General features: G+C 39.6%; 3 protein-coding genes across 8 annotated transcripts; 2 read left to right on the top strand and 1 right to left on the bottom strand.

Annotated features, from left to right (window-relative positions):
* Positions 1–28,797: 28,797 nt before the first annotated feature.
* Positions 28,798–43,454, bottom strand: CMC2 (C-X9-C motif containing 2). 3 transcript variants are annotated; one of them, XM_030956286.1, is made up of 4 exons: positions 43,360–43,454; positions 37,091–37,227; positions 32,958–33,029; positions 28,798–31,059 (listed from the first exon to the last, which is right to left on the bottom strand). In XM_030956286.1, the coding sequence occupies exons 2-4, from the start codon at positions 37,169–37,171 to the stop codon at positions 30,985–30,987; spliced, it is 228 nt and encodes a 75-aa protein (XP_030812146.1). In that variant the 5' UTR covers positions 37,172–37,227; positions 43,360–43,454; the 3' UTR covers positions 28,798–30,984. The 3 variants fall into 3 exon arrangements, with proteins under 3 accessions (XP_030812146.1, XP_030812147.1, XP_030812148.1); XM_030956287.1 differs by lacking the exon at positions 43,360–43,454 and adding an exon at positions 42,787–43,337; XM_030956288.1 differs by lacking the exon at positions 43,360–43,454 and adding an exon at positions 42,994–43,337.
* Positions 43,455–43,530: 76 nt separating this feature from the next.
* On the top strand, positions 43,531–52,043 carry CENPN (centromere protein N). 3 transcript variants are annotated; one of them, XM_030955984.1, is made up of 11 exons: positions 43,531–43,696; positions 44,277–44,458; positions 45,580–45,625; positions 46,183–46,239; positions 46,671–46,747; positions 47,711–47,887; positions 48,575–48,676; positions 49,240–49,297; positions 49,711–49,823; positions 50,437–50,560; positions 50,885–52,043. In XM_030955984.1, exons 2-11 carry the CDS (start codon positions 44,288–44,290, stop codon positions 50,998–51,000), a joined length of 1,041 nt encoding a protein of 346 aa, XP_030811844.1. In that variant the 5' UTR covers positions 43,531–43,696; positions 44,277–44,287; the 3' UTR covers positions 51,001–52,043. The 3 variants fall into 3 exon arrangements, with proteins under 3 accessions (XP_030811844.1, XP_030811845.1, XP_030811843.1); XM_030955985.1 differs by having other exon boundaries at positions 44,269–44,458; positions 49,714–49,823; XM_030955983.1 differs by having other exon boundaries at positions 44,269–44,458.
* A 1,566-nt stretch (positions 52,044–53,609) lies between these two features.
* Positions 53,610–69,417, top strand: ATMIN (ATM interactor). 2 transcript variants are annotated; one of them, XR_004061072.1, is made up of 5 exons: positions 53,610–53,834; positions 59,175–59,300; positions 60,251–60,450; positions 61,400–67,897; positions 69,344–69,417. XR_004061072.1 is itself a non-coding variant. In XM_030956130.1 (4 exons), the coding sequence occupies exons 1-4, from the start codon at positions 53,622–53,624 to the stop codon at positions 63,228–63,230; spliced, it is 2,370 nt and encodes a 789-aa protein (XP_030811990.1). In that variant the 5' UTR covers positions 53,610–53,621; the 3' UTR covers positions 63,231–68,767. The 2 variants fall into 2 exon arrangements, 1 of the variants encoding a protein (XP_030811990.1); XM_030956130.1 differs by lacking the exon at positions 69,344–69,417 and having other exon boundaries at positions 61,400–68,767.
* Positions 69,418–71,315: the final 1,898 nt, after the last annotated feature.

Raw genomic sequence — 71,315 nt, 5'->3', positions numbered from 1 at the left:
CAGCCAATACAGTTAAACTCAGACTCATCACAGCAGATTGAATTTGCTCTCCCTTTCTTTGCAATGTACAGTTGTTGCAATGTGCTATTTCCTTTTCTCATGGTCATATTTATGAATAAATCAGTGCATTCAAATAATTCCAGTGAATCAGTTAATACTTTAAATGAAGTTCAAATTAATTCAAATGAATCAGACAGCTTAGAGAGAGAGAAATAAATAAGTAGGTCAAGGTGGTGAGTTTAGCTCTATGAAACCAAGGTTCAATCCTCTGCTCTAGCAGGAGATGCTCCACACATGTGGCGTGACACATGAATTGCTTTTGGTATGAGTCTGCAAAATATTCAGGCACTTTTCACTGAAATCCCCTAAATCAGACAATCAGTGAAGAACCCTAGCCCATCAACAGTTTCACAGAGCCATAGAATGATGTTGGTTGGAAGGGTCCTTAAAGACCATCTCATTCCAACCCCCTGCCATGGGCAGGGACCCCTTCCACTACACCTGCTTCCTCCAAGCCCCATCCAACATTTCCAGGGATGGCACAGCCACAGCCTCTCTAGAAAACCTGTGCCAGTTTTTTTGTTTGCTTGTTTTTCTTTTTGTTTTTCTTTTTTTTCTTTGGTTTGGTTTTTTTGGTTTTTTGTTTTGTTTAAAATGTCATCAGTTACGTCATTGGAGACATTCTAGTCCATGGTTTGCATTTTTACATAGCTAAGGAATTTCTAAGTTCTCTACAGTTTTTCTTTTCCACAAGGGTAATAGCAGTTCCCAGTTTGGAAGAAATGTATCCAAGACAGAGAGAGGCCACCCTGGGGAAAGAGAAATGAAAGCAGGGACAAGGAAGAAAGCCACAAGAGTGAAATGGGGTGAGGTTTGGGGGAACAAAATGTCCAGAAAATCAGAAATGTGGCTTGGCTTGTGAACCTGATGAATATCAAAAGCACTAAGAAATTATTATTTGGTCTGAATGTGGATAAGAGGCATGGGGATAAGAGAGGAAAAGAGAGATTTTGCAATCTTTCTCAAAATCTAAAATCATAAAAAATCTTCTTCAAGATGAATAAAAAATCTGATTAAAATAAATTAGTTTGTAAATCAGGCTTACTGTACAAGTCTAAATTTAACCACAGCATTTATTAGCAAGCACACTTTAAAACACATCACACCCAGGGAAGGTTGGTTACTTACTCCATCCAGTCTGTCTTTCTATATCTGGAAACGTTGCTTCCTTGCTGCATCAACCTGTTTTAACTTTTGAACTGAACAGTTGCAGGGGCTTTGGTATGACCTATGAAGGAAGTTACACTCAAGCAGAACATACCTGAAAATATCAAGTGCATAAAGCAAACACCACATTGAGAATCACCTGCCAGACTGGTGTTTTATTTACTGAGCCTTTTTCCTTTTGTGTCTGCACGTTCACAAGCAGTAATGTTTTCTGATGTCTGCTGGAAGAGTTCACTAGGATGCCTTTGAAGCAGTAAATAAACATTTTTAACTCACTGTGTGAGTGCCAGATTAGCTGGGAGCTTCCCATGTCCTGCCCTGCAGCTGAGACCACTGCTGACTGCCCCTGAGTGTGGATTCCACAGGCTGGTGAGTGGGAGAGAGATATGACAGTTCCCTGAATTACTCATTCATCCCAACACACACTTGGTCTTTTATTACAATGTACAGAATTCACTCAGGGGAAAGAAAGTAAAGCTATTCACAGTCTTCAACATTTCTACCCTTCCACTAGCACATTTCAACAACTTCCAATCATCCCTCTTCTCTTTGTTATCTTTAAAATGTTCAGGTGCTTATATCACCAACACTGGAGATACATGTTCTCAAAACTGGGCACGTCAATCTCTGAGTTCTAGTTTGCAGCTCCTGACTTCTACACACAAGTAAAAATGTCCACAAATTAAAACGTAATGACTCAAGCTGCACCAAGGGAAATACAGGTTGGATATTAGGAAAAAGTTTTTTACAGAAAGGGTGATAAAGTTCTGGAATGGCTGCCTAGGGAGGTGGTGGAGTCCCCATCCCTGGGTGTGTTTAACAAAGCCTGGATGTGGCACTGGGTGCCAGGGCTCAGTTGAGGGGTTGGGGCTGGGTTGGACTCAATGATCTTGAAGGTCTCTTCCAACCAATGATTCTGTGAATTCTGCGGACTACAGATGCTCAACTGCACATGCACATTTAGCACAAGCAAAGGCAATTTGTACTAGAAAAGGGTAACACAAACTACAGACTCTCCATTGAAAATACTGCAAATGAAACCACAGATCATAGCCAACGTTCTCTTCTATTGTGCTGTACCTCTCCTAAGTGTTTTAAAATAAACACTAAATAGGAATTGCTTCATGCACCTTAACCATGCCTTTGGGATGTTCTATGGGCAACTGCAGAAAGTCACAAGTCCCACAATATACTCAATACATCTGAAATATTAACTTCTGTTAAAATATAATTATTTTCTATTGTTACCTCTGTGAACAAAAATTGCCAAAGGATATTTGTATAGAAAAATTCACTTTTCTGTGAATGATTCTGTCAATGATTAAGGCTTCATTACAGTTCCTCAATCAATGCAATACAATGCCCACAGATACACTGTATTTTTTCCTACAGTCATAACCCACAGTAAAACCTCTAAATCAGTAGAGAATTTGCTGTTGAACACTAAAATTCTAGGATGCCTCTTTATTCTTATGCACTGAAGAAAGTGGAGAGATATAAATACAGTCAAAGGTTAAAACACTTATTTTATACACAATTGCAAGGTCAACACAGTAGCACATTTTACATATGAGACTATGTAAAACACATAAGAACACCTCCTAGGCAGGGAAAACTGAATTTTCACATTTGGAACAAAAATCAGACTTGTCTTGCACGCTCTAAGCTAAGAGCACCTTTATTGAAGCAGCTGAATGTTCTCGTTCCAGGTACAAGGTATGATCTCCCAGAGCAAGCCTGTCTATGAAAGAGGTTTCATGGCAAAAAGTGAGAGGTTACACGAAGTGACTGTGAGTGCATTTAAGAATGATACTCAAGCTGATTATTTGCTTTTTTCTTTAAGTAAACAAATCATTACACCTGAAGCCTAATAAAGTGCCATGCCTGGGAATTGCACAGCAGCAGCTCAGTGAGCCACAGCTGAGCTCAGGAAGCCTCTGGCCTGGCAGCCCCAGCAAGGGAAAGCCCAGCTCAGCAGCTCTCCTTCCAGCTCCCAATGCCTTTGCCAGACTTTACACATCCATGCCAGTCGTTTGCCTAGATGGAGGAGAACAGCAGATGAATAGAGAACTAAAGCACATTTGGCAGGATAAGACTTTTCAGTGGGAAGGGAAAGCAGAGAACTTGGGAGGTGCTATGCAAGGTGCCAGCAGAACTAGTATTTGGAGAAACATCCCATACATTATGTAGTACCACATGGCCCTAGATTATGTCATTTCATAATATTCTCTTCCACACTCCCTGGTGCTCAGGACAGAAACATGCAGCTTGGCTTTGGAGGAAAAGGCTCCCATGTGTCCAAGGTCATGAGCACATTTGAAATGGCAGGAAGTGGGCAGAGGAAGGCAAGCAAAAAGAAGCAGGTGTCATGGTAGGACACCTGTATATTGCAGAATGGAATGGGATTTCATCCCTATCTCTAATTTACTTTCTCATCATTGGAAAATCTTTGGACTCAAAAATGTCCCACAATTTCAGGGATTCTGACTGGATACAATGATTCTGACCAACTGCCCTGGAAGCTGTTCCCTGATCATGGAGTGATGGGCCACAAGGGAGTTGAAAACAGGTAACTTGAGTTCTAGGTGTCACAATTTAGGCCATCAGAATTAGTCACAAACTGTCATTAATTTCCTTTGCTAGAGTTTATTACCTGTAAAATGGGGATGCTACACACATCTCAGACTGTTTTGAAATAAAAATGATAATCCAAGAACAAACATGCAAGAAAGCCTCTGAAGGAATTAATCTACTTGTCTATGTGGTTGAATGTGAATGTTGCGCATAGGTCAACAAAAAAATCAGGAAAAAAACCAAAATACCAAGTTCCTGTCCATTTTAATGTACAAGGAGTTCATTCACAGACTTCACTCTTGAAAGGACAACCTTTCCAGCAAATCTGACGATGTGCTTTCACCAATTGCATAAAACATTTACAGAAGGGATACCACTCATCATTAAACTCGGCTGACATATAAACCCACAATGAGCTGGAAAGCAGCAATCAAACCTTCACTTTTTTGATGGGGGCATGCAGATACTGAAATTCCCTTATTTTCTGAGCATGACAAAGGATGCTGCAGAATATTTTATATCACAGATCTCCCTCAACATCACTACTTTTCTTAACAGAACCTATTTTTCTATTGCATCCATTCTGCTCTACACAGAGCAAGAAGTACAGACAAATTCTTGGTGTTAGAGAGAAGAAATTAACCGAGAAGTAACACTAAAGCCTCCAAAAATAACTCGCTCATTTTGAACTCTGACTCTAACTACTTCAGAAAACACACAGTCTCCTGCAGAACCATGTGTTTATGACTGGAAGCCCCAGTTTCCTTACTCCAGTCTTTGTATATGGGTACTATCAGCATCTGCAAGAACAGTTTCCACTACTGCTGAAAAGAAGAGGAAGAAACACAATGTGGAACAGAAAAAGTATGTGCACAGCTTATTATGTTAAAAAACAGCTGTGAATGCATGCATTCATGTGCAAGGATTACTGCAGCAAAGCCTACAACCACAGATAAAATTAAACTGATTTTTCTTCACCCTCCTAGAGATATTCCTCATGTAATAAAGGATTTTTACTTTCCCTTTCCGACATGCCCTAAAGCTTCCTGCATTCCAATCCCATGGTCTTCAGCAGTGCTCAGAATGAACCCAAAGCCTCTTGTTCCAGTCAGCTGCACTTCACCAGACATACTGGGAAGCACCAATACTCAGAGAGACCTGGTGGGGAGACTCTGAGCTGTTTGCAGCATTGACAAGATCCCAAATGCAGTTCATTGTACATATTTCACTTATTTCATTCTTTATGTTTTAATTCTGAAACTGAGAAGTGGGGTAGATGAGAATGACATTGCAGAAGCTGGTTGGTTTGGTAACCACAGTACTTTGTCATAATATTTTTATACAAGGAAAGACAAAGCTAAAGAATATAATATTAAAACAAATTCTAAACCCAGTTCTTGTTTTTTATTGATCTGTAGGAAACAATATCAGATTTTTACTAGTTTGTATCATCTGCTAAAAACAACACTAATCTATCCAAGCACACCACCACTCAATACCCTTTTACAGGTGTCAGTGAACACAGCAGGAATCTGAGATCACATCAATTTCTCAAACTTAGTTTCTCAGTTTTAAAACCAACATGGTCCCAGCTAAGACTTTTGTCATTTTCACAGCCTAAATGAAGCATGAAGCTCAAGGGCAGTACTTGGATTGGCTCTTTCTTCTCTCAAACTTCTCAAATAATATATTTTCTGCTTGTATTGTTTTTAATGTAGATATTTGCAAATCATTTAGATTATCATGGCTGCCTGAAAGATAAATATTCATGGCATCAAATATTGGAAGGGAAATTCTTCAGAACAAGATCCCTAAGTCCTAAATTATATACCATTATCTAGTAAAATGTATGGAGCTGTCATAATTTACATCCATGGAGAATCTTGTTCATTTCATATGTCTCCTAAAATATTTTGTCCCTTGGTCATGATACAAACATCAAATTTAGGATGCTTTCATTTTGCAGGTCCTCTAGTGAGCACTACACTACAGAAAGCACTGAATTGAAAAAAAAAAAAGCATCCAGATGAAATAGTGTCACTAATTTCAAAACATGTAGCTGATTTTTATCACATTTCAATAATGTTTCTAATCTCCTACCATAAAATATAAACCAGCTCTCTGAAAGGCTAAATAACCAACTTCAGCTGCTATGATCTGCACAAAGACTCTGCTTTATTAAAAGACATTTGCTTCCATAATTTTTAATACATCAGTTTCTGCTGTACTAGATAATCACTTATCCAAGCTTTAATTTCCAAGCTCTGTGCTGTTTTACAGTACTTTACATTTTACAGTACTTTCAAAACACGAAAATCAAGAACAAAAACATGACAACCAAGAGGATGGTGAAGATGATCTAAGAAAATATCTCCTTTTTTTTAACCTGCCTTAAGTGTGTTTTATATTGTGTGTACTGAAATCCTGCAATGACAGGAGTTCATATTAATTACTTATTATTCTCTTAATAAGAATGTTCATAACAGATGCTGGTTCATCTTTTGACATGATCAAGAACTCAAAGTTTAAGAAGTACACGTATACAGCCCACAGGAGACACCACATAAAGGAACATTTTTCATTTATTGCTGCTTAAGGACATTGCTCCCAGTCTTTAAAAAAGGAACAGATTTGCTCTGCAGACACACAGAAAGTGTCCCAGTGCTCCTGGGGACAGCCAAAAACTGTCCCCCAACTGCTGCTCCAGAAGAGCAGCAGCTTCACTACAGTGAGACCCAACACTCACTTATAGCCAAATTCTCTTCAAAACTTTGGTGGTATAGCTGGAGAAAAGAAATAAGAGTTCACACTTTGTTACAATCTCATTTTTTTTTTAAAAAAAAGGTCACAGGTTCTTAATCTATGCCTTGTTAAGGGCACCAGATTGGCAATACCATAAAACACAACTTCTGCCATCAGCTCTTCCCTGCTCTACCCTGCTACAGATCCTCAGAGGCCTTGATCAAGAGATGAGAAGAGAAGAAAATGGGGCCATTAATTCCTGAAGAAATGTCATTCAACTAATGGGAAAAAAAGAAAGTAAAGAGCAACATATTCTCAACATTTTCTTGCAACCATGCAGAAGGATCTCTGTCAATCCTTTAACTGACAGTATGTTCAAGCGTGTTTTCCTGAGATATATCACAGCAAGACTTCCTTGGGTTCTGTATTCCAATGAACTAATAATATACTGTATTGGAAAGAATAAGAGAGAATGGGAAACGAACATGGAGAGCTTCCCACACCAAGTGAGTACCCAAGGGTTTGCAGGCCTCTCTTTCACCAGACCCTTCCTTCAGCCCTGCAGAGAAGAATTTGGGGTGTGAACACCCACCTTGTGAAGACTGTATTGGTGGAAAAGGTTTATCCCCAGCTGTTCATCACCATCAGCTGCAGAGGCTTCTGCCCCTTCAGAGCAGCTCCCAGCTGTCCCCTCTAACCAGAACCAAAACCACTTCAGCCAAAACAAAGTAGATTAGCACAGATCTGCCTCTTAATACTATTAGAAAAATGCCAATGAAAGCCGGCAATACACCCTGTGCCCTTCCCCCTCCAATCCACTCATCCTCTCCCTCATGCAAGCAACAGCACTTAACTGGCCCCTTCAGGCATCACGGGATGCTAAATAGACAAATAATGATTTTTTTTATTGAACAGGAGAAAAAGCAGAAGGGGGAAAGTAGGAAAGCCTTCTTCAGTTGCCAGCTTTGTGTCTTCTGAACTAAAGTAACCAACAAGCCATGGCTTTATCTTCAGTACACAAATGGGAGAAGGAAGGTTAATTTATTTCACTTAATGAGAAACATAATGTTTCCTCTTTAGCAGATAAAACACAGAGTGGGCCAGAAAAGTGTAAACTAAGTATACTGCAAGACAGGTCTAAACTATCCTAGGTCTCCCTGTCCTTTAGAATCACAATCTTCTATCCTTCTCATGACAAGAAAATATTTTACTGTTCACCATTTAGAAAGACTATTCAGATTGGTTTACCTTACATTTTTCAAAACCTGAAACACAGAATGAATGATTACAAATGTTCACCCTTTCTATTACTTTAGAGCCCTCTAGGGCAAGCTGTTTAATTCTTGCCTTTGAGACTAAACGATATTTTTCCTTCTTGAGAAGCAGTTCAGAGAATGGCATGGGTTTGATCAAGAAAGATTTGAAATACAGAATAAAAAGAATCCTCTTTTTATTAAAAACAATAAAAATTATGGGCAGATGCTAGGAATCTCTTCCCTCCACCTCTTTTTTCTGTCTTTGAGGAAGACAAATCACTAAAAGTTTAGTCATATAAAAACTAACAGCAACATCAATTTTGAAGCAATATGTATTTCAACAGACAGCACATCAGTCAGTTTGGTTTAAAGAACCTGAGAAATGATGTTTTAACCTTTACTGTTGCTTCTGTCAGAGTAGAAAAGATGTAGTTTTCCTGCTTTGGAGTACAACAGATAATGCTGTCGTATTCAAAATTATTGCTTATGCAAATAATAACTACAGCATTTGTCCCGCATTTAATTTTTTGTCTGAGTTCAAGTGTTTGCTTGGTTAAAAAAAAAACCCACAAAAAAAGGAGAGAAAAAACAGTGCATGTGTGTTCTGCATGTAAGTGCACTTTTTTGATGTGCAGTGTCTAGTGTGGGGCGAGGGGAAAACAAAAGGAAGAACTGTTGTGGATTTTAGGGAAGGTAAAGGAAAAGCCCTAAATTATTAACCTAAAAGCTAATTACACCTTAGCTATGGCAAGTGCACCTCTGCAACACAATGGCAACAAGCTCAGACCAAAACTTTCTAAACTCCTCACTTTTTCCTGCCCACTGCATAGATAACCCTCACCAGCAGTGTTGGTCATAACTAACATGTTTTAAAGAAACATGTAAAATCTTGCAGTGACAAACTTAACCCATTCACTAAACTGCCCTGCACAGAACTCCAGGATGAGCTTTTCTTGCAGAAGGTAAGCCTGAGCAATCATGTTTGTAACCCATGGCAAAAACACCACGTTGGACACAATACTGATGTGAACCAAGAAGAGATGTCTCATCCCTTCCACACTGAAATGGCAGGTGGAGGTGAACCCCCCATAGAGCCCATCCCTGTCCCCTCACACAGCTGAGGTACAGCTGAGGTGAATTAAAGTAGCAAATAAAGCATTGGGGGTTACTCACAGTGCAACACAGTCCCTTCCCTCCCTCCATACCTGGAGTCCAAGCTCTTCTCATTCCAGCATGAACATTAATCTTTCCTCCTGAGACATATACCCAGAACAGCTTAACTCTATATCCTAACTCCAAGTATTCGATTCCAGAAGCATCAGCTCATTCTCCTTCCTTGAAAGCTGGCTAGCTAAAATGTTTTAAGTGCCAAAATATTAGTATTAAGCCAGAAGTGCATTATTCAGCCAGTCGAACAATACCTCAAAAGAGCAAGTACAAGTAGCACTGCAGCAGGATCAATAACATCCAGAGGACAAGAGCAGAACAGATCCCTGAGGATCAGTCTGCTTGAGCTCACTGATAATAGCAAAGACTAAATACAACAGGTATCTCTGGCAGTTGAGGCACTTCACAAATATAGTGCCCTGGAACAATATACTCTTTGGCCCTGATGGAAGTAGCCCCTTTAAACAACACTCTCCCTCAAAAAATCATTACCATAGACAGTCTTGAAAATTACTGATCCATTCCATCTGTTTGAAAAATGACAATAGATCCTCATGATTTCACACACTTCCTTATTCCTCTGCCTGGTCTATATAATTGTAAGCTCTTCAGGGCAGAAGGTAGGGACATTTTAATACTGCAGTGAAGAATACTAAACCAAACACGGCTTTAAGCACTACTTTATTGTCAAAACAATAAAAGTCTACTTTATCCAAATATTGCCTGCTTTGTCCAAAAAAGCACCATCTAGAATCTTCCCCCCTTTTCCGTTTCTTTGTTCTAAGATAAGTAAACCTTTGGCTGGGTTCATCACTAAAACATATATTTGACTCAAAAAAGACCCCTAATAAGACTTCCTCAAGATGCTACTTTTTCCTCACTGCTATGACTTTTGGCTGCTGACTCTTCCTTGTTTTGCTGACTCCTCCTGATTTCCTCGTGTGTGTTCATGCTTACGTGCGCGTGTGCGCATTTCCTCCTCCACTCCCGAGTTCTTCAAAGCGAGCCCAGCGCTCCACAGAGGCAGTGAGGGAAACAAGGAAGCCAATCTGCCTCAGAGTGGCTGTGAGGAGATAACAGTTCAGTGGTTCAAATCAGCATCAGCACTGCTGCCAGCACTCCTTGTGCTGCGGTTCTACAGAACGAACCGATCCCTCCCCCCACTGCAAGAAACCCCTCCCTGACCTCAGCTGCCAGATGGGAGTGACAGCCAAGAGTCAGCTCTTCCTTTGTTACCAGCATTGGTGTATTGATCTGGGTCCCCTCAAAGCACAGAACTGCAGCTCAAGCTCAGCTCTCCCACCACAAGCTGGTTTAGGTGCTGGGGCAAACAAAACATTGAAGCCTCATAATTGAGACCCCCTGCACAACACTGCCTCTTCACTCCTGAGCTGGTATTTTACATTTACCAATGGATAACCCTGCCCAGGAGCCTTTATACCACAGCTGTGAGTGTCAGTTCAAGCTGAGATGAGGGAAGATGAGAGATGCTAAGGTGGCACAGCATTTCATTTCTTTAGCTCTTCCAGCCCCCTCATTATTACTGGAATATAACATTACCTCTTTTCCTATCCTGGATGATCCTGACCTTATATTTTAACACCAAAACTCTCTACATTACTGTCTCAAAGAACAGCAACAAAAGACACCAGCAGAGAAGAAAGAGCCTGACCTAAGTGGTGCAAAGGAGGAAAACCACTGAAAGCCTCTGTATCCTCACTGTGATCTGCTTTTCCCGATTCTCCAGGATTATGGGCTATAGTTTTTGTTGGTGTGAACCAACACAGGCTACATCTGCATACACAGGGTTGATATCACAGACCCTGTAAACACACAAATGTCTAGAAGGAATTTGCATCCTTCAACACCATGCCAGCACCACCATCTCCTCAGACATGCTTAGCAAGCACTGCCCCAAATGTTTCAACTAAATCGGACATGGTACAAGAAAAAGCTGTAGAAGAGGTCTCTAACTTGACAGAAAGAGGTTGCAGGGCTGGAAGATGGCCCCCTGTCCACAAACTATTGGAAATCACAGACAGACATCTTTGCCAGATTCAGCTGAAGTCTACACCCATCTCTACCTTCTCATCAATATCCAACAGGACTGTGCCCTCCAGTGAAGGTGGATTAACACCTCTAGGAAGAATTTCCCAGGGAATGTTCACACAGCTTCTACTGCAATACAGAAACCTCTGGCAAAGAAAAGTTTCTGAGGTCAGCAAACTGTCCCTGTAGCTCAGAAAAATAAGCTTCATTTTATGGCACAGAAACCTCTGAAGTAGATGAGATGATATAAAGGCAGAAACAGATGAAGTGTGGATCTAGGAATTACACAGCTGCTTACGTGGCCATGGAGAGCACACACAGAGGCAATGCAAAGTAGAGGTGGAGGTAAGAAACAATCCCCCCTCAATGGATCTGTCCCTGTGGAAGCAGCAGCCTTTTGGATTTAGCGACATTCTACCTGTATTTTGTACAGGTACACAGCAAGCAGTGCTGGAGCCACAACTCAGGGCAGAGAATGGCACTTTCCTGAAACTGCTTTGACACAAAAGCATCTCCTGTACCCCAAAACCTGTCTGAAGTACCTAAATCAGCAGTTATTCTCCTGATTGAACAGTTTGAACAAGAAAGAGTATTTTCAGAACAGTTTTAGGTATCGATGTGTGCTAACCACTGGCAGTAAGAAAAATCATAAAAACCTTGAGGGATGATACAGACTTTCCAGGTGTGAAATAGCCACTTGTCTCTAAGAGGCAACAATGGCTACAGCAGTGAATGCTGAGAAGCCTCTGCTGCTGTAAATGTTGTGTTATTTTAATACAATCTTGCCTTTATTTTTACACAGAATTCAGCCCCTTTCCTGCAGTGGCACTTACAATTTATTCCCTCTAGGATGCAGTACTGTAAGAAACACTCAACATTGTGGTGAGTTCCAGAGAACTGGTGATGACAGGATATTTTCGGCACCAATTTTAACATCCATTGAGCTGGGATACTGAACAGACATGGGGAGCTTCCTCACAGGCATACAGAAATAAAAGGCCTCTGTTTGTTCCTGTAACAAGATCAGTACATGCATTAAAGGAGATTCAAAACAAAAGTATTTCAGAAAAGCCTACGCAAATGGAAAATCAGGTACATTGTTTTAAGTATTAGGCAGCCTTTTTTGTGATATGGCAGAGGATGCCGGTGTGTCTGAGTTCCTCTGACTCACACCTTCTGTAATATGTTCCATAGAGGCAAGTCACTGTCTTCCAGTCCCACTGTCTTTGCCATGAATTCACAGGAATCTGATGACACAGAGAAGGCTGCAGCTGGTTTTGGTGGTAAACTCCCTCCCTGAACATCCACATGCAATGCTCCATGCACATGCTTCTCAATACTGTGCACAGTGACCCTGGCCCAAGGAGATTCCATCTGAAAGCTGCATGGCAGAGCAGCCATGGAGCACGAGGGGAGACAGGGAATGTGATTCCTGCCAGCATTCAGCACTGCACCAAGTGGGATCACTCACTTTAGCACCTTATAGATTCATCCTAGTTAAAGTTATAATATTTAAGTGCACAGGGCTTTCTGTTTTTTTCCTTTTTAAGGCTAGAAAATGAGGTTATTGTGGACAGCTCAGGTATCTTGTAGATGCTTCTGTGGGGTTTGCAGTACCAATTAACTTTCCCAAGTAATGAGGTGTAATTCCCCCTGAGAATGCCTACTTCATCTGCGATATACTCCCCACAGAAATGTGGAAATTTCACAGCCAAGGCTCAGATACAGGAGAGGTTTTTTCAGTATTCTTTGAGAAGCGATAGGAATAAGAATTTTACATGGGAGCCCTTCAGCTGTTTTCCTCTCTGGGACAAACACTATATAATCATTGAGAAGTGTTTTAACAGTGAGAAATGTAACAATATTTTGTAATCAGTGCCCATATAAAACTGTGTGTATTAAAAAGTTCAGTCAATCTCTGCAGAAAACAAAGAAGATAAATGATTGCTGTGAATTAGTTTAGGGCTGCTCCTACAAGACAGCTCAGTTTCTCTCATAATAGGTAGTGAAATTCAAAATTTACTCTGGTTTTTATTCACTGCCACTGTAATAAAACACCCCAACAATTTGGCAGCAATATAAATGGTTTCCCATCAACATGAATAGTGTCAGTGTGTGGACCTCTATCTATTTTTACGTGAGCTCAAGTAAATCAGAAGTGAACCACTTCAGTGTGAATTACAGTGATACAAGTTTAAGAAGGAAGAAATCAGACCTGGACACTGATTCTGCATGGCCTTTGCTAATGAAACCAGCTCTGTCATTGTTTATACTCTCACTGAATCCTCTCACAATCATTTGGATACAACAAAAACCTCTTGCAGATGGCTGACTGCTAAAGAGGAGGAAAAAAAAGAGGTGTATAATGGCCACACTAAAAGGCTTTGATAACAACACATCAACTTCATAAACTTGTGTCCTGCAGCAACACAAGTGAACATTCAGCTGACCACAAGAAACAAAGGAGAATGTGGATGACTTCATCAGCCATTAAGTCTGTTGTGCCCTGATCTAACAGCATGATTCAAAACTAAAATCAAGGAAATTTGTCAACAAGCATTTCCTCAGCTCAGAAGAATCCTCAATTGTTGTGGCTTTTCCTCTGCCCCCATTTGGGAGTGTCACAGACAATGAATGGGGAGGACTGGGAGCAGACTGTCCCTGTATTTTACCAATTCTGAATCAATAAACCCAGTCACTGAGGCAGAGGCTCAGCCTGTATGGGGTTTAATTTACTCTGGGGATGGAACAGATCTACCCCAGCACACTCCAGCAGCTCCATCTCCTCCTCATGCACCCAGACCTGCCAGAGCAGCCCCTGCGAGCCCCCGTCACAGCGGTCCTGAGAAGGGAAATCCAGAGTGACTTTCTGTGGCTGTGGGAAGATGTTCTTCAGCAATGGGAGTTACATGGAGAACCAAGAACAGATTAGATGAATATTCATTATTCAAAGTAGGATTAAGAAGTAAATGATGGTTTGAGGATGCAAATTATGAGGGAGAATGACACAATCCCATACCATTTAGACAGTGCCTTCTCAAACTGCCCCCGTACTTTCACACCCACACTTTTTCCCTTCCCTTAAATGTTAAAGAGCTGGGGAAGAGGCCTCATGCACAGAAACTGCATATGGATACCTACCCATTTTTTCATATATTTGTGAAAAAATCTGAGCTCTGGAATATGCAGGGAAAAAATGGCATACAGAACAAATTACTTCAAGGCATATTTCACCCCTCTAGCCAATAAGTATTTCCAACTCATACATGTGGCAAGATATTACTTTGCTGATCTGGAACCTTCTCATATAAATACCAAGCCAGTTTTCAAAACCAGTAAGAGTATTTCATACACATCTTAACTGACTTCACATTTTGCTTAACCAATTAATTTAATCATTTTTCAACAATTAATCTGTTGAAGTTTTATTTTAAAAACTTCTGATTTTAATCTGATGAACTGCAACATAAACTAAGATCTTTATTCTAGTTTCACCCTTTAGAAATCTACTTTTTGGCAGGTGTTCAAAGCAGCAAGTGTTTCTATAAACTGCAAGTGCAAATATGTCTCACAGAATGCATTGAAAACAGAAGATTGAGAAGATATTTAAGAAAAAACAAAGGGGTGACCTGGATTACAGGGGTAATTTGTTTTATACACCAGTATTTTATATATGCCAGTATTTGTTTCTGGCCAAAGCTCTTTTCTTTTGGAGCACTCTGCTGAGTAGTGTTATGGGGAATTCTCTTTGTACTCCAAATTTCCCAGCTTTTAAGGGTCTCAGTCTCAGAAAATTTAAGGATTAAAAAATATGAGAAGAGAAGAGAAGAGAAGAAGAGAAGAGAAGAGAAGAGAAGAGAAGAGAAGAGAAGAGAAGAGAAGAGAAGAGAAGAGAAGAGAAGAGAAGAGAAGAGAAGAGAAGAGAAGAGAAGAGAAGAGAAGAGAAGAGAAGAGAAGAGAAGAGAAGAGAAGAGGAGAGAAGAGGAGAGGAGAGGAGAAGAGGAGACCAAATTAAAGCCTGGGAAGTAACTCCAAGCACTCTACCCATAGCTGGCAATCCCCACTCCATAGACATGGGTAAAGCAAAGGGATGGAGTTAACCTGCCTAAACTCACAGCCCAAGTCAACAGGACAGTCAGGAACAGAGCCCTAATTCTCCCTCCACACCTGAGCACCAAGCTACAGCTCTTAGAAATGGAAAAAAATATTCACAAAAAGCCTATTCCTATAAAGGAAGCATAGGAGAGAACAGTCTCATTGAGGTAAATGCTTGTTTGTGGAGATTACTGCTTGTCTCACCAATACCCCAGGGACCACCTTGTCTGCACCCATAATTAGGGCAAGCCCCTCTGTAACTGCATGAGGTCATGTTTTTCTTTCAAGCAGCCGTAAATTACCATGCTTGTTATCACTCCTCTCACTACACAGATTCTCTCAAAAATTAGATTATCCATAGGGCATCCTTTGCTATTTTGTCATTTGCAGTATCACTCTCAGTATAGCAGGAAAAAAGGCCAAAAATTCAGCATTTAGGGTCTGAGAAACAAAGATATTAATGCATTAAGGGGGGAAAAAGAGTGAAAGAAGCAGATCATCCTGGAACTGCCAATTTTGTGTATCCTTTGAGGATTAGATCCAAGCTTATAATTTCTGTGAGCAATTATCTAAATAGAAATGCTCTAATTGCACTAGGATTGTGTTTTCTCTGGAGTGTTATTTCTTTCAAGTATCCTGCTGTTTATTTATATTCAGCTAAATAAAAGGTGTGCTAAGTTACCCAGCGATTTACACTGCAGTAGGGACATTACCAGTGGTACACAGGAGACTGCTGAGGTAGCACAGAAAGCCCTCTAGGCTGTTCTAACTTACTACAACTAAGCCCATTCCAGTCTCTGTCTTCTAAACTCACAGTTTAATAAAGAAAACAAAGCAATACTTCCTGGATGATTGCCAATGAGCTGCTTTGTTGCCTCTGGAATCACTGCCAGCTCAGGGAAAAGTAGGGAGAAAATGAGGTAGGATGCACAAGTACCCAAGGAAAACAGCTTCCCCAGCTTGGTGTCCCACGGGTCTGGAAGTGTTAGAGGAGAGCCTGGCACAGAGGCAAACCACAGCCACACACACTGTGCCCTCAGCAGCTTACACTGACCAATTCCATGTGCCTCCATGGCTGCTCTGATCAATACCAGATCACTGACAGAGGCAACAGCACCAACACAAACAGCCAGGACAAAAGAGCCAACACTCGGTAGAGTTTCATTCCTAGAAAAGGGAGGTTACACAGGCTGGCCTCTGCTGTTCCACACCGTGTGCTCCATCGCTCAGGAAAAGTTCTGTCTGTCTGAAAGGTTCATAAACCTGTAAAATCTGCACACACTGGAGGGGAATGTAAAAACTCTCCTTCACAGGGAATTGTAGTTTTCTAAAAAGGGGTCCTAGTCAGAAGAAAAAGCAGCGAACCTCACAGCTCACTGCTTTCAGCTTGAAAACCAAAATGGATCACATTACCCTCACGTTACCCTTTAGTGACACCATCAGGAGTGGGAGATAATCCTTAAAGGGTCAGGCAACAGAGGAAGTTTTCTATTGCACATATCCATATCAAACAGTACTTGCTACCCTGATTTGTGTTTATTTATGTTTATACACAGTAATGGAGAAAAAACCAAAAAACCAAAACAAAATGGGGGGAAAAAAAAAAGCCAAAAGGGCGAAAACTGAGGGAGTTCAGAAAACTCAGAAGATTGCATGAAAATTAGATTTTCAGGGGCACTAAGTATCAAGTCAGGAATAATTCCCTAGAAATGTCACTGCTTTTTCAAAATTCCAGTCAAGAATAACTGCCTTATGTTAACAGAAAAGAAACAATGAATAGCATATTCCTCCTTTTCTTAATGTGCCATCATTAATAGACAACTCAACAGGAGGAGTAAGTGAAGAGGATTTCTATCTGTTTTAATTCTATTTCTGTGTAGAATAAATTAATTTTAACCATTTGCAAACAAGAAAACAACTATTAGAACCATGACTCTGTTCTCATTTCAAACCAAAAAAACCTCACAACAAATGGGAGTTTGTAGAGAAGCCCAATTTTTGTACCAAATTTTACCATGCAAAACATGCACAGAGCACTTGTTGGTGAGCCACAGACATCTGTGAAACAGGTCCCAGGAATAAAACACAAAAATATGTTAACTAGCAACTAAACTCATAACAGCAAATACATTCCAATCCCTGTCAGGGACTGAAAAACATACATTTCAGAAATACACCTACTTAAAGCTAATTTTCTATGCTGCCATGAACATTACCATCAGTGAAACAATATCTCCTTGCCTGTCCTTTAACAATGAGGAAGATGACTGTGAGTAAAATAAACATGATAATTTCTTGTCCAAAGCTGTCACTCAGACTGATGGAACAAGTCAGATTTTCCAGAGCTGAATTAAAGGAGAGACATACCTGATAATTGTATTGCTTTTCTCTGTTTCTCCACTGAAGTGAGAACCTTCAGAGCCTGGGACATCCAACACCAGAACAGACAAGTCCTACTTACACAAAACACGAATTAATGCCCAAAAAAAGGATCTGCTGAACAGACCAGATTCAGAGCTAACCTTAAGGGGAAAAATATTCTATTTTAACCAACTGGAAGTTTTTCTAGTTAAGTGGGTTTTTACCCTTTAAGTCCATAGTTCACGTCAGCCACATAAGAAATATTCTTGCTTCACAATATCACAACATTCTCACACAGAAAATTTTCTAAGTGCATTTTAATGACTAAGCCTTTGACACAGAGGGATACATAAGTCTTTGCTTCCTTCTTGTTCAAGTTTACTCCCTTAGAAACATGAGCTCAAGCACACAAAATCTCCATGTGGAAGCAGAAATCCACAATACAAATTACGGGGATTTTTTTCCTCCCAAAAGGGAAAAAAAAGCCAGGAAACAAAGGAACATGATAAAGGGTCCTGGAGAGCAGAGCACTCAAGAATCCCAGACCAGTCTTCAGCTCTTCCAAGCTTCATTTCACCTGAAGGGGCAAGAATGTGCCAGTGAAGAGCTTGGTGTTTAAACACCAAGATTTGGTGTTTAAATCACACACAGATTTGAGGATCAAACTTTTCCAAGTGCTGCCTGCTCATCTTTCTTCTTTTTCTGGCTCTAGACGAGTCAAAATGGTACTCAAAGCCAGAGGTCTTGTGGTATTTTAATGACCTTGGGATTCCCAGTCCTCTATATGGACCCCCAGATGAAAATCAGGTCCTCTGTACGTGCCCAAAGGTTTATGAAGGTCTCTCTTCAGGATGTTTTGCTATTTTTATACAAATACCATGATATTCAGTGGCAGAAAGAAAGCCTTTCTCAAACAAACTCATACTCTGCTTTGTCTTCCACAAAATAAAATTTTTACCACCTAGTTTGCAAAATGTGATTACACAATTGCTCTTGCAAAATTCCAGCAGTCATTCAAATTTCCAGAAAAACAGGTCTATTCAGGAATACCAGATTTAGAACTGAAAATCTGGAGGATGCACAGTAAAACAGTACTTTAAATTAGGTGCTAGCAAACCACAACATTCTATCAACATTCTTCTTCATTTATTCTTCATAGGATAGCATTGAATAAAAATTAGAAGTTTTCCATCTAGGACAGGAAATAATTTTTGAGATTCCTCATTTAAAGACAAAATAAGAAGAATAGTTTTCTCTGCAATAATTTGGTAATAATTTTTACTAAACCATTCAAGGAAAAGGCAGTATCTCAAAGGCTCTCAGTATCCAAGATACTTAATGCACAATCTTTGGATTCTGAAGGCACAGTTTGTATCTCAAGCTTAAATCCTACTTTATCTCTGCTTCATCACCTCCATCTCAGTGGAAGACAGTTCCATACTGTTTTCCATGTCATTACTGGGTGCAGTAGCATTGTATTTCTATTTATTATGAGTGCAGCACTCTCTCATCACACATCCTCTTCTGGCTGTTTCAATGCTGCATTCTTAAATATATTCTCTGAACTGTGCTCCCAATTTCCTGTGAATAAGACTCTCTTATATGAAGATGTCCCCTACAATGGCCTTCTCTTTCTCATACATATTCAAATATCAAATGGAATCTGTATTTCTCATGTATCTTAGTAATTTTTTGCATATTAATAAAAAAAAATCAAGACATTTAAGGCAAAAACTGAAGCACTGTTCCAGTCATAATTCTCACACATACCAGAAAAAGAGGATCAGCTGCCTTCCTGGTGGAATTTCACCTTGAGTTTTATTTGATAATTCTGGTTGATTCAGCCCAACAGACAGGCACTGGTCCCTTTTCCCAGGGAACAAACCCAATCTGTTCCATTACTGTTCAAGAAAGAGACAGGCTTGAACAGTTGTATCACCATAAGAAATCATTCATCAGCTACATTCCTAAATACCCTCTGCTTATGGAGAGTATTTTCAATTCCATTCAGTGCACTGGTGACCTTAAAGAATCAAAGATCCAGGGATGTAAACTGTTCTCACACACTTTTTTCATTACTTCACAGGACCTTTCATCTACAGCAGATAGAGCACAGGTGTGCAGTGGTCACATTCTATGTTCTAGAATTTCTAGCTTTTCATTTAATTAAGAAAAAATATTTAAAGATGCAACTGCCTTCATGAACTGTTCTTCCCTAAGATAAATGGAGAGAATTACCACGGGATCTATGAATGACAAGTTTTCCAAACTACTTTTCTCCTGTCCTAAACCAGTCTCTAAGAGAAGATGTTTAATTGCATTTGTGGATGTAGATATACTAAGGTGCCACTTTAGGCTCCAGAAACATGGAGAGCACGAGCTTTGAAAAGTTTACCAATTTGAAACTGTTTGAAAGTTTATGAAAACAAATTACAAAAAGTGATACTGAAATTAAATACACAGAAATAATTGCAAGGCTACACTAAATGTATATGCTGTGTACTACAAAGCCAAGTGGACAGGATCAAATGGGTTTGCATTAAACAAGGGGGCGGGGAGTGGAAAAAATACTTCAGGAAAACAGAACAATGGCATAATTTAGCATATTTGTACTTGGGTCAGATCCAGCTGATTGCTTTGGAAAGGATTCCTCTCAAAGTGAAAGGTGAATGGAGGAAGGGAGTTCAGGAAAGAGGTGGGTGTTTGTCTTTAAAATAAATTATTTGGAGAATGCAATGAGCAGTGAATGTATTACATTGCAGTAAACACTCCAAACACTCAAAAATACTATAGCAGTGTCTTCATTGCTTTGATTGTTATTAGGTAGAAGGCAAACAAATGTTACTTTGTGCAAAAAGAACTAGGAGCTCTGCCAGGAATGGTCACATCTAACACACGTTATTTATGACTGTATAAAGTGCAAGAATTAGTCACTTAATGAAAAGCTGGAGACACGACATGATCATAACTTGTTAAAGGTAAAGAAGGTTAAAAATGGGAATCTCTTCTCTCAGGAAGTTGTTGTGAGTCTCCACCTCATGTCCACAGAAATGTAGTCTCCAGCTTCTGCTGGAACAGCTGTCCCAGGCATCCCTGCTGACCTTTGTAAATTCAAGACCCAACACTGCCTGCTCCAAATTTCTTACACACCTCCACTGACATCACAAATTACTCATCTCTCCCTAAAACTTCAGTTTGGTAGTTTATACCCTGGGCTTCCTCCTTGCCCTTCTTTTTAGAGCTCCATTCAGTGGTCTGTTCTTCCTCCTCCTGCCATCACACCCTGTGGACATTTTCCAAGGGGCTCTTCTCACTGCATCCCTTTTTCACATTGTCTATTTTTACCCTTCTGTTGACCTCATTCACTCACATGGTCTCTCCTCAAGCAGGGACCGACAACCCTCAAATATTCCTCTTTTTGCTCATCTGTACCCTGCTACCTTTCTCTTGGCCCACAGATACTGCAATACTAAATATAACAATAGAATTACACATTTATCCCACCTAACCTCATTCCAACCATCACCTTGCTCTCCAAAAAGAATCTTTTACCCAACTACAGATGAAGATTTTGAGACAGAGCAGTCATAAGATAGATATTTTTCCTTTATTTATACCTCACTTATTTCCACTTTGTATTGTTTATTCTGCATATTAAAGAAGGAGAAAAAAAGAGCTGTCTGAGAAGGAGGAACTCTCTTTGGATTTATATTCAAACAAGGAGATGAAACAGGACAAGAAGAAACAATAGCTTTTTGTTGTTGTTCAGAAGATAACTGAAATTTTGTGAAATGCAGAGCTCTTTGTACCTGGAATCTAATTACATAAAGCGTTCTGTAGCTCTGCCACTGAATGCTGTGGGTTACAGGGTTTGTTGCTCGGGGGTTTTAAATTGTGCTTTTATATTATTTTAGCTCTTTTAAAATAATTTAGCTCTTTTAGCAGCTCCCCATTTTCCTAAAGAATGGCTGTTTCCAGCCATCAGACTTTGCTACCTCTGCTACAACAACGTGACCGTGCCTGGCTAAGTACTTGCTCAATCTATTTATTCAGTTTCCAACACAGCTCAGCACCATGTATCACACACATCGTGCAAAAATTTTGCTCAAGCATAATCATGGTTCTTAAAACTCAAACTTTGCCACACAATGACAAGGTCTCCACATTACCAGAATTACTTTCCCTCCTCCTCCGCCCCCATCCAACTTCTCATCAGTCTCCAGCATGACTCAACCCCGTTGAAAAGCTGTAGGTTTACAAGTAATTTCATTTCTTTCAAGTGAGATACATCATATGGAGGAAATAAATAAAATGTTTTCAGTGCCTGGTCCCCAGTGGATAATAGGGTCTATCTGATTTCATAAGCTGCTTCTAACTGGAAATTTTTCTACATTAGTTTTGGTTTAACCAGAGTGAAATCCCCATTTTGAAGCCCACTCTCTGATGGCAGCAGAACCTCACCCAGTGGCACATCAACATTTCCTTCTTGCTCTTCGAACTGACAAATGTGTTTTGGAACTATTCCTGTTACAATTTCCCCCTTATCTCCAAGACTGCGGGCAGGGAAAATCTGCCTTCGGACAAATGCATTTTTCCTCAGGTCCTGTGTTGAGAGTCATCTTTTACTTGCCAAAACCCCAGACTTCAGCTACACACTGAGGTTTTCAACACACTTTTAACCATTTCACTTCCAGATCCTAGGCATTTTGTTGGCTAGCCAGGAGATGTTTGTGTATGTGCTCTTCTCTGCCTCCCTCTCACTAGCCTGTGTTAAAATTTATACAAAACAAAACGGGGGAAGAAAATGACTGTCATGAATCATCCTAAGGAAAATGAAGTTAAAGTATCATGTTTTCATAGTCATGAGAGATTAAAAGCAGAAGAAAACATTTTTCTGGATCAACTGATAAACCATAATGATTGCAGCTGCTTCCCCCCCCACCAAGAGTTTCATGGTGTTAAAATTTTGAGGATGAATTATGCCAAGTTTTGAGTATGCCCTGCTAGCTGCTACTTGCCCTTATTTCTAGTCAAATTACTTGAACTGATCACTGTCAGCACTGTGCAGAATTGCAGAATTAAAAGCCCCATTGGAAAAGCATCCCCAAACCTACAAAAATAATTGCAGAAGAATCAAAAGGGGCAGATGTGAAAAAAGAGCAATGAGGGCTAACAGAGAAGAGATGGTTCATTGAATTGAAAGGGGCCAGGTAGTAGCTGAAATTTCAGTATTATAAATAGGGCATTATGTAGCTGAACTAAAAATAGGAGTTTTATTTTTACTTGATGTTCCTCACTGCTGGCTGCTGACCTAGAGAAAGAGGACTCAGAAAGAAGAATTAAACAATTCCCCACAACCATGCAAAAAAACAAAACCACTAGTCTGGTGCCAGTGCCTATTTGTAAACTAAGAAGAATACAATTTTTTTAACCAATTTCAAAAGACATTTAACTGAAAGAACTCCCTAATACTGCTGTGAAAAGAATGTAATAGCAGAGGAAAATTTCTGCAGAAAATCAACAGCAATTACAAATTCCCTGTCTACACACTCAGTTGTAAGAGAAAATGGCTGGTGTATGTACTCTGATTCCTTCACCCACTCTGTGTGTGTACAACTGCTCTCTAAGCTGGAGCACTCCCTGCTCAGCAGCAGTAACACACAATCATTCCAGTGCTCGGTTTCAAGTCAAGACTGAGGGCCCAGCACATGTCTGGAGGAAAATTCTCGGTCAGTTTGCCACCTGCCAACTGTCTCAGGGCAGCATCTTGTGTTCTTCCCTTTCCTAAAGGCCAATTTTACACTTAAACTGAGAATCCCAATTTAGGTATGGTAAAATGGCAGCTTGTCTGGCCAGCTGCTGAGGTTATTCATACTTTGTTTCATTAAAAAAAAAAAAAATTAGCATAAACCTAAACCACCAAATCTGGATTTAAGTTTCAGGCCCGTGCATCTAGTCTTCAGGACAAAAGAGACTTGAAACCATGGTTTTGGTTCTGCTTACAAAGATAAGAGGAAGTTGCAAAACAAAACCAGATCTGAATCTGAACTTAGGTTCACAGCTGTTTAAGACCATGGCTTTTGGAGCAGCCTATCACTAGCTCAAATCTAAAGGACTCAATAGACTTGAGGCTTCCCTGGGCTGATTTTGGCTTTATCTGCTAAATACTGGATCTTTGCAATGTACCACAGACCCCAGGGGGCTGTGCTCAAGTATTTATCCATCCCCACTTTTGTAGAAAGCTCAAATGAAGATGAAACATGGCAATTTAATTTTGAAGAGTAAGCCATAGTTACTTAAATTATTTTATAGCACCAACAAAAATAACTTGCATTAGTTCTCATTGCTGATCAAATTGAAATAAAGACATTTGTTATAAGAAATTATTGTAATTATTTAAGGAAAAAAAAACAGCATCTGTGTAGTCTAGATACAAATTTACTAGTCAGTCATCCTTTCCCATAGGCTGAAAAATAGCAAAATTCTTATTTGCTGTATTTGTGCACTATTCACATCTGTCATTACATGAGTGATCTGATTTGTTTGGTAATGCTAAGACAGAACATAATTCTGCACTTAGCTGAAATAATTCTAAAATGCAGGTTAGCACACAGGCAGATGATAATTCAAAACTTCTTACTGCTGCTAAGCTATTTTAGCTTCTCTCACTGTCAAAGCCAAGTCAAACACACCTAAATTAAAATGTCTATTTGCAGTGTCTCAAAAGACAACAGAAAGATTCATGTATTTTGTTTCCACTCTTGATTTTTGGTAATATTTTTTTCACTTTCCATATGGTGAATCAAAATCCCCAAATAAAAGTAACACCCTCACTAAGGCTTTACTGTTGTGTTACTGCTGGGCTTTGATCCATCAGACGGCTTGAGAGAACAAGGACCATAACCCTTCCAAACTGGAAATGTTGGCTAAATGGGTCATCTCCTTTCTTTCAATTTTTATACATTTATAAACATACAGACATAGGTGCACATGTACACACACAGCACCACTCCAAATCTAGTTGTAGATGCTACTAATAATTTTGACAATCCAACATTTCTGCCTTTACCTCTTCCTCTTCCCATTCCTTAATAGCTCCCTTGCATAGAACAGACAGGAGTTGTTGGGCACCCTCTGGAGCAGCAGCAAATGGAAAGAACTAAGGAATGGACACAGCAGACACCCTGGTTCACCGGACCCTCCTTGACAGGCATGACCTACATCTCTTAAGTACCATTTTTGGTGTAAGGGCACAAGGAAACTTCACCTTAGCAGCACCACAATACACTAAAACTGGCCTGATGATCTGTAACTACATCAAGCCCCAAATAAAAGTCCCGATGATTAATGTCCCAAGTTCTTCCTCAGGTATTCAATCTATTAAAAGACATATTTTCATACAACCAGGTTCCCCTCCCGCTGTTCTGTTCAAAGGGAGAATTCTCACTTCCCTTGCAGGTATCTTCACTTTCTGTTCTCCCATAATACACATAGTACACAACTTCTGTATGCAGTCTCTTCTAAAACATTTTAAGACCTAATTAACAACCAGAGATAAAATTGCAACATCTCCAGTGAATACTGGCCACTGGAATTGGTTTCAACTCAATGCACCACTCCCTGCAATAATTTGCAATTTCCCAACCAAGAGATTTAGATCAACTAAATCATTTTTGCCCTCACCTTGAACACAGCCCCAAGAACAGAAACAGAAGCCCATGAACACAAGCCCAGCACAAAAAAAAAAAAAAAAAAAATTCCAAGGGAGAATGTCTAGCTCTTGTTATAACAAAATCATTTAAGAGTCTCCATTCTGAATACCAAGCAGCTCCAGAGGAAAGTGTCAAGTTTCCTGGTTGCTGCCCCTCTTCAGCCCTCACCATCTATTCTTGGCCATCCTGCTAACAGAACCAACAGCAGCACAGCTGCATCACACTGACGACAAAGTGGCTTTCTGAAGAAATTTCTAGTATTTGTATCTTCTCCTCACATGAAACACCATATCTCAAATGAGCCTTTTCTATTTTCCTAGTTCAAATAAACTATCTTATCACCAAAAAAAAAAAAGCATCTTGACACCCATTCTTCACAGTTGTTCCCTCTCTTGCAGTGAACAGCCAACAGGTTTTGGACTGTTTGCTGCCACACACCACACACTTGTGCATCCACCTAAATGAAGCCACTGTGGACCAATTATGAAAGATCTGTTATTCCATTCGGAGTTACTCATCTGGGATTTGATTTTTGATTTGTTTTCCTCTGAGGTTTTTTGGAGCACTAGTGGGATGAAGTTTAAATTAAATTGGGACCATCAGCATCCCAAAGACAACTATTCAGTAGCACACATTTAATATTGATTTAATATGATTATGTGGGCTGTTTGTAACCGCAGCTGTCTAACTAATGCCACTTAGACACAAAGTACTTTATATATTCATTACCAGGAATGTTAGAATATGAACCAAACCAAAACACAGCTAAATAAGCCACACAAATATGTAGCTCTGAAAGTTACAGGAAAGTTACGAATTAAAAGCTGCAGTTTTCAATTAACAGAGATAGCTGAGGTGGATTGTTTTGTGCATTGCATGCATGGTCTAAGGTGCCACTGGATAAATAATTACAATATTACAGAATACCCAGAGCAAGTGACAAACCAATCATTATGCTACACAGAATGAATCACTAATAAATCAAAACTTCATCCATGACAATTGTCTTTGAGGACGATCTTTTATTCCTGGCTGCTTCCAGAGCCAGGTGCATCAGCCAGTTCCAATATCGCACTGAACTTTGGCAAACAGGAGCGGCTGTATTAAGGCACAGCATAGCTGTTTCTGAAATACCTCTTATAACTGTAACTACCAATCTGGGCGGGGGGTGGGGGGGGGAGAGGCTGAGGTGTAGTCTTCTAATCCTACCAAACACCATAGGGCCAAGTTTTTGGTCTTGTCAATCCCCACTGACAGTGTCAATCCCCACCGTGGTTTGTGGCTACACGTGAGGCCCTGTGCCAGAGCCTTGCTCAGTTCTGGACACAGCAAAGTCCAACCATATTTGCTAATTTCAACACTTGAAATTAGTACTGTTGTGCTGTTCTGAGCACAACATGGACATGACTTATATAAATAAAAAAACTGGATGATAAACAGGAGTAGGATTGTGCAAGAGAATTCAGAATCAACGAGCAATCAGCAGCATCCCCAGAGTATGTCAGAGCACGGGGGTCACCGGTAACAACTTTTGGCCCATGAGGGAAGAGTGTGGATGTTGTTTTACCTGAGGCTGACACTGTGGTTGGGCTGCACAGAATCTAGGTGCGATAGCACCTCACCAGCGCCCAGCACCCGGTTCTTACAAGGGCTGAGGCCATTCCTCAGCACAGCACGAGCACCTGAGCACAGACCAATACCTCAACACCGCAAGGCTGCGACAGAAGCAGCACCCACCAACATGGCGGTGCGGCCTGAGGGAGCCCCGCCCGCGTGGCGGGAAAGCCGCCGCCTCCCGCGGGACGGAGCGGCCGCTGGGCGGCGCTGCCGAGCCCCGCAGCGCGGGGTGCGGAGCGGGGTGCCGGATACGGGATACGGGGGACGGGATACGAAATGCGGGAGGCAGGGTCGTGGCCGCCGAGCCTGGCAACGTTCCCGGCTGCCAGGCGGCGAGAGGAGATGGCGCTGCCGATCGCGGTGGTCCCGCAGCGCCAAGCGCTGACGGCGGGCCCCGGGAGGCAGCGCAGGCCGCCCTGTGCAGCTCCGAACCGGTCGCCGCCCCGCTCGGAGCACGATCACGTCCGGTGTCTGTCGGCTGACAGCAAGCAAATCTGCCAGCCCTCGGGGAAAATACCAAAACATTCCCAGTGTTCTTCCTGGCAGTCTGTAAGGAAGGGTTTCCAGTGGCACTGCCGGGACAGAGCCGCAGTCACCGCTGGCATTGCGGCACGGCCGGAGCGCGGTGAGGGCAGCGCGGGGAGCAGCCGCCTCAGGCTGGGGCTGAAGGGGAAATCACATCTACTTCAAGTGGAACAACTCAAGCGTCGGGCTGCTGGCAGCAAAGGTTTCAAATCAAAGCAAACGGTTTCTAATCAAAGGTTTTTGTAAAGATTAGACCGCGAATGTCGTGCGGACAAAACACGGCCTGTGCTCTCAGCACCTCAGTGCTGGGGATGACATGGTGCTATCAGTGCTCCTCTAACTTAGCCACACATACCCATAATCAAGGCATTTGAAGATTTGCTGATACTCCATTCTAGTCCGTATTAATAAAACTCAGTGTATAACTTAAGTTGCAGCACTAAAATCCATTAAGTTGTCCAGGTAGAGAATCTCCTTTACTTAAGCACTAATGTTAATAATTCATTTTTAACTCAACTGTCAGAATGTGGTATCAGTTTCCAGTTTTCCATTTTTTACCTAAATCCTTTTAGATATTCCACAGAAGTGTGTTTTCATTTATATCAGAAAAAAATTGTATTAGATGTCATGAATTTTTTTTAAGCATGGGCAGTGCCAAATTCAGGAATGCCTGAGTGTTGAATACTTTATACATGAGGTGTGGAGCTTCAGCAAAGTGCATAAAACATCAGAAATATTCATTACAGCGATTTCCAGTAACAGAAGGAATAACCTAACTCACAGGACTAGTCCTCTCCCAAATTGTACAGTCAGCTCAACTAAATCTGGGCTGTGCTTCAAGGTCTAGAAAGTACACATCATCTTTATCAGCAACAAAGGACATAATTCCTTGAGGATGTTAGCAACTAAAGTTCACAGGGAAAGATGAGTGGTACATTCATAATATATTAACATTCAGCACTGCAGCTTAACAGGAGACAAGCCCTGTTGTATAAAGAAATTAACACCAGAGCAAGAACTCACCCTGCTGTTCTTACACTATGCTGCTGCTATTCAGCAGAATATTTTTCCTTCTACTAAAATATAATTTTTTTAAAAAAATTAAGGAAAAAAGAATGTAATTTAGTTTTTCAGCAAGAGAAAGTACACTACAAATAGTGTTAGCAGGTGTTTCTGCTAAAACCAGAGGGATTTTGCTGGACAGTTATAATTCCCTTTGCTCTGTCCTCCTCCTGCCCATGTATCCTAGACTTTTATGGCACTTCAATATGGAAAATCCTCATCACTCTGGCCAGAGCTGCCATATCCCCTTTCTGTTTCCCCCTTCTTCACTTCCCGACATGAAACACACATCAGCTTCTCACATGCAATTCAACACAAATTCCATGAAATTTCTTTTCTCTCTCAAGTACACTCTGTCAGAAAGAACAATGGGCAAAATGTTCCTATAGACAAATGACATTGCAATAAACTGTCTTTAAAGTCTATAGAGAAAAGGTTTATTTCACCCAAGTTCACTTTAGGAAACAAGAAAAAAAAAACACATTTACTATTTCACCCTTACCCCTTTCTCTGTCAGATAAATGATCAGTATTTTTACACCAGTGTTTTTCAGCTTCAAGATCAAATTAGCAACATGAACTCTGTCAAACAAAATGAAGGAACAAAACCCACAGGAATCAATGGGCACTCTCATATCACACTACTAGTGGGCAATTAGCAAAGAGAAACAGAAGGAAGACCATGATCAGACTTTCACTAGGTAAACAAAGCTGATCTGTAAAATAGATTTATAAATAACTGTAGTTAAAAGTATCAATAGGAATTGTGTGTGCCATTTGGTCTTTCATTCACTAAGCACATTGATCTTTGCAAACATGATTCTGACTAATGAGCTGTGTTAAGTGGCTCTTGGTTTTTTATTTTGTTGCTTTGTGAGAGATTGGGACTCACAGAAGCTGATTAAAGAAACAAAAGCTTCAATGCTTCTGCACTCAGATACCAGCTTCTCAACCTAATCTCTGGAACAATTCTCAATTTATTTGTTTACTTAAAGGCTACAAATCCTATTTAAGAGCTTGTCTGAAGTAGGTTGTGTCATCTCAAATGGAAGAAGTACCATGGATGCAGAGTTCCCAGATAGGGAAGTTCACTACAAAGTACTCTTTCAAAATACTCTGAAAAATACCAATAAAGGCTGCACCACTTCCAACCATTCAAGTACTAATTCAAACAGTGCATCATTTACTTGTTCTAAGAAATAAACAGCATGTCAAGATGCAGAAACAATTGCTTCAGCTTTGCTTGGAGCTTTCACTGAAAACATTTGTGGTTTAATTTTACCAATTTAATTGGGTCCATCCAGGTATTGAAAAATAACTAAAATTATTCTATCCAATTTACCCTTCAAAAGAACTCACAAAATACCATTTTCTTCCAAAACCAGGGGCATGTACCAATTTCAAGATTGAGTCTCAACAATGGTTCTTACAACAAACGATGTAATTCACTGTGAAATAGGCACCTTTTTTCCAAAAGTTTTCTAGATACTTTGTATATTTGGCTCAATCAAATTTAGATTTTAAAAAAGTCTTTTGCTGCTAGGCAGAACAGAGGCATTATTTAAAAGTAAGGCGAATCCAGCAGACACACAGAGAAGCAGCTCCATCAGCGGACAAAGCAGTGTATGTTTTGATATCAAATCTTCTGAATTCTGAGACTTGTTGTGGGCTTTCATCAGTTTGATGGAAAATAAACACCTTTTATAGGCTAACAAGGCAACCTGGTCACACAATACACATTGACTTGCCTGAGAAAGTTACGCTTTTCTTCACTTCACTTATTCACACTTTGCTTCAACCTCAATTGTCATAATGTGACTTTACTTTTGTACCAGAGAAAATGGAAGAACTTCAGCTTATATTTTTGGCAACACTCCTCTTCAAAAATCACTCAGCACACATTGATTGTACTCAACAAAAATCAAGGGGAAGCTTTGTAAATCCCTGGAAATGTTCCATTCTGAATTTCTAAAGCCGCTTGTTTTGGGTATGATGAACAAATTGTCTTACAACAGTCTACACTGTACATATGGTTGGCAGGGAGGATTTGTAATCTTCTCAGCTGAAGACAGTAGCTTCATCCTTTTAGCTCCAATAAAAATACTAGAACTCCAATCATTCCATGATAGGAAATGCCCATTTTCAAGCCACATCTGTTTAAAATTTCTCTTTCCTAATCCATTTTTAAAAGTGTTATCACAACACTACAAAAAGTGATGGAAAAAGTAACTTAGTGTTTTGCAATGAAAAACAAACAAAAACACCCTACAAAACCTATGATATGAAAGAGAAACTACTGAACACAAGGAAACAAATGCAACTCAGTGCAAAGTGGGGAACGCAGCTGAACACATAGTACCTCACACATACCAACTCCTCATTACTTAACAATCATAAAAGTGCCAGAACAAAGACTTGCCACCGTAGTTTTCTTTTAGAAGTCGAAAATCAAGTTAGGTTGTGAGCGATGTACGGTATTTATTTTTTCACATTGTTTGCCTTGCTGGGAATGAATATGTGTTAGATGCCTTTATTTTGTCACCATCTCACAAATCACAGGCTGGACAAGTGAATATCCCTGTCCAGCCCCAGCACCGCTCACTTCTCTGCGGGTCTGTGAGCATTTATTATCCTCTGTCGCTTCTCCCGGTTCTTGCGCCTGTTTTCTTCATACTGGAGGACAGAGAAGGAAATTAATAGATCAGCTGTTATCATTAAACACATATGTCAAAAACTGTAGAAGCATTTTTTACCCAGGAACAGAAACAATACATTTGACTGATGTGTTAGAAATACAGCTCTTGTTAATATCTAGGTATAGGTTCACTTTTACTTTGAAATTAATATTTGTACTTTGAAATTAACATTTATTCCATTAAAATACCATTTCTAAGTTTGAGGTTATTAAGCTAAAGAGTATTAGAACATTTTAATAAAGAATATTTGGTTAATCTTAAGGAGGAACTTAATTACACTTCACACATGAACTAGGAAAAAAAAGTTGCACTGGTGCTATTCTAGAGCACAGGTCAGGCTCTTTTCCTTTTGCAAGATACTGATTAATGTGTATCTGCCTTCTGAAAAATGAATTTGTCATCACAGGCTTGGTCTATTTTTGATCTTGGTCATTAACTACAAGCACAGATAAAGCAGGATACCAAGATGAAAGGAACAAAGGCAAATTTGGATTGAATGAGAGTAAGGCATGTAGGGATTTTTAATGGTTTAAACAAGAACCACAACAGAGGCAGGACTCCAGTGTAAAATGCAGTCAAGAAAGCTTTCACAGGTAAGATACATGTATAAGATGCTTTCAAGTATGGCCCTGCACAGCAGAAGCTTGAAGAGCCTTTCTTTCATGGCAAACAAAAAGGAAACATTTTCATGGCTCAAATAAATGAAAAATTAAAAATCAATGCATCATTTGATATGTATTGCATAAGAAGAAAATTATTTTTGTCCTTAGGTTAGAGCATATATTTGTTCAATATTTTAATAATTGGTATCAAGACTAAAACCCAAGAAAGCCACAAATATTCAATTCTCTATGTAATGTAATAAACTACTAAAAAAATTGATTTTGAATAGGATTTGCAGTTTTTCATCCATTATACTGATTGGTCTATAACTGAAATAACGACCCAAAACATTACTTAACATTTACAGAATGCTTAACTTTTTCCCTTGCCAGTATTTAATTTTTCAATAACCATCCATGTTTTTATGTAGAATGAGAACAATGTTTAAAAGCTACATCTTTAAAATCTTTAAAAGCAACATCTTTACCTATTCAATACTGGTGAACAACCTTTCAGGGGCTTCCTAGTAATGGCATATCAATATAAGCACATTTTAGGAAGGCAGATAAATATAATCATCAAGAACTTTAATGTAAAGCCTTCAGTGGAAGAAAAAATAAGAATAATGAGATTGTGTGGAAATAAACTTTTTAGTATGGTGAAATTTATGTAAAAACTAGAAAGTACAGTTTAAAGTTAAAAGATGTGTGAAATGTTCATTTATATGTTCTGTCATGTAGGTACAACCACCATAAATATAAAGAGCACTCTTCTGAAAATGTGCCTATTAAAACAGTTAATCCACTTAAATTCTGTCTTCATTCATTCATATCTGCAGATATTTTCATTTAGGGCCTAACTCAGCAACTCATTAAGTAGTTTCAGTCAGTGTAACTGACTTCAGCTTTAAGTGTCATTTATGCAGAAGTGACCATTACTGCTTTATATTAAATTTTGTGCAAATACCACTACTAAAAAAAAAATTAAGAAAAAAGTCAGAAGCAATCTGTGAAGTGTCGGTTGCTATCTGCAATATTTGTTTCATTAAAATGCGTTTGCCTATTTTTGTATATCAAAAAATACACCCTGCCATTTGTTAATGCCAGATTTTATTTGACAAATTTATTTTTAAAAGTTTGGATTTGGTCTCAAGTGCCCACACCAGAACGTGGTTACATTTATTGATTCATACTACTTAGTAAAAAACAACTCTAGTTCTCTCCCATTTTTTATTAAGCATTTAACTTACAATATTTATAATTTATTGCTTACCTCTTTCTTTAAGCACTTCCTCATCTCACGGTCAATATCATTGCAGTGGCCAAAAAACTTCAAAACATTGTGCTGATGAGTTAAGGAGAAAAAAAATTACAATTCAAAGGTTTCTTCCTCTGAAGCTCTGTATTTATTTAAACTCATTTGCATTTTTCAACATATCCTGCTCTTTTCCTTTCCCTTTCTTGTGAAAGGTAGTGTTTGGTAACTTTTTTTCCCCAAGCAGGCAGAGGTTCAAGCTACTCTTGAAGCTCACTTGAGCCACCCCTGCCTGGCTGAAAGTTGAAGGTACTTAAACCAAAGGAGGACACCTAAGCTGAAGCTATTGTTTAAATGCAGAACATACATTTTATTGATCTAAAAGTCAGTCTCACAACTCTCACTCACACTAGGTTAAATAACATACAAACAATAAAGGTTTGTGATACAGAAGCAATGTCCTCCCTGCATTAGTTTTCATTATTTCTTTGTGACCTAGAGAGACAAAGGATTCACTGCTCCATTATCCCATGAAGAATGAGCTGTTGGTCCAGATGATGCAGGCACCAGGCTTAATTGACTGGAACATTAGAACCAGATAAAAAAATCTCTCTGGATCTTGAGGTAATAAATAAGATGCATTTACCATCTTTATGGCACAGCTCAATTGTGGGCCTTAAGCACATTCAAGTGTTCCTTAGTTTCTAAAAAACTGCAGGCCTTGTCCTCGTGAAGGCTCTCCACAGCTAACATGATGGTATTCACCATAAAAATCTCTCCTCTTAACCAGGATTTCTCAGAGCAATTCCATTTTACTGGGCATTAAAGCACTCTCAGAATGCAGGCTGTAGCAGGACTGCCTTTTCAGGGGCATGCTTGGGCCATGTTACAGAATCTCAGGGCAGAACCTGGCAGCAGAGCATCCAAGTGATTTAAAAGACCTGAAGGAGGGGGCTTTTAGTAGATATTTGCAGCTACACAATGAATGGAGACAACTCAGCCAATCTTACAGACAACTCATGAATTTAAACAAAAAAGACCAAGAAGAACAAAACAGGTACAAATGAAATCCCTTCCACACTTCAGAGGAAATCCTATGTGCATTTCCAAAGCTGACCAGCAGCTGGATCGATTCACACAAGTCATCCATGAACACTGTTAAGGATTCAAACTATGAACAAGATCTCATCCAATAGAACACAACTGAAGTAGGAGTGGGTTAATAAAGTTTATGACAAACACTTTACTATAGCAGTGCTATAATTAGCTTGTTTATACCTCTGTGATTTATAAAGGGCATCAGATGACTGAAGCAGTTGCACGGAACAAGTTGTCACTTTACTGCACACTGATACACTTTTACCTTTTCATTCCAGCTAATACAGATTAAATTTTGTATTCTACTTGCATACCTGCATGTTAAATTTCAAGGTGAACACTCACATTTCAAGCTAACTCCACTCTGAGTAGTGCATACAGTGGGTTTAATATGTTTAATGTTAATGTTTATTTAGCCAGATTCCTAAAATGTCAACTTCTTGGCTGATATTATAATGGAAACAAAGAATCAGTTTCTCAAAAATAGCTATTACACCTATTACAGTGATACAACTGCAAGACAATACACAGTTCTTTGAGCTGCTACCTATAAAAATTCGTCCATTTATAGCACATACTTGGCACCAGAGTGGAATTATTAAAAAAAGAAGTGACATCAAATAGGAATCCCATTAACCTCTCCTCACTTGATACAAAACTTGATATACAGGGCAGGTTCTAGATTAGGGATAAAGTAAATCAAATTGACTGTTGTGAAAATGGAGACCCAATTAAAAAATAATTCTTTTCATCCCTCAAGAATGGTGATTCAAATTGCAGATTAAGGTTCTTAGGACATTTTGGCATTTTAAGAAAACAGCAAGTAGTCACCAATAACTCATTTATATCACTGACTTCAGATTTCAGTGAGGTCAATTTAAAAAGAATATTTTAGTACATTCCCATTGAATTTCAAATGAAAAAGTATTGCTCCCTTTCAACTGAGTGTGAAAAAGTCATCCTCACCCTTTCTGTTCTGAAACTGCCAGCACAAACATCCTCTCCCAGCTGAGCACCAGACTGACAAAAGTAATTCCACTTCATGCAAAGATCAACTTCAAACAAAACCAAGAGAATATAATTCTGTGCATGACTATTATTGCTGCTCCCAGTGCCTTCATAAATCAGACTGACAATAGATTCCTTTGAATCACTTGCTGCCAAGGAGTTCAAGTGCACCCTTCAGTTCCAGTTCTCAAGGAGTCTAATAAGCTACGTCACACAAGTCCACGATACTTCTATCTTCATATTCATTTAAAACCAAAAAAAAACCCAAACCACAAACAAGAAGCCAGCCAACCATTCACTACTTGCAAGCAGTAAATCAATACTGCTGCATTCCTACTCAAGCACAGAAAGTCCCCCTATGTATTCAGTACAAATCTGAATGTATTTTCTTTCCTAATTGGATTTGTTTTCACAATTATGAAAACATAATTACAACACTTTCACTTTATATTGCTTACATGCCACCTGTTCTCCTAACTGATGGTTATTTGGCAATCCTTTTGATACCTGCAGTCTTCTCACTAAATTCTAGCTACAGAACATTTACCTACATTATAATATTAAAGTTGTTGCAAAAAAAAAATTCAACTAAAAAAGGAAAAAAGTTTCTACAATCTCTCAAACTACCTAAAGCATTTTTAAGGCAAATTAAAATTTCTGAACTGGGAAGAAAAGTGTAATTCCTACATTCAATTCAACTTTTAGTTTTAAAGCTTGGAGATGTTCTGTGCAGGAGCAGTGGAATGGGAAGTACCACCTATGAGATGGTGTCAACAGACTGCAGTGTGCTGATCTTTCAAGATACTGCACTCCAAGTGCCAACAAAACAAATTACATGTTGCTGAAGAAAACCAGAACAATATACTCCCTGCAAATGAATTTTAGTATTAAAACTCTGCTCCCTTCATTGCTGTAATTTAAAAATCATAACAAAGTGTGGTGCTGAAAATGTTTTTTAATATGTTACTTTAGCTATATTAAAATCTTGCAAAAATATTGTTACCCATCTATCAGATAAAACGTCTTCTCTCACATGTTGTGAATTATCAGCCTTGCTTCCCATCCTGCAATGGCTTTTGAAAAGAAAAATTTACAATTCTGTTCAAAACTAATAAAGCTAACATTTGTATTGTCTTAGAATCCAACTGCATTAGAAAAAACGATCAACATCACAACCAACCATGGAGGTGAAAATATTGTAGATTGCATGTACTGGTGTAAATCAAGAGCTTTCACACTCATAGTGAATATTTAAATATTTCTATCTTGGTAAAAACAATGAAATTTAACTTTTTAATGCACTAATACTGCAAGATTATCTCTTCAGAACATCTATTTAGAAGGTACTGGGAAAATAATTAACAACATTGCAATGATGCTGCAGAAAGCTTTCAATGCAGGGGCCAAATCTTCTACATCTAAGAGATGGAGACAAAGCAAATTTCTAAAAAGGCTTTTAAACAGGTGAGATGAGGATTCCATAATCTTGAAGCAATGAAGAGCCTGGAGAAGCCTGGAGACAACTTAGTATTTCACATCCTTGAGTGGGTGCCTAATAAGAAGATGGAAGTCAAGGAGTAATTCCCAATCAGCTCTCCAAGCACTGAACATCAGGCATGTGGCTCTTGGGATCCCCAGCAACACATCTGCTTCTAACCACACTGAAGCATCTGCCCCAGGGACAGCTGAAGATGGAAATGCTGTGAGCATACAAAAGAGAGCATTTGAAACTGATTTTATTATTGTTTTTTGAGGGATTCACAGTACTAAGAGATGCAGAAGTTAGTCCAGTTCTTAAAATAGGTCCCAGTGTTCAGCTGTAGCACAGAAAATTTTAAGGTATGTTGTATTGCCTAAATAAATCACTGGCATGATTTTACATACAGTCATCAGACAGCTCTTCAGTGAAAACACACCAGTTGTATTTCATGGCTGTTCTGCCTGGAGGAGGGTTTTCTCTCCATGATCATAGAATATCACCACTAATTTATCTGACAGTCATTTCCCCAACCCACCCACTCTTTTCTCTGCTCAACACTTCTTACCTCCTTGTGACACTGCTTGAGCAGACTGATAATTAGGTTACACTCTTCGGTGTGCAGATGAGGAGACAGGTCTGGATGCATCTTTAGTTACGGATGATTTTAGTAGCACAGGGACAGGAATCTGAGAAAATTTCCACCTGCCAACATTAAAATAGTGTCACTAGCAAGTCTGATTTAAGATATTATCACTGTGTTATTTTAACAATATTTGAGATCAAAATGCAGTTAATGCATATAATTTATATCAAATGGTTGCAGTCATTAAACCCAGCACATGTCTGATCTTCTACACAATCCAAATGTTAACAGTCAGCTAGAAATTTATAATCTTGGCTATCACAGACATAAACACACAGCTAAGATTTTAATTTTCAAGGACTCTCTACCAGCATTAATCTTTCTTGAACTCCAGATTATCTTTTCGTCTTCCTACTTCCATTTTCTGTTTTCTTACTTTAAAAAGTTAAGTGTATGTGATTTTCTTTCTACCTTTTACAAAGATTACAACAGGAAGCACAAAGCACTCTGAGAACTGGCATTTTTTTTAGCTATCTACATACTTTAAAAAAAATCCTAATCCAGACATTGGTGATGCTTTAAAAACCAATACTTAATCACGTCATCAAAACAGTATTTATACTTTTTTTTAAATCACTAAGAATTGAAATGTCCCTTCTTGCAACTCCATGTTGCTGCCTCTTGCTCTTTCACCATGCTCCTTTAAAAGCAATGGGATTGTTCTCCTACATGAATCCCCCACTCCATCACACAGTGGAAGGAAGCATTTAGGTTTCTCTGATGTTTTCTCTCTGAAACACTAAAGGGGACACCCCTTCCTGCAGGGTTCTGTGGGGAGGGAGCAAGTTCTTTAGTTGAAATGGATTGAAAGCATCATATGACAGTGGCTGAAGGAAGATGACATCTTTGTTCAGGAAGATAACCAAGAAGGGGAAGAGAAAAATCCAGTTCATTCCAGGACAAAGGGGCTCAGCTTGGTGAAATTTTATTTTTATGGCCCATACTGCCACTGAATTAGGGAGATGTTTGTTTGTTTGCTAAGTATTTTGTCATCTCCCCCTCTCCCAAAGGGATCCCCTTTCCAGTTGCAATACACCAGGCAAACACCACTACAACTTGCAGTAAGCAGCCACCACTGTCTTAACACTCCTGCTAGACAGACTGGACAAATACAAGTAACCTGTGCTCAGATTTTACTATTGCAAAATCCCAAAATTCAGTTGCAAGTCTGACAATTATAATCTCCACTGCTATTCCTAGAATGCTCAAGGAATATATTCAGCTTAATATATATGTGCACTCATATATCCAGTACTTCCCATTATGTGTTCAGCTTAACAAGAGTTGGATTCCCACAAGCAAACTTAATTTTAAAAATCCAAACATTTAAAAGCCACTTGAGAACCATGAGAATATGTTCCACGTAGTGTTGTAGTGATTTCTTCCAAAAACCTTCCCCCATACTATCTGTAGTGATTTCTTCCAAAAACCTTCCCCCTACTACACTTACTCTTAGCACAGAAGTTGTTGGAAACTGTACAAGTTGCTTAAGCATTCTCTCCAACAAATTAACAAATGAACCTTTAGAAATATGACAGCAGGAGCACGACTGTAACAGCAAAGTGATTATGAACCCTGCTGTGTTATTGCCACCAGCTTTTGATTGCATGCCACACAAAGTCAATATGTTTTAAATTTATTGGTAGAGCATTTTTGATAGCTCTGGAGTTAGCATTCCCCTGAGAGTGTGACCAGCTCAATGGTTGTGTGTAACTTTACCATGTGGGAACTCAGATGATTATTAAAGCTCTTCATCATTCAGCTCTGCCTGTGCCTCCTAAAACTGTCATCTGAGCTGGCAGTCAGGAGAAAGCCAGAGCAGTGTCCAGTGAAACAGGGAATGCACATCAGCACAGGCCAGCAAGTCAAACGGAGCATTTCAAGGAAAGAGTCATTATTTCTAAACCAAGAACAGTAATCACTGCCATTCTTTGCAGAAGTATTCTCAGACAGTGGATGATAGCCACCAATGCCACCACCAGAGTCGATGGTGCATTTTTAGTTAAAAGCCTTCTAACAACTCCAAGGGATTTTCCAGTGGCCCCTCTTGTGGAATAGATGCCACAAATCAAAGGTCTAAACTGTCACACCAGATCAGTACTCCTGAAATCTTCAAAAACCATTTAATACTAGAATGTTTCAAGTTCTAGCACTCAGTTCTTGCAGGATGTGATGGACTAAGTAACAAAACATCTTTCTGAGCCTCCCTGGAGGCTTTAAGCACTTCAGAAGTTAGGACAGAGCAGTGTTCCCAGTGCTCAATATTAAACTGATCTTTAGAAATGTCAGATTAGACAGTGGTCTATAAATGAGCAGGGAAGGCTTAAATCTTTTCGCTGGAGGGGAATGACTCTGACAAAAAAAAAAGAGTTTCAATAGAAACAACAATTTGTGTGAAGAAAGGACATGGGTTTCCTTAGTTTCTTTTTAGTAACATTCTAATGAAATATAAGAATTGCAAGTTGCTATCTTACCAGAATCTAAGTCCAAATGGACAGAATTTTATACAGGTAACTTAAAGGGAATTGATACATAAAAGAATACTAGGAAAACAAAACGGAACAAAAAAATCACAGGAAAAATTGTGAATAAGCAATATAAATTGCTCTGAGGAAACTACTAACAGAAATGTGGGGTAAAGAATGCCAAGGTAAACACACAATTTCTGTAGAAGAAATACTGGAAGTAAAGTAAAAGAACAATATTTAGAAAATACAGGAATTGCTTTAGAACTGCAAAATGCTAAGCAGATGTTAATATCTGAAGTGACTATTTGGAGAGAAGTAAAGAAATTATCTCTTTACATAATGGCACTGACACATTTCACTGGTTTGCACAGAAATGCTCTGCCCTTTAATGTGTTTGATATGAGATTCAGTGCAATTTTTTTCTTTCTTGATAAAAATTACATTACATAGGTATCTCAATAATTTGGTTAAAATACCTTAAAAAGAAACATTTCTATGAACTATTTGTCTCTGAACATAGAAGACATGGATAAAGATAAATTATCTTTCAACTTCCTAAACCAGTTTCTAGATCTATGTTATTGTCCTGGGAAAAAATTAGTAAGAAATTGTCTCATTCCAGTGTCATATCCTGCCTGGTTTCTCCTTAAGTAGGGAAAATATAGGATATTCTAGCTGTATTGTTTCCAACAAAAAAAAAAATTTTCAAAAGCCTAAAGCTGAAATTTCTCTGATAATGATACTGAACTTCCAATACTAATATTTCTGTTTAGAAAATAATGAGATAATTCCTTGTGTAAGCAATCTTGGGAGACTGAGCATCTCAAATTTTCTAAAAGCAATCAACACATAAATTATTGAGATGTGATACTCATCCCTAATATGAAAATTGATCTATATATGTGTTCAATACATTAAATATTTCCTATTAATTGCAAAAGGAACCTACATGTACTACAGAATTCAAATAAAACTGCAGACACCCAGGAAGGAGGCAGAAACCAAAGGCTGACCCAAAAGAGCAGGGAAAAACACTGTGGACATTTCATGTTTGACACCAAAATTTAGGATAAAACTCTCATTTCTCCTCTTGACTTCCTCACGCTTCCTGTGTGGAGAAACAAAGGGTTCAGTACATTCCCACTTCTTCCCAAAATCAACTATGAGGTCAGCATGTCAGGAATCCAGGGAAGTTCCTTTCTTTCCTCAGAAACTCCCATAAATATGAACTAACCAGCTCCCTGATGCAGCAGAAAAACTGAATTAGGTTCCTTTAGTTTTGCTGCTTAGCCCAATGCTGAATCTTTCCATGCTTGAGGGGCAACAATGAAGGGAAGGTTTAGGTCTAGGTAATTGTTTCCATAAGATGCTTTTTCCATATTTAATTAAAACATGTTAGAAGATTATTTTTTAAACCGACTTTTACTATTTTTCCATTTGAAAAGAACACAATCATATTTTTTTCAACTTTCTAAGGTCAATGGTAAAAAAAACCCAAACGACATAAATTCACACACTGTTCAGAAAAATGACCTATTAAAGCGAAATGCAAATCCTTGTTTAGCAACCCTGCTGATGAAAAGTGACACCTGAGCACCTACACTGCTAAGGATGAAGCTCTTTACCAGGAACACAGAACACAAACATTTGCTGCAAGCGCTCAAACAACGCCCACAAGGCGGCAGCAGGACCGTGCAAACCCCAGCAGGGACTCACAGCAGGGAGGGGAACAAATCCGCCCCCCCTACTCTCCACGTTTAATATTTCTTTTTGTGGTTAATGCCACTGTCTAACTAGATTAATACAAAACATTTGGAGTTTCACATTCTCGGTTACACGGTATTGTTCTGTTTGGTGTTTGGAAAAAATATTTACAATCTCAACAACTTTTTGTTTACTCAAATCCTGTTTTCTCTAAGATTGTACAGATTTTTAGCATAAAAAATTCAGCTCCACACCTAACAGGCTGGTGTTTACCTCAAGGTATCATTCGTGCCACTTCAGCAGAACTCCTGCATTCCTAATGTTCTTTCCTACACAAAGAATTTTGACAAAAGCTTTGAATACTCAGAGATCAGTGAAATGAGAAATCACTGTTGACACACACCATTTCAAAACCCAAGAGAACTCAAAAGTCAGGACTTTGTTTCTACCTTTCAGTAATACAATTAACATCCTCCAGGACCAGGATATTCGAGCATCACTCTGTGCTATTGTCCTTTAGAATATGATTAGGCATTCATTGAGAATGACCCCAAACTTTCCAGCATCTTCAAGAAATTAAAAATCCACTTTAATAAACTAAGCTTAGCAAAATCTTACGAAATTTACTCATCACCTCTTGAATTTCAGTCTCTAAAACTATGCACTGGTTTTTCAACATTACTTATTAGAATGAGGGAAAATAATTCACAAACTTATCTATGAAGACTAGAAAGGAAACAGAAAAAGGGTAAATTATGTCTACTTTGAGATCTTTTTAATTATGTACAATGCATTTACTTTCCCTGAACCTACAGAATATGTTTTAAAATGTTGATGAGTAAGATTCATATTGATTTTCTTTGTACATGACTGCTTTCTACCAACAATTCAACCTCCCTCACAGCAGCAGAATTAACTCACCTGCTTTTAGTACCTGATGAAACTACACCATACCTGATTTCATACTTAGAAAAATAAGCTAAAAAGGTGTTAATCCTAAGGAACAGAGCAGGTGGAACACCAACTTGAATACTAATTTCCATAATTTTATTTAAGGTTTAAATAGGCGATTGATTGAGTAAAGCACTAGAAGATATTTTCACTTCCTGGGAATTATTTAAGGTTGTATTCATACAAGAAACATCAGCAGAGTTGTGACACGATTGGTGGGATATATTGCAGAATATGCAGTTAACAGTGACAGGATCCAGACAGCATAAAACAAAGCACTGTCCAGTGGAAGATGTCCCTGCCTGTGGCAGAGGGTTGGAACAAGATCATCTCTGAGGTCCCTTCCAACCCAACTCACTCTACAATTATGTAAGGACAAGGTGCTGTCACCAAATTCCTGTTTTGCCAGCTGCTCTCATACTTCAGCTGCATCCACCAGACCAAGCTTCATTCCATCTCCATTTTATTGATTTCTTAAAGAAGAAGTCTATGAACCTGTCAAAATCTTGTTACTGTAAAACAGGTTTTCTCCTTCAGAGAGAAAGGGAGCAAGAGGATCCGTTTCCATGTTGGAAAAGACAGGCTCTGACCCCTCTAGCAAACCGATCCCGTGACCAAAGGCAGGCGGCACTCGCAGAAAGTAAACATTGCCCAGCAGCACGGTTCTGCCATGGGCTGCGAGGGGCTGGCAGCTGCTGTTACCACGTTAATGCGGGGGGTCCCACTGAAGCAGCTCCGCAGCTCCTCACTGCTCCCGGGAGGCCTTAACGAAGCGATGGGACACACGGACACACGGACAGAGGAGAAGCAGCTTACGGCAGCCACAGCGGAGAGACCCCAGATCCCCCTCAGAGCCGCCCTCCCAAAGCCCTCCGGGCGCTCCGGAGGACGTCACGAGGTGAGCGGAGAGTCCCAGAAGGCGGACCGAGCTCGGCTCGGCACGGCCCCCCCAAAGCCAGGCGATTGGAACGGAATACGGCAGGAGGGGGAATGGTTTCCCTATACACCCTCTTTTCCCTGAATTTTTCCCTTTCCCGCTGGCTCTACCCAAGGCCGCCCCTCACTCACCCCTGTGCGGGGCGGACGCAGTGATTCGGCCGGCCCCGGCCGGAAGTCGCCTCCGAGCGGAGAGCGCGCACGGCGCCGGCGCCGGAGCGGGGCGGGGCTGCGGGAGAGAAGCTCTGTGATTGGATGGACGGGGCGCTGCGCGAGGTCTGATTGGTCGGTTCGAAAGGCGGGCGCGGGAGCGGCGTCAGGCGGCCGGGCCGGGCCGGGCCGGGGCAGATCCGGTCCGCTCGGTCGGTTACGGATTCTGCGCGCCCGTGGCCGCTGTCCGAGGGCCCCGGCCACTCATCGGACCGGACAGGCAGCAACAGCAACAGCCCTCTGCTCGCACCAGGCCTCGGTCAGTAAGGGAGACTTCTAAGCGCGTGACGAGACTTCGTTTGTTCAGCTTGTAGAGCAGGGGACTGAGGGGGGAACTCACGGCAATGTACGACTTTCTCCTGAGGGGGCACGAGAGGGGCAGGCAGTGATCTCTGACCACCAGTGACAGGAATGACATGAAGCTGTCTCAGAGGTTTAGACTGGATATCAGGAAAAGGTTTTTCATCCAGTGGGGAGTTGGCCACTGGAACAGGCTCCCCAGGGCAGTGGTCACAGCACCAAACCTGACAGAGCTCAAGAAGTGTTTGGACGAACCGCTCGGGTACCTGGTGGAATTCCTGGGGTGTCCTGCACAGGGCTGGGACTTGGATTCTGATCCTTCTGGATCCTTTCCACCTTTCTATGGTTCAGTGTCTGTGTAAGTTATTGTATGTATTTTAACTTGCCACTGTCTAAGTCTGTAGTAGTGCTGCCCTCAGGACTGCCATCAATGTCAGCCAGTTGTGCTGAGGTGCAGCTCTGTACGACTTTGAAAGGAGCGAGTCCCCTGAGGCTGCCTGTGACTTGGTCTTACTTTCTTTAACCTTTCAGCTTTCCAGGTGGTTCCATCATGGATGAAACTGTGGCTGAATACATCCGAAGAACTGTGCTAAAAATCCCAAGGGACGAAATCAAGGTGATGCTGCAGAAATGGGGCTTTCTCTCTGAGGCACAGCTGCAGACTCTAAATTTCCACCAGATAAAGGACAACATTTCTCAAGAAGTTGTTCAACTCTGTGAGGTAAATCCTCTCCTTCAAAAAATGTCATTGACATATAGGATGCATGACAAGCATCATGAAAAAAACCTGAAACATTAATCTTTGGCCACAACACAGCCTCAAATGGCACTCTGTAGTCTGGAAAATGTAAAGCTGAGCTGGTAACACCAGTGGGTTTGTTCGATCTATAGGAGTGTAGAACAGCCCTATACTAAGTATGCAAATACCTGTTTTGAGCTCTAAATTATAAATTTTTTGAGCTCTAAATTTATATGGTACATAAAATTTTGGTATGTTAAACCTTTAAAAAATGGGTGTATTTCTAAATTGTAAAATAAAGGCATTGATTGTCTGCTCATTACAAAGTCCTGATTTAAAGATATTTAGTATGGATAATGATAGCACTAGTTTGTATCTTTTAGACTTTTAATTTTTTTTTAACTTTCCTTGGGCAGAATTACTTCCATGCAGCATGCTGTAAGCAAAAAAATTATATGACCTAACTCTGATTTTAGTGTACCAGGAGTCTTTATATGTACCAGAAGTTTTTAATATCATAACCTTAGACAGATGCAGTTATTACTGATACATCTTGAATGCTATAGCTTTTGGTATGATTCCCTTCAATTTCATACTCAAAAATTGCTCACCTGAAGGAAAGAAACTCTTAAGTTATTCTCATAAGATGGCAAATGCCATATTTTAAAATAGCATTTTTTTTCTGAAATACTTGTATCTGTAACAAACTGTGTCATGCAATTTCTTAAAAATCCTTTCATGCTGTAGAGCATAAATAAGCAATAACCAGTATGTTAAAACTCCTGACAGTCAAATACCAGTCATTGTTGCATTGTCATAAATGCTCATTAATTTTCTTTCTAATTGCTTGTACATCACACTGTAAGGGTTATGTTCCTCTTGCTGCCTCTGCAGAGGAACATTTAAACCTTGCTGAAATCATTTTCGTTATTGATTTCTCAAAACTTTGGACCAGGTGTGGTGCCTTTGAAGAGAGTGTGTGGGCTGTGGGCTTCAGTGAAATGTCCTTTAAACTACCAATACTGAGATTATTTTTCACTTGATAAACAGTGTAATCAGGCTTTCTGGACCTGTAGTTCATCATGCATTCTTGTTCTCTCTAGGAAAATTCTGCAGACATAAAGCAAGCAGCAGTTCTAGACATAATTTGTAAGTAAAAAGTGAATTAAAATGATATTTATTTTTTTGAGTAAGTTGATAATGCCCTTAATTACATAGTGATGACCCTTGTGGGATGCAGATGCATTTGAGGTAAGCACATCACATTTTAGATTAATCTTATTGGATGTGGCCTCTTTTACAAAAAGCTCAAGATCAACAAAAGTATGTAACTCCTAACTCCAATATCAATTCACAACTTGTTTAAGACAATAGTTTAAATCTCAAGGTTTCTTCCAACAGTCCATATGTCTTACACTGGGCAGTTGAGGTAAAACCCTTCCTTAAACATTGAACCCCAGGGTTGCCCTTTATTAGCCACTCACCAAATTAGAAAATAACTTTACATCTCCTTTAATTAAAAAAAATCTATTTTGCTTTTATGATTGCTATGAGTGGTAGTTTAAGAATGTTAATACATTATATTGCATTGTCAGGAGTCATACTTTTTAAAGTAAGGAGTCTATAAAAGTATTGTAAAATTCTTTGTTCCTTTAATTTCTGTTTCATAATACATGATGTTATTGAGCAATTCCTATTTTTCCTAGACAACCACATCTACCAGAACAAAAGAATGTGGAGTGTTTACCAGATGAAAAAAACAGGTAAAATGTCTTTCCTTGCTGTAATCCCACAATTCTCAGCAACTTAGTGCTGTGCTGCCTCATATCCTACATTTTAACCACTATCATATATTTTCATGTAGCCTCATCTGGATTTTTTCTGTAGAGAGATTTTTAATATTTTACAGCAGCCTACTATGGATTTTTCAATGGAGATTATCTTTAATGTTTTTAGAATACTTTGCATTAACTTCTCGAGCAATTATTACACATTAGGAATTACGAATTTAAATATTAATCTTTTCTCTGTATAACAATAACATGGGTCAGAATTAAAATACAGCTTTTTGTATAGGTTATGCAACTTTATTTTTTTCTGCTTAATTTTGTTTCAGCAAAACTAAAAAACGTCTCTAAACTACTTGTAAACACAAATCTTATTTCTGGTTGGGTTTTTTTGTCTTATATAACAGGAGAAGAATTGGAATATTTTGATATAACAGATTTCAAAAAAAAGTTTAAAAGAAGACTTCGGTCAGCCTTGCAAAATGTAAGAATAAATCCATTCTAAATTTGCTTCATGGCTCTGGTGTCAATATGTTGTTTTCATAACTGTTCCTCACAGTTTGAGTCAAGAATTAAATGGAATTATCCATTTGGGAATGATAGAAACTGCATGTGAAGTAAGAAAAATGTATTGCATATCTGCAATACATTTAGCGACTTCACAATTGTGCTGGAAGGAAATGAATTGCAAATTTGTGTTAAAATGTGACTAGCTTCAAGAAAGAGGCAGCATGTTGGTGGTTTTTTATCAAATCTTTGCCCAGTTTGCAGGAGCCTTTAGTTGCTTTAGCTCACCAGCTTCATTTGGCAAGGAATTGGAAAGTGCCTCTGGCTGATCCCCTGTGTCACTCCATGACACCCAGTGGGTTCCCACTCACAACAGGAGAGGCAACAAATCCAAATCACACTCACAGCCAATCAGCTGCAGTTCACATCACTCTTACAATAAAGTTTTGCAATGTTTTGGGGTTTTTGTTGTTTAGGTTTTTTGTTTTTAAGTCAACCAATTTGAGTATCTTATATTCAGGTCTAAAATGACAAGTTGATCAAAAGTTTAGTTTCTCCAAAAATGGACATATTGGAATTACTGCCACTAGCCCTCCTTCTAAACAAACATCTTTGTGTTGTTTTCTCAAAAGAGAGATCAGTGCTTTTGTAACAAGCTATTTTCTATTTTCAACCTTCAGAAAAAAAATGTATATTGACAGGAAGAAAAACAATATTAGAGTTCGAAAGGTAATTCTTCTTTTTATCCCATTTGTGAGGTTGTTTTTCTGTGGAAATTTTATTTAAATTCAAATCTTATGACACTTAGTGGGTTTTTTTCTTATTCATGCAGTGGTACTAAATTATGCTTGGGTCTTGTGAACAGAGATGTTAAGAGATAAGCAAATGTTTATGGATACCTAAATGTGTTGGTAAATCAAAACTTTTTTTTTTCTATCAGGTCACCATCACCTTTAAGGAGTACGAGGATAATGCAATCTGGATTAGAGTTGCCTGGGGAACACCATATAAAAAACCAAACCAGTACAAACCCAGCTATGTTGTGTACCATTCACAGACTCCCTATGTCTTCATTTCTTCCTCAGTGCTGAAGAGCACCTTGCCTCTGCTGTGTCAGGTACAGATTAAAACTGCTCAGACTGACTTCCCCACAGTCATGTTGAGCTATAATTGGGTTAGCTTTTAAGAGGATTGGTAAAGACACCCTCACTTAACATAATTTGCTAAACTCCATTTTTTTTTCTCCTTAGCTCACGATAAAAATGAGACAAAACCCAAATCTTTGGATTGGTGTGTTGTGAATAAATTCAGTTTATTTGGGTTCTTACTGCTCCTGAATTTAACTTCTTAACTAAGTCTTGGACAGTATTCCATTAAATTGTCTCAGAAGTGGAAGAATATTAGATCAACACTGTTGACTTCAAGAACTAAGCATATGAGCTCATCAGGGCATCATTTCTGTTTATTTGTGATGATCAGCTTTGGTAGTGTTTTTTCCTCTATTTAGAAATTTCCTCAAATTTCTGTAGTTGTAATTCAAATATCTTATGATTCTGTTTGTTTCTTTTTCAGCTGATAAGACTATGGGACTTAGCTTGTTAATACTGTGAATGCTTTTAAATATTAACTCAGCTGTATAACAATCTCTGCAACGCTTTTTTGGATATGAAAATCCTACTTAAAGGGCAGTTGCTTACCTTGGAACAAAAACATCACAATGTCTAGAGATGCTATGTTTTTTACATATTACAAACACAGTGATGATTAAGTCTGATGTTAAAACAATTTCAATTTTTATTTAAAGGCCCTGATTGTTGCTTCCAATTACCATGACATCCGTGAAATGGAGCTTCGAAGTCATTCTTTAAACTCCCTTAAAGATATTGTGTTTAAAAGATATAGCCAGGTGAGCCACTTCACAAGTAAATCCTAAGATAAGTCTTGCTTTTTGTTTCAGGCCTAGTTCTCACCCCTTAGCAAGGGGAAAATTCACCTTTTCCAAGAGACCATCAAGTTAAAATAATATTGAACTACTGAGCTCGACAGCCTTTCATGAAGGTAACATTGCAATGGGGATGTAATTATTTGGTATCCCATATACTCTTTTTTATTGTAATTCCTGATGGCTAAACTCAGACTAAAAATTACATGAACAATTCAGTCCTAAGCTTTTTTAGCATCCTTTCATTAGGCTTCCTAGAGCCATGAGTTGAAGGCTGTTGGAATGGGTGTTTAGTCTGCTCATCCATGCAAAACTTGTAAACAGAGAAATGTTCACAAATATCCTAAGACAGGCTTTTTTTTCCCCAAAATTAGGTTGGCTTCCAGACTTCTAGTAATGGTCAAAATTTGGAAGATCATTCTTCCAGAATAAGAAATAAAAGGAAATATATTAAAGTTATTTTCAGCTAGAGGTTCTAAAAGTAGAACTGAACTAAAATAATTTTTCCTCTCTCTCTCTCCATTTAGAACTTCCAAACTTGCACTCCAAAACCTCTGGAAGGAGGGAATGTAGAACCAGAAAATGGTATGTATAATTGAAATGTAAAGGCAGTTTAATTGTCATTCCTGCTAGCTTGTGAAATGAGTTTGATAAAAGGAAATGTACATGTGCTCCATTCCCATTATGTTATCCATCCCTGGTGCCTTAGTACTGGCTGGCACTGGGAGAGGTCAGTATTTCCCATGAATGGTACTGGACATGGAAACCAAATCCACTCAATGCCCAGTATCTCACATTAGCTTGTGTTTTTCTCTTGGTAAGAACTGAAAATATAAATGGTAGAGACAACTACCTTATCCAAAAAAAAAGAGTGCAATGAATTCATTAAAACTATTATTTACAAATTTTCATTGGAATAATCTGATCAGAAAAACAGGATTGCAGCAGCTGACAACGTTGTCTTTCTGTTTTCTGTTCCCTACTCTTTTCCCTTGCAGCAGATATAAGGATAGTTGAAGAAAACAGAAGTGAGAAAGAAAGAATCCACAGACTGAACCAGGAAGTTTTTGGTAGTGGTCCCCAACCAAAACTCGAATTTGCACAATACAGGGTAGGAAAAGCAACCAATTTGATTTGGAGTTTTCTAATTTTAATGTAGTGGTAGTTAGGCTAAATTTCAAACTTAAGAAATATTATGGAGTTTTTTAAACTTTAGGGAGGACACTTTAAAATAAATGAGTTAAAAGTCTGTGTAAGAAACAGGCTGAAATTTGATCAGAGTTTTATATTGTGTTTCAGTCTTTCAGCCTTGTGAACTCAGCATTTTGCCCTGTTTTTGTAACAAAAGTAGATTTAGACTAGCAATGTGTTGGAGCATGAGAAACAAGGGTTATTTTAAGTACATACAAAGCTTATGCTATGTATGACACCATAATTGACTTCTCAATGATGCACAGGTTTTATTGCATGAACAGATAAATTGAAAATTCTAAGAAATACTTAATGTTTTACAGTATTGCTGAAGCAGCTGCCTCTTGCTTTCAGCAGAAAACTCTGCCACATGGTGGCACCCTCAGATTTTACTACAACATTCCTCCAGCTGGAATCATGTTATCATTACAAATTGGAAACAGTTTTATTAAATGTTTAAATGTAATATGTAATAACATATAAATAAAATATATTCATTGCTTGTAATCACTGGTTAAATTTTGTGTTAACAGCTTGAGACGATGTTTAAAAGTGATCCTAAAATGGATGTTTTGGATAAAAAAGAGCCATTCAGATGTTTGATCAAGTTTTCTAGTCCACATCTTTTAGAATCACTGAAATCCTTGGCACCAGCAGGTAAGTGTTCCAACACTGTAAAATGGACAGAAATTCCAGAGTTTTAAATATTTTTGTCATCTTACTTTCTGCTTGTATCTCACATAACGGAGCAACTTCAGAGTTGTTTTAGAAAAAGAAACATAGTAGAATAAAAATGTTATCACTTTAAAAAATTATGTCTAAACAATTTATTCTTAGAATTACTGGTTTGTATATGGATACTCAGGCTGTGGTTTTAGTTTTAGTGGTTTCATTTTGTGTTTCAGTTTTATTACCAGTTATTAAAGGTAAGTAGTGGTTGAGTACAGCTGCAATTATCTGTGTGTCTCTCTCTCTCCCCAGGTATGGCTGATGCACCACTCTCACCACTCCTTACATGCATACCACATAAAGCCAGGAATTATTTTAAAATTAGAGAGAAAAAAGGTTTATATCCAGAAAGTTTTGTAAGCCCTTAATTTAAAATTGATTCATAGAGAAATATGCGATTCATTTATTACTGATGTTAATCTAAATCATCATAAGATTTCAAAAAATAAGTTATTCTTTCTTAATACCCTAAAGTTTTTTCTGTATTATGACTCTGCTTGAAGTATTTTTCCACAGCTGTCTTTAGCAGAAGTTAGCCTTAACTAATAAAAGCTAGTTGCAAAGTTTAAACTGAGAAGATAGTTATTTTAAATTTAAATGTGATGACTGCCCTTAACTGTATTTCAATAGTATTTGTGAAGTTAATAAAGACACAATAATAGCTGTAGCTATTCAGTTTGCTATCATAGCTGTAGATGGCTACAGTATTCCAGGTGGCCTTTCATATTTTGGACAGAGCACCTGCCCTGTTTGTGACATGGGAACAGTCCCTTTCAAATGGGTGGGGCTCACTGGCTGCAGCTCAGGCATGTTTTTTCTAAGTAGAAAAATTGTATTCTAAGACTATTTCAGGGCATGGGGGAGAATGGACTTTTGGAATGCAGATGTCAGTACAAAGCTTCCATCCAGCTATAGGAGGAATTCATTAATTCAGCTTCCAAAGTCTTTCTCACCGAGAGCAACAGCCAGTAAGAAATACTTGAAAATCTGCCTGTTGCTATTAATGTCTTAGAAAATTTTGTCTGAGAAGAGTACAATGGAAGAGGCAATATTTTCTTTTGAGGAGGTTACATGTTTTAGGATATCTCAATATTTGATCCTTCTGAAATCCTTGCCCGCTGCCACTGGATTTTTGCTTGGGAGCAAGGATTATGGAATCGAGATGGCAACAGTCACTAATGCACATAGCTTTGCAATGAAATTCTTTGGAGCTGGTAAACATTGGCAATTGTATAGATATTTCCTGCTTTGTTTTTTGAGATTGATTTGATATGAAGAGTCATTTAAAATGTACAAGTTTTTACTTTTAATTCTGTCATTTGAATTGTTTTCTGTGCACTTGGTGTATATAGAATTCTAATATACTTTCAATATCTCAGTGTACAGAAGCAGCCATATTTCCAGAGGTTGTATGGGCATGTTTTTTGTTCTAGACTGTAAATAAATGTGTAAATTAAGTCATCTCATGAAAGTTTGTTTGGCCTGACTTGAAAACATTACTTATCATATACAGAGTTTTGGTTTTCAGCATCTCTATAACTTGCACATGAAAATAGGTTTAAGGGCTATCTGCTAGTGCTATGGATTTTAGGAATTCCACCGGTGTGATTTAAATGTTGATTTGACAAAGTACTTAACATAATGTTAGGATTGTGGAAGAATTCCAGGTTGGGTGTGATAGACATTAAGAGCTGGCTCTTAAAATACTCCACCATACTTCCAGGATTCAGATCCATTAAGATTCCAGCATATATTTCACTCTGTGCAACTTGTTCTTCATAATGCTCCCTTCCAAATAACCTAAATGGCTGAGAGGGCAGTGATTTACCATAAAGGTAAAGTTCCCAAATGCTCTAGAACATTGTCAGTACCTGGCCTACTGCCTCTTGTTTCTGGGAAAGGCAGCCTCCATCCCCTTTTTAGTATCTCTGATTTTCAGAGATGTTTTATCTCTAACTTCCTGTAAGCAGGGATATTCCAGGAACTATGCAGCATTTCCAGGCAAGGAGGTGTGTATTTATTAATTTGTCAGGAAACATTTGCAGCTCTGGGGTTCCTTCATGCTGAGCAAGTGTCCCCCATGGAGGAGGTGAGGAGAAGGGGGAATGTGGAGACCAATCTTGTCTTCCCCATTCCAGTTGGTCTCTTCCAGCATTTTGGAAGTTTGGGGTTGGACTAGATGATGTTTAAAGGTCCCTTTCAACCCAAACTATTCTGTGCCAACCCCAAGCAGCAGAATGCCTGCAGCTGAGGGCACAGGGGCTGCAGGAGGAACTCTCATCCTGGGGCTACACGATGGCATAGCTCTTATTCAAAAAATGGTGTGCATCTTTTCCCTTAATTTGACCAGCTCTAGGGGAAAAACCTCTGTGTGTTGTGTTGGTGATTCCAGTATCAGGAAATCATAGAATATTCTGAGTTGGAAAGGGACCCACAAGGCTTCTCAAGTCCAGCTCCCGGCCCTGCACAGGACACCCCAGCAATCCCACCCTGTGACTGAGAGTGTTTTCCAGATGCTCCTGGAGCTGTGTCAAGCTGCTGCTGTGACCTTCCTGGGGTGTCTGTTCCAATGACCGTGCTCTGGATGAAGAACCTTTTCCTAATCCCCAGCCCCACCCTCCCGCCGGAGCTTCGGCCGTTCCCTCGTGTCCCGGCCCTGACCAGCGGAGAAATCGGTGCCTCCTCTCCACCTCCCGGTGCAACACAATAACCGCGGGCCCTGGGCGGTGCAGCGGAGCCCCGGAGCGGTGTGCGCCGGGCCGGGGGCCGTGCCCAGGCTGCCCCTCGCCGTTTGCCCCGGTGCGCCGTGTGCGCGCTTTGTGCCGCGGGAGCGCGCACGGGCCCGGCCGCACCTCTCGCAGCCGCCACCGCGGGGCGCTGGCGGCCGGGGGCGGGGCCGCGCCACGTGCCTCATGAATATTCAGTAGCGCCGCCGCCGATTGGCCACCGCCCCCGGAAGCGGAGCGGGGGCCGAGCAGCTGACAGCAACATGGCGGCGGCGGCCGGGCGGCGTGGCGGGGGCTTGGGGCGGCCCCCCGCGCCCGTGAGGGACGTGCCGCCCCCCGGGGAGCTGGTGCGGCCCTCGGTGACAGAGCTGTCCCAAGTGCGGACCAACATCCTGTGCACTGTGCCCGGCTGCGGGAAGGTGCTGCCCAACAGCCCGGCCCTCAACATGCACCTCAGCAAGGCGCACCCGCTCCAGGTACCGCCGTGAGGCCGGGCCGGCCCCGCTCGGCCCCTCCATGGCGCCGTGGCTCTGGCTGGCGCAGCGCCGTGTTCCGCCCCGGGGCCTGCGGCCGGCTCGGGGCCGGGGCCGGGGCCGGGGGCGGCTGCGGTGTTGGCTGTGCTGGGTTTGGTTGGTAGCGAGGCTGAGGGGCGGTGTGATTCCCCGCCCCGAGAAGGACTGGGATCTTCCCTGAGATTCTGAGGCAGTTGGGATTGTTCAGCCTGGGAAGGAGGGTGTTTGGGGTGACCTCATTGAGGCCTTCTGGTACCTGAAGGGAACTCACAGGAAGGATGAGGACTGGAGCCTGGAGTGGCAGGACAAGGGGGAACGCGTTCAAATGGAAAGAGAGTTTAGGTGAGATATTAGGGGGAAGTTCCTCAGTGTGAGGATGGGAAGGCCCTGGCACAGGTTACCCCATCCCTGGAAGTGTCCAAGGCCAGGTTGGACGGGGCTTGGAGCAACCTGGGCTTGTGGAATATTTCCCTACCCGTGGCACGGGGATGGAACAAGATGATGTTCAAGGTCGCCTTCCAACCCAAACCATTCTGTGATTCCAGGTGGGAATAACGAAGTGTTTCTCGTTGTCTCTTGTTTAAATTGCCCCTCGTGAAAGGCCCCTGTATAAATATAAAAGTGCGTATGTGAATGGGCTGACCAGTTGTGTTGAGGATTCCTGTGAAATTACTTACAGAAAATAACCAATTTTGCACATTTTTGTAAACATACCACAGGCAGTTAGGAGTTCTTTGGGACACAGCTTCTGTTGTTTTACTTGCTTATCACCAATCTTTCTGCAGTAAGACTTTAAAGCCCCACTTGTGAGGTGCTGTGCAAACATGCAGCATTTCCTAACCTTATCAGCTGGCAAACCATCTCCATCCCAACGCCGAGGGCTGTTATGCTGAGGTTTTGTTTGTTTTTTTAAAAATGTCTGAGCTAAAAAAAAACCAGCAAAACAGATGGATGCCATTTTGGAAACAAGCCCTCATTTCCATAATACTCCTGAGCTAAGCATGTGCTGGGGGGGAGGAGAACCACAGTTCAGCAGGCACACATTGAGAGTGGGCCTTTTGAAAAGATATCCTTGCTTTTCCCAAAATTATAATGCCAAGTGTGCAAGGACAAACTGTATTCCTGGAAAACTTCAAGTGCAGCATTCATAGCTGCATTCTGAAAGTGCAGCCTCAGTGGGTGAACAATAAACATCCCTGTTCTGTGAAATGGCTACAGAGTCAAGTGTGGGTCACACGTGCTCCTTGGTGAGCAACAAAAGGAAATGGTGTCAAGTGTACTTGCTGTCTTGTGTCTCTGGGATGTTTTCATTTCATTTCCTATACCAACTGACAGCTTTACTGTGTGTTATGTGTTAGATCTCCCATGTCTGTGTGGGGAGAGGTACAGCAGAAGTTCCAAGTGTTCTTTAAGGTCAGCGGAGACATTTTGGTTGTGAGCTGATGCTCTGAGCATGCAGTGCAGCTGGTGGGTTACATAACTCAGGCTATGATGGGTGAGCAAATGCTGCTTTCTCACCCAGCTTGCTGTTAGCCACTAGTGCTTGTAGAATTAGAGCATATTCCATACACCTAATTACTGAATCTGGTGATAGCTTGGAATAAATACTGAAACATGGATGGATGCAGACTTTCAGAAACTTCTTGACTTGTTTCAAGGGCATTGTAATTGAGACTAAAATGTTGTTGATGCTTAAGGGAGACTAAATATTTTAATATTGGTAGTCCATATTAAGAGATAGATTATTTCCCAGATAAAAATAATTTAGTAGATTGCATTTATTAGTGAAATATTAAATTAGTGAAGAAGCAACTTGGCAAATGAGATGGTAAGAAGCTATTGGGGAAGGAGAGAACACAGTACTCCTGAAGAGAAGTGAGGATGACTTGGTTAATTTTCATTAATAAAAGTAGCACCAGTAGGATGTTTTCATACCAAAACCCAAGAGGGATTGCAGTGGCAAAGGAAGGACATTTACATAGAGACTGCCCTGTGAAAACAGAGTCAAGTGTAGCAGTACCAGGTTTTAGTCTTGTGAACTGATTACAAACAGTTTGATCAGCTCTGGTTTGTAACAGAAATAACCTGAGGTGGAAAAGACTTGCAAAATAATTTGGTCACACACCAACGAGCATTTAGGGTAAAGCTGCTGTGAAAAGGGCAAAACTAAAATATGGCAGAGGGATATTCTGTGTCAGTACTGTAGGGTAAGAATCTGATTCAAATAAGTTGAAATGAACCAGAAGATGTGTAGAAAATAAGTGCTAAGGGTGATTAATGGCAAGTGTTTCTGACAAAGGGAAATTAGAAAAATTTGGCTTGTTTTGCCTAACAAAGAAGATATGAAGTGTTGATACCTAAGTTTTTTTGGCTCCTTGACAGAGGATAAGCTAATTTAAAAATGAGAGCAGTGGATATAAACTTGATTTTTTAATTTTAATTCTTTGGGGTTTTGGCTATGTTATTTTATGGGAAGAAGAGAAATTACATGTGTGTTGTTCAAAATGAAGCTAGGAGAGTTCATGTAGAGGGGAGAATTCTGTGAATTACTGTGATAACTGGGAGGCTGTAGTTAGTGTGAACTGGAAGGGTAGCACACCCTTGGGGTAGGTTACTCAAATACTGCACTACCACAATGGTTGCTATCATAAGAATAAATGCACTTCTCTCCATGTCCTATTTAGTAAAGAAATGACTGAGCTTCTGCTGCAAAACCCTCCATATTTTAAATAGTTGACTACAGTCTACTGCAACATCATTTCAAATTAATCCTTTGGAGTAAGCCTTTCTGGGACAGGAAAGCAAGACGTCACTAAGTTCACCTTGACTAAGTCCGTAGCAAGGACTGTTAATTCCTGCTTTCCCAGTTGTTGTCACAAGCCATGGCAGTATTCCTTACAGTGCAAGTGTCTGCACTGGGAGAAGTTCATTGGACCAATATCTACCAATAATTGTGGTGGGTGGATGTTGTAGAAACATGGGACATAAAATCAGGTAGGTAAGGAAAGAAGCTGTGAGAATGTCTGAAACAGGACTGGCCAGGTGGCTTTGAGAAGATGCAGGATTAACCATTTAGAGCCACAAGGACTTGGGAAAGGTCAAAGCAGGATTACTGTCCATAAACAATATCTTATATGTGTAGAGTATGTCTTAACTTGTCACAACTAATGTGTTGTGGTCTCTGCCACTAAAGGCTGTGTTCCAGCTGTTAAAAAAGCATCTTACTGGTGTCTATAAAGCTTTTAAACACTTGGTATTATTCTATACCTTATTATTTCAGTCATTTTAAATAACCTGACTGAGGTTTACCTGTCAAGTGGCTGAACATGTTTCCCATATTGCCCTGTCAGTTGTTGGGTTGTGATGTTAAATAAAACACATTTAATAACTTTTTATTTTCATTTTTATTTAGGAATAAGTAACTCTATTGGCATATTGGTATCACTCTGCAGTGGGAGAGGCCAAGCATAGCTTTGATTTAAAGGCAGATCTTTCTTCCTGAGGACTTTAAAATGTGATCGAAGTGTTCTATGTAAAGTCAGGGTTAAAAACTGGAATTGGGGCTGGAGCAGCTAGATTTCTTTGTGTCGTGTTCCTGTTTAAGCAGTGGCTCTAGGAGGTACAATAGTCACAGTGATGATTCAGCAGAGATAGAACAGGCCTGTTTATGAATGGGCTGTCCACAGGGAAAACTGCTGTACAAGGTGCTTAGAAGGTAAAAATGTTACATGAGAACTGCCTTTTTAGAGAATTATTCCAGGTTTTCTTGATATGGCAGGTGATCATTTTGGTCAAGAGGCTCTAAATGTTGCTTGAGTCTGATATGTCATTAACAAAAATGAACTTGTGACAATGGCAGCAAGTAGCAGTGTTGTGTGGAAATACAACTGAAATGTTGCTTGAAGGGATTACATTTTACAGATTATTTTAGCTTAAGAGGTGATTTGAGGGAAAACAAAATCATTGAAATATCCCCGTCCCTAGCTTGCTGAGGTGTGAATGGGAGGACTTCAAAAGCAAGGCATGAGTGGCTGAGGACAGCATTGTTGGGTTGTGAGTAACTGCAGGTGGGTACGGTCGGGGTGTGAGCAGTGAAGCCCTTTGGGCCCTGGCAGCTGAGTACATACTTGGTTTGCTTCACACTGGGAGGACTGTTGTGCTTTGTGCATTCTCTGTGTTTGGTGTAACCTGTGTAAACACCACCAGCTGGAGATCTGCCCACAGAGGTAGTTAGGGAGTGACTGGTGTGAAATCAGCCTTCCATCACTGACTGTGCTCACTGTCCTCATGCTAAGGAAAATCAGGTGCAGGGTTCGAACAGGGCATGGTCCCATTTCTTCCCTGAAAAATCATCTTGGGGATGCCATAATGGACTATACTAACTGCCTCTGGGGGGGACTATGTTTGGCCTCCAGTTCAGTCTCAGCATGGAAGGAGACTCACAGCTACTCTGAGCATCAGATTTTAAATAGTTCACTTTTAATTTTTTGCTTAGACACAGGTGTCTGATGCTTCCACTGAGTCCCTTTCAGTTAGGGTATATCATGAGGTATATGACTTGTCTGGTTTCCATGCCAGTGTCCTCAGCAGGAGGGGATTCTCTGTGGTTGAACAATCTGGACAATCCCACTAGGATGTCCTTCTTGTATGCACTTTTGAGGTCCTCCTTGAGCAAGTTGTGTGGCTTTCTTCATGTGAGGGTCAGTGAGAGAGCTCACATGGAAAGCCTGGATAGATTGGTCACTTAATGGTTGGAGGGTCAGAATTAGCATACCAGTTGTTTCATAGACTTGAGATTTTGTTTATGATCTAAATTAAGTGGCAGAGCATACTTGGCATTTTTCATTTTTATTACAAGTAAACTCTAAACAGTGCTAACAGAATTCCAGCATCAAGGAAGTGTTGTGTTTCAGTGACTGATCTTAATGGACCTTCACATTCTGTGCTACTAACAAGTAAAACCACATTGAATCAGCAGTCTAGGGTAGTATCTGTATGGAAATTTTTTTTTGGCTCAAATAACAGAAAACATGGGACAGGGAGTGTCTTGGTAAAAGTAAACAGTACAGTACCACTACTCCATAGAGCTTGTTGTAATTGCACCTGGTAATTTTGATGGTATATTTGCAAAGTGGCATCCACACAGGGCAAAAATTCCATTTGAACTTCCAAATCACATAGGAAAGTGCCTCCAACTCATTGAGATGTGTAAACTCAGTGAGCCATAGTTGATGTGTATTCTGAATATTGTCTTGAATATGCAAACCTGTAGAATTGTCAACTTCTCAACTGGTTCTTTTTCAGGATGGAAAACTTAATGCACCAATAAGGAAGGGTTTGAAAACTTCACAGAAATTCTACTGCTGTCCTATTGAAGGCTGCCCTAGAGGACCAAACAGACCATTTTCCCAATTTTCTCTTGTAAAACAGGTATTCCTGTTTCCTGAAGTATTTTCACACTGATTTAGTCCTGTCTCTACTCCAAAGAGTGTGCACTTTTGCATACAGATATGAGCATAACCTCTCAGCACATAGCAGAAGTTAGAGAACTGTATGCAGCAACTCCAAGTGCACATGTGATTCATGAATTTGCATGTTTGCATGCTTATATTAGAGGACTTGAACCTTTTGATCAGACAGATGCCAGTATGTTCTTCTAAACTAGATCACAGCCCCTGATAGATGGAGAAAGATTAAAGAAGAGGAGGGAAAAATGACAGTGGCAACTGATGAAGGTTTAAACTGGCTGATGCTTTTAACTGCTTTTTCAAGTGGTCAAGGATCAAGAACTTTTCTCTGCTTTAATACCAAAATGCATTTGTTTACTAGTTAACCTGTTTAAGAAAACATATAAGACTTGTTTCTGCATTAGTGAGCAAAAAGAGCACTGTGCTGCACTTAGTTACCTATGCTGAGCTGGGGTTACCTGGAGGAGCTGAGTGGCTGGCACTTGGTGCCATAAATGAAAAGGAAAAATTGTGGTGTTTGCTCTGGTGTTGACCTGTATGACTTGAGATTATTTGCTCAGTTATAGATCCTCAGGAGTGTGCACATCTTGCAGCACACACTTACTGTGCTCTTTGGGCAAGGTTGATCTGTAGATTTATTGATGTCCACAGGAAGCCTTCAATGGCATTAGAATGGGTAGATGTTTATCTGTGGTTTTAAGATGCATGTAGCATCAGCAGACTTGCAAATTTCAGATTCTCTCTATTGACTTCTTTAAATTTATTTGTAGTAACACTTAAAAAAAATTATTAATGCTGCACTTCAGTGCTACTTAGCAACTAAAAAATTGCAGATATTTTCTCCCCTAACTGTGATTTTCTTCTTTTAATCTTCACTGAATGCTAATGTTTACTTTCCCTTGTGTATTCTAGCACTTTATGAAAATGCATGCTGAAAAGAAGCACAAATGTGATAAATGTAGTAACTCCTATGGCACAGAATGGTATTTGAAACGACATATAGAGGTCTGTGGCAAGACTTTCCAGTGTACTTGTGGGTGCCCTTATGCCAGCAGAACAGCATTACTGTCTCACATTTACAGAACTGGCCATGAAATCCCTGCAGAACACAGGTAAAAGTGAAGCAGTGAAGTAATGATAATTCATCACCAAGTCCTGTGTGCCTCATGTGCTGCCTTTTTGTCTCCTTTCTGTTGATTACATAGGAAATTAGGATCATGTTGTTTTAGCTGCAAAGCAGTTTGCAGTTTCTTTGTTGCTTTTAGGAGTTTGTTTTGTTGAAGGCAGTGGTGGTCATCTAACCAGTAAGATCTGGTTTCCCTACAGAGAAAACAAAAAGTACTGATGACACTGCAGTGCTTGGCATAAATGGTGGTGGTTCTGTTGCATCTGCTTTTACAGTTCTGTGAGAGTAGACATGATTTGGAGATATTTATAGCTGGTAACTGAGGTGTGGAATGCAGTTCAGGTTACTTTCTTGTACAGTCTAGTCATTGTTGCAATTGTTGGTGGATGTATTTTTTACCACCTATGCTTAGATTTATAGTTTCAATATGTCCATATATTTCATAAAGGGCAATCTACTTTCTGAAGCCTAGCCTGTCTTTGAGGTTCAACTGCTGCAAAATTTAAGTTTTGTGTGAAGAACTGCTATTTTTATCTTCCATTTCCATGAGAGACCGTTACCTGTACACATATTTTAAGAGCTCTGTCCCTTCAAGGCTCAGTCTGAGTCAGTGTCAAAATAACACATTAAAAGTCTTCAAATCAGTGTGCTTGATGTGAGAGGGGAAGACACCATCTAAACTTGCACATCCATTTGGAAATAGGTCTCCTTAAGGGGTAGTATTTATTCTTATTTAAAATGAGAGAGTGAGGAATGACATTTAGCAAAATTGAATTTCATGGAGTCTTTTTATGTTTTAATCTGGATTAATTGTCTTCTCGTGTCCAACCTCATCTGTGACTTCAGTTGGTATTTTCAATGCACTGACTCAAAAGAATGGAAGGCAGATGTTCTGTGTTGGAAAGAAGTATAAATTATTGATCTCATGTTCACAGGGATCCTCCTAGTAAGAAAAGGAAAATGGAGTCCTCCGTTCATAATCAGCAGTTGGCAGAGAAGGCAAATGAAGCATTCAGCAATACTCACAGTACTGCTCCTGGCACTCAGGAATTGGAGTCCTCTGAAGTGAAAGTAGCAGCCTCTCTTGAAGGCTCCTGCAGTTCTAACTTCACAAACCAAATGCAGCCAAAATGTGCACCAAAGATGCTTTTACCCAAGCCCAAGGTGGCTTTGGTTAAACTTCCAGTGATGCAGGTTGCTCACTTGCCTGTGTATGTATCTGCAACAGACTCTTCTGTTAAGCCTGCTGTGGTGGCTGTTGATAATCAAGGTTCAGTTGTAAGTACTGTTCATTTATTGCCTCAGTCTATAGGAATCCTGATTCCAGCCCTGGAGGCAGAAACACTCGTGTTTAAAGACAGTATGCCTGTTTCAAAGGTGACAACTTCTGGTGATCGTGAACCAGTAAGTACTGGTGTACAAGTTGAATTGGACAAGTTGACATCAAATAACCCAGGACAAGAGCTGGGGAATGTTTGTCACAAGAACAAAATTTCTTCAATAAATATACAGACTGACTTATCTTACATCTCCCAGAGCTTTGTACCAGCTGCAGCCTGGACTCCCAATTCTTCTGTGTCCTCTTGTTCTCAGACAGATCTGTCATTCAGTTCCCAGGTTTCATTACCCATCAGTGTACAGACACAGACACTGCTGCCTGCTTCCAAACTGACTTCATCCATAGCTGCTCAGACTGATGCTTTCAGTCAGGGCTGTTTTCCAACGTGTGGCATTTCCAGAGAGACTCAAACCAGCAGGACACAGGACTGTATTGATGGAAGAGTACAGATGGACCAGGCTGTAATGTGCAGTGACATTTTTGACAATGTTCCTTCATCATATAATGTTTCTACTCACATTGAACTTCCAGAAAACAATTTAATGCCTGCAAATATAGATCAAACCTTGCTGCAGAGAAGTAGTTGCAAGAGCCTGAGTCAGGATACGGTTAAGTCTGAATCCCTTATCAGCTTCAATACACAGACTAATATACTTCCACCTCAAAATACAACAGATAATCAAACCCAGACAATGGATCTGCTAAGTGATCTGGAAAACATTTTTTCAGGAAACATGCCTGGCCAGACACTGGATAATCGTGGCCTTTTGTCTGAGGCAAGTTCTAATGCTGACACACATCTTCCATCTGCTCCATCACAGAGCACAGGGATAGACTTCGACATTGAAGAGTTCTTTTCAGCATCCAACATCCAAACTCAGACTGAAGAGAGTGAGCTTGGTACCCTGAACTCTGAGCCGGTTTTGGAGTCACTGGACATTGAAACTCAGACTGATTTCTTATTTTCAGATAGTGCCACTCAATCATATAACTGCCGAGGCAATTCTAACTTCTTAGGTTTGGAGATGTTTGATACACAGACACAGACAGACTTGAATTTCTTTTTGGACAGTACTACACATCTGCCTTTAGGAAGTATTCTGAAACAGTCCAGTTTCTCGATGAGCACTGACTCATCTGATACAGAAACCCAGACAGAAGTATATATGGCTACTAAAAACACACCTGCTCAGAATATTGAAAGCAAAGTCCAGCTCAGTAGTGCTGAGACCCAGACTATGGATAGCTGCTTTGAGAATCTGGGGAGTTTATTCCTTACCAGCAATGAAACACAGACAGCAATGGATGACTTCCTTCTGGCTGACTTAGCCTGGAATACAATGGAGTCCCAGTTCAGTTCAGTAGAAACACAGACCTGTGAAGAGCTATGCTCCTTGTTCCAGAGCTCTGACAAGCCCAGCCACTGAGTGCTACATAATATAACTGTTTCTTGTGGTTTGAATTTAACTTATTTGGGTGGGAGAGATGGCTTTACCAAGTGATCCACTTTGCATTATTGAATGTACTTGTCACGAGCAGTTGACCTAAGAGACTTTTCATGCTGAAGGTACTCTATTGAATATGTAACTTTACATAAACTATGTGTGTATAAATAGTGGGGAAAGGGGGGGCTGTAACATGTTAATGTACATTTGAACCTTAAAAAATTATGTGGTGCCTATGTTTTTTCCTCAAACTTCTTTACGAAGCTGTTACTGCTTTCATCTAAGTGGAAGAACTTTTAAAGTTGTTCTCTATATCTCTATTCCTGGCTTACATGCAGGGTTCCAATGTGCTGGACCAAAACCCTGAGCTGTTAAGTTGAGATGCTTCCCTGAACTTACGGGGGAGGATTCTATTAGTGTAAGCTACTTCTGTTTACTTTTTTTAGTAGCTTGTATTTTAAATCCGGCATGAACATAATCAGCCCTATTGTCTTCTTTTACTTTATGCCTTCACAGCTCTTTCTCCTGCATAAGCTGCCATTTTCCAAATACCTGTCCAACACACTAGACACATAGAGATTCTTGAATTGTTGAAAATATTTATTATTAAACAAGTGTGTAGAAAGCAGGTTTTTTTTCCCTGAGTGGCACTGGTGCTCTTTGAAGGGTAGGAAAAGAACTTGGAATTCGTAATTGTAGGGAAAATTAGTATGTCGTCCTTTTAGCTAGTGTAATACATGGGACTAACATTTTTAGAGTCTTCAGAAGGGATTTGCTTAAATTATTTCTGTCTTGAAGATGCAAATGTTACAATGTGTGTGCCTCAGAGACTGGAATAATTTGTTTTTGCTGAAATTCTCCTAGCTTTATTGAGGTACAAGTTCAGAAATGTTACAGTGGTTTACTACCTTAAGAGAAATCTTTAAAAATGGACAATTAAATTCCTTAAAACACTCACCTTGACTTCTGGTTTTGGACTTCCTGCTTCCAAAAACAGTTCGAATCCATACAGCAGAGCTGGGAGATCAGCTCACAGAAGCCCTTCCAGAACAGCTGTATCTTGCTTTTTTGCACTTTGATCTGCAGCCCTCAGTTCCTGCAGCTTTCACAATTTCACTGAGTGTGGTCAAACTCACACAAACTGATTTTTCAGAGAAGAAGCATATAATCTCTTGGCACCTTTTTTTTAATGTTTTGGTTGCCCCTCATGCCACTGTTTGCAGTATTTTTCATTTACATTAAGCCAGTTGTGAATGTATGTTGGAATTTGGCCTTAAGTAATTTTTATCTCTTACTATAATATCTGTGAAATCTAGGCCTCTGGTTTTGTACTGGACAGGTTTTAGTTTCTGTAACCTTAGAGGAAAATTCTTTGTGTCAAATTCCTGGGCCTGTAACAGACTTTACTCCTCCATTGTTAGAGGAGACGTATTAGCTGCATATTTACTGTGCAGCCCAGCAGCAAATGTATGTCCAAGCCTTAGATTTTGAGGACTCCCTATGCTTTGTGCTGCATATTCTCAGTTCAAGGATGTGGGAGTTAAGTTACTCATCCATTGCAGCCAGCTTGTTTTTGTTGCAGATGAGCAATACCTTTCTTTTTTCCTTTTTTTTTCTTTGGCTTTTCTTAATAGTCTTTATATTGCTGTGGTGAGTGTCTTTACTGAAATAATCTCTTCAGATTAATCCTGAAACTCATATTTTCCTCCTGAAACCCCATCTCTGTTGCCTCTTCGATTTTTCAACATTTCTAGGTATGATTTCAGACACTTCCAATCTGGCTGAAGAAACTGCAGAAGGGAATCTTGCAGTTCCTCAGGAGAAAGTCATTCTGCTGTGGGGAATGTCCCCAGCTTTCGCAATGTCTGTAGAGTTCTCATCTGAAGGGTGGGATGTATTTAAAAAAGGAAGGCCTCACTTGTAATTTTGTTTCTTGTGAAGATGACTGACTCATATTTGCTTGCCTACTTTGAATTTGAGAGATAAGATAAAGAACAAAATTAAATTAATTATTCTATTGCAATATCTTTCTGGTAATGTTGCAACTTCACATTTTAAAGTGTTTTTCCTTCTCCTTCCTTCCTTCCCCTGGCTGGAATACCAGAGAATGCTTCTTCCCAAACTGATTTCTGTGTTTCCCATGTGCAAGTTGTCTGTACTGACACGTGAAAGAGAGGCAGTCACTATAAACCTGGTTTGGGAAAAGGGTATTTTCCACAGTGGTAGAAGCTGTCCATTACCTCTGAATTTAGAAAGTCAGCCTTTACTCTGCAAGAGAAGGAATAGTGGGTGCTGAGGAGCAGAATTACTGAAGGGTTTGAATTGTAGACATCTGAGAGACCAGCAAGGTTTAAAGTACTTTGAAACTAATTTACAAATTAGAGTGATAATTGCCATGTTATTGTGTAAGCCAAAGCCCTTAGCATCAGGGACTGTCAGGAAAAGACCCAAAAGTTTGTGTGGACAAAATCTTATGATGTAATCATTATTCAGTTATTGTACTTTTTAATTAAAATTCGTTCTGAGCTTTGTGTATTTTATTAGAACATTCAAATCACAATCCTTTCACTCATTCTATTTGTTTAAAACAGTTTGCACTTTGATTAGGTGAACACAGTACTACAACATGAAGTCATTTATTGAAAGTGCAGTATTAAGAAATTATTAAATGTCTGCACTGTCTTAGGAAAGACGAAATTAACTTCTGACCAAAATTAACTTCTTTCTTCACTAATTTGGTTCTCCATAAATTATTCATTAAAGTGAAAAACAGGTTTGGATCATGTATGTCTGGCATATGTCACTCAGTTTGGATTTATTAAGTACTTTCGTGAAAATGTGAAGACTGCAGCCAGACTTCATAGTTTGGTGAATCCCGCAGAAAACTTCATGAAACCTGATCTGAAACACTATAGCTGAATATTATGAATTTTTCACATTTAAACAAATTTTGATAAAGGCTGATTTTCTGTTTTTGCCTTTGTTATAAAATAAACTTCAGACACAACTATTTCTGGGTAGAACTAAAATGATACTTATCTCCCTTTTTCTGCAGTTTGTCTCTGATTTGATTTTCAAGGCACTGTATTGTAAGTATTGGTCAGCAGTGACTTACTATCTCGCTCTTTTTTTGTATCCTCTATTGCCATTAGAGCTGCTATACAGAAAGTAACATCAGATTCTCTGTAGCCTCTTAACACATTTTTTTATCTGGAAGTGATACTAATGTTATGTGTACTTACCCTTTGTGTTTCCTGCTTAATTCTGTTAAGCTGTGATTGCTGGATCTTGATCTGGATGCCTGTGTAACACTATTATAAAATTGAATTAGTACTTTTGTAGTTTCATTTGTGCTTTTCTTTAATATATAAAGAGTCGAACAAAGGAAACAGCAGATTTGGAACTTGCACTCTGTGAGAACATAAGCACAAATAAGCTGAAAAATGAAAGGTCTGTCTTGTTGTCTTCCATATTTGTTTGTCAAAATGCTGAAAGTTTGTCTGACAGTAGATGTGTCCTCTTCTTACAGCTTTATTCATGTCTATTTCTGCTAATAAACCTGTAAATACTTTTTGCTGTGGGTAGGGAGGGAATCCTCCCCAAAACTTTGTGTTGGCCTAGAAAAATTGGTAGTTTTAAGTCAGAGTTTGCTAACGCTGCGTATTCTTAGTTATGCGAAGCTACTTGAGTTTAGAAAATTCTCATTTCCAAAGGATATGAAAGCATTAAAAAATGTGTAAATACTTGCAGCTGTGAATTAAACAGCTGCAAAAGAAACCTTGTGAAACCTCGTTTAGTTTTGAACAACTTGATCAGTGTCTGTGATTTAATGTATGTAATTAACTCCTTAGAAATTTTTATTTCAAGGCACAATACACAGGTTTTTTTCTGTTGGAAACAAGAGGCTGAATTTCCCTGTTAGTCATATGGACCCCAGTTGTGTAGGAGCAAGAGAACGAAGAACGATGGCTGCCTTCCACTGTTCTAAATCCTTATGCTGCTAAGATGTGAATTGATTTTTTTGTGAGGCTGGGTAGAAATGTAAGAGTTGACAGGACTGGGGGCTTAGGGGGCTAGAGGGAGTTTAATAGCCTTTTAAATGTAGGGGAATTTAATAGAACTGATACCGAATCAACATAGGGTGCTCAACTTGCAAAAGAATATGTTCCTGAAATGGCAACTCTGAGGTGAACCAAATGTGCTTGCCTTTATCATTAAGGTTGTACAGCTTCCTTTGCTTTAATACATTTCTGACATGTGCTGATTTTTTTAAACATGATCTTAATGTACCATTTACTGTTCCAAATACATTCACACCAAACTGTTGGTAACATTCTGGGCCTTGCAAGCTTTGTTCATTCCTGTTTGGTTTAAGGTGCTGCTATGCTTGTGTCCTGGTAGGATGGGCCTCCAGTAACCAGGCTGCCATTGAGAACAGGAACACTGTGAGGATTTGGCTGTTTAATGGTAGCAAACCAGTGTATGGTGCAATCATGCATCTTCTGTTTCTTTTGTTGTTGTTTTTTAAGAGTTGATGTGAATTTAAACGTGCAAGAAGGACTTGCTGCTTAGAACAGGACTGAATTCTCTCGTTTCAAGTGCCATTGCTATGCAATGAACAGAACTCAGCGCTCAGCCCCGCAGTCAGGGTGAGGAATGTTTGTGTTTGTGTGTGTGACTCTGCACTGAAAATGTAACCAGACAGCCTGAAATGGTGGAAACGCCTCAAGGAACTGCTGAGTTCAATAACAGAAGTCCCTTTACTTGTGACCATTTTTCATATGCTGGCTTTACAGTACCTGCAACAACTAGCTGTGGAGTATACTAGATGACTTGTGGTGATGCCAGCTCTACATTTCACAACATGCAGTGCTTTACATGCTTCAAGCATCTGCATGCAGAGCTAGATTGACAGTACCTCTATCTACAGACATTTGCAAGTGCATCTCTGATAAAGCTAGGTATGAAAGATGGCCATATCTCTACAGCTTAAAGACTTCAACACCTGATTACAATCTCATTTGAGTTTGTAATTATTTGGAATGAATGAGTAATAAATCTCATGTGGGTGAGTCTTTCCCAAAGCGTGTGTGAGTTAATCTCAGCAAGGCTGAGAAAGGTCCTTAAGATATTTTTCTTTTCATTACTGGTGAGATTTTTTTATTTAGTGGACAAATCTAGTTTTCAAAGGATGTTCCTGTTTAATTCTTGCTATTTAAGCCAGTAAACTTGCAGTGACCAGACAAAATCAAGCATTCATTTCTTAGACCTATTTTACAAGTGACAATCCCAAAGAAGGAATGTTGTCCTAGTAACTGTGAAACTTGTAATTACATTATTGCATGCAGAGAAAACCTTGTGCCAAAATACTGTTTCATATTTCCCTCTGTTGGAAACTGAAGTGTTACACAAAGCTACTAGTAAGTTATTCACAAGTATTGAAATGTTTTGTTCACAAATGAAGCACTTATTCAGTCCTGTAAATTATACATATTTTGGAATAAAGTTAACTTCAATCATTTTTTGCCTTCTGTTTTAATGGCCATGACCTCTGCCTGCACAGGCCTGGGTGGGGGATCCAGTGCCTCTTGGCAAGTACCACCCATTGCTCCTGAACATCTTAGTTTTAGTTTACAAAATCTCTACCAACTGAAAAGCTTTCAAAACATATCCTACAATGTCAGTTCTTAATCTGTGGAGGTGCAGAAAAGTTCTCTGTCTCAAACCTCTCGTCAGCACAAAATGTAATCTTTGCCTTGTACCTGCAGTGGAATGGGAACCTCTGCAGTTTCAGCTCTGTGGCAGATGCCTCACCTCTACAACAGACTCTCTGCTTTCTTCCTCAACCTTATCATCCATCCCCCCTGCAGGGGTGATTTAACGTCTCTAGTGTCCTAACACCCTGTAGAAATTCACCTACAGTATGATGGTTGGTGTTCAAAGTACTCTATTCTAACTCCTTAGTATTTTGTAATGTATTTTATTTAACTGAGAAAATATTTTTTGCTACTGTAAATATTAAAATAACCCCCCCAAACCCTAGAGTGGCTTGATTTGAGCATGTCTCATACTCTGCCCTGTTTCTTCCTGCACAGCTCCCATGCTTAGTGATGATCCCACCATTTTCTGTTAGTTGGAGGATATAAAATGCTGATTTTTGTTGTTACCTGTAAGTCTTGCCTATGCGATTCAGAGATGAATGAGCAGAAGTCTCGTGGCTGAAGGTTCATCTGCACTGTTCGCTCAGCTGTAGTCATGAATGGACAGCAGGAGGCTGCTGTGTTCAGCCCCATCACAGCCTGAGGTAAGCATTTGCAAACAGCAGCATTCAGGTATTTCCAGAGGAGAAAGGGAGGTATTTCCAGAGGGGAAGATGTCATAAATATCTAGAAACTAAATTCCTGTTCAGAGCGTTTAAAATCATGGAACAGTCAGATGTGTAAGATCCTTCTGGAGTAACAGTCCTATTCCCATCACAGGGATGGTTCTGCTTTAGATTAGGCTGTTATTTCAGGATTTTCATCATTCAGAATGGATTTGACTTACAGGCAGAAGTCAGCTATTTTGACAGACTGCACCTCTGGAAACTTTCACAAATGATAGACAGTCCAAAAGGCAGGAAAAACTAACTCTTGATTGAGAACAGACCAAGAAAGTGGCTGTTCAGGAATGGGGAAGCCCCATGTATTTTCAAACTACTTCCTTGCCTGCTGTTGCTGAGAATTTTGCTGGCAGTGAAATTGTTCCTGACTAGTTTGGGTTTAGTTGCTGAATTTCTTTCACTTGAAGAAATTTCATGCTGGCAAGCTGATTGTTTTCCATCAGAACAATGCAGTCAGAGGCTGATTTTCTTCTGGCTCCAGGATTTGACAGTGAATCCGTCCTTTGGATGTTTGGACCTAAAACAATAGGAAAAAAATGTTGATTTAACTTTCAGGTGTTCCATCATTGCATTTTCACATTGTTGTCGACAATTCACATGTTTTGTTCTGGCACCTTGAATGGAGAAAGCACTTCTGGCTGATCCAGCCTGTAACTTTATTTCCTTTCCTTAAACAGGAATGGTGTTGTTCTTGAGAGAACTTGACACAAAAACAAGAAGCTGCTGTTTCCTCTGCTGGAAGAACCCAGTGTATTCAAAGGCACATAACTTGATTAAGTTTATGATGGCTGAAGTGTTGTGTATTTGTTTCTTTGTTATTTGTTCTAGGTCTTTAATCAGCAGGTTTTCTGGCCTTCTGCTGCAGGTCTTGTAGAATAATCTGTGAGTGTAGTCTGAATTTCTTTATCTTGGGGCTATTTGTGAAGGATGCTTGTTTTTTAGAGGTTGCATTTAATATCTAAATATGGAAAACACATTAGAAAATATTTTACTGTGGAGGAAAGGTACAAAGAAGGGAAGAAAATGGTCTGTTTTCTTCTAACTGTGAAAAAAAATAAAATATGCAACAAGCTTATTTTTGGGTCTATAAAGTCATGAACTAGTGCCACTGAGACCATTTGCAGTTGATAGAAAGCCCTGTGGTTATTTTACACCATGGCATGAAGACTGAGTCACAAGGACTCTTACCAGGAGATGGGATTTGGGGACATCCCTAAGTGCATTTTTTCAGATACTTGTGTGAAGAGTTGTGTTAAAAGTTCTAGGACTGAAAGAGTCCCAAACCTGCTTGCTGTTACTTAATCCTTGTTAAAAAATTCAGACCTTCCAAAAAGTGCAGAATTATTTATATTAGAAAAATAAATGTTCTTTATTGTTTTCTCCAGAAATGTGATGTATATGTTAGAGTATTTTTTTCTTTTTCACTGTCTTAACTGGGCTTTTTTTTTTTTCTCTCTTCAAAATTCTTAACCCACTCAGGAGTCAACAGACAGTTAATGCTTAATTAATAAAATTTTGTGTGAGCATCATCATCCTCTAAGGCAAATTCACAAGGTCATGAATATAGATAAACTCTTAAAATTCTATTTTCTTGTTAATGCCATGTCTTCATTTGGATCCCAATACTTTTTTTAAAAAAAGCTAAAACAGAAACAAAACCCTAGAAACCAATACCCAAGCACAAA

The sequence above is a fragment of the Camarhynchus parvulus genome, chromosome 11, assembly GCF_901933205.1.
Source record: "Camarhynchus parvulus chromosome 11, STF_HiC, whole genome shotgun sequence".
Lineage (NCBI taxonomy): Eukaryota > Metazoa > Chordata > Aves > Passeriformes > Thraupidae > Camarhynchus > Camarhynchus parvulus.
Note: the sequence above shows the minus strand (reverse complement) of the source record. Positions and strands in the feature narration are given on the sequence as shown.

Excerpts from the sequence above, each read along its gene's own strand:
- CMC2 (XM_030956286.1), bottom strand. The coding sequence starts at position 37,171 with ATGCATCCAGACCTGTCTCCTCATCTGCACACCGAAGAGTGTAACCTA. Across the intron at positions 33,030-37,090 it reads TCAAGCAGTGTCACAAGGAG|CACAATGTTTTGAAGTTTTT; the intron begins GTAAGAAGTGTT and ends TTAACTCATCAG. Across the intron at positions 31,060-32,957 it reads GGAAGTGCTTAAAGAAAGAG|TATGAAGAAAACAGGCGCAA; the intron begins GTAAGCAATAAA and ends TCTGTCCTCCAG.
- CENPN (XM_030955984.1), top strand. The coding sequence starts at position 44,288 with ATGGATGAAACTGTGGCTGAATACATCCGAAGAACTGTGCTAAAAATC. Across the intron at positions 44,459-45,579 it reads AAGTTGTTCAACTCTGTGAG|GAAAATTCTGCAGACATAAA; the intron begins GTAAATCCTCTC and ends TGTTCTCTCTAG. Across the intron at positions 47,888-48,574 it reads CCTTGCCTCTGCTGTGTCAG|GCCCTGATTGTTGCTTCCAA; the intron begins GTACAGATTAAA and ends TTTTATTTAAAG.
- ATMIN (XM_030956130.1), top strand. The coding sequence starts at position 53,622 with ATGGCGGCGGCGGCCGGGCGGCGTGGCGGGGGCTTGGGGCGGCCCCCC. Across the intron at positions 53,835-59,174 it reads GCAAGGCGCACCCGCTCCAG|GATGGAAAACTTAATGCACC; the intron begins GTACCGCCGTGA and ends GTTCTTTTTCAG. Across the intron at positions 59,301-60,250 it reads AATTTTCTCTTGTAAAACAG|CACTTTATGAAAATGCATGC; the intron begins GTATTCCTGTTT and ends TGTGTATTCTAG.